Genomic DNA, 71,656 nt, shown 5'->3' with positions numbered 1-71,656 from the left:
TTGTCCTGCGTACAGGTCACCAGAGAGATCGGCTGAAAGGAGAGGATTTTATTTTTTTCACAGGAAGATATACGAGGCAGGCAGCTGTTGAAATGTGTTCAGCGGCTCAACAATGCCAGGGCCAATGGCGAAATGATTATGTTGGCTGCTCCCTCGTGTTAGTTGCCTCATTGTGATAAAACACCGCGGCTACATTCATTAAACCCACGTACAAGACAGAAGAGGGAAGATACAGGAAGGCTCTTCTAAGGAAAGACTGGAAGCCTTCCTGCCACATCTCACTGGCTGGGGCAACCTCACCAGACCCGTCAATCTACAGGGGGGTGTGGCGTTAGGGTTAGGGCTGTCCTTAGTGAAACGGGGCTGCCGTTAGTAGCAGAGAGAAGGCAGAATGAATGCTAGTCATTGAGGAAGAGCATCTGCCACGGGGGTAAATTTCAGTAATGATTTGGCAACTTAGAAGGTGGGTGTGTGGACATGTGTTGACCAAGTGCTTAGTCTGTGCCCACGGTGTTGGTTGTTCAAAGGAAAATAAGTCAGAATAGTAGCCAATGCCCTGAAGGCATTTAAAATTAAGTTCTTAGTTCGTTTTGTGTCCATAGCCCCTGCCACAGTGCTAGGAGCATAGTAAAGCCCGAAGGTGTGTGATGAAGAATCTATCCCCGTGACAGTGAGAGGAGAAAGCGTGGAACTGTTGGCTGTGGAGCCCTGTGGTGCAGATGTGGACATCAAGTGTGGTCCGCAGGCCAGCGTCCCCTGGCAGCTGGTCAGAAAGGCACTCTCTTAGCCCCACCCCAGGCCTCCTGAACCAGAATCTGCTGTTTAACAAACTCCCCCAGTGACTTGGGTGCACATCAGATGTTGAGAAGCTTTGGAGTGAGAGCAATGCTTAAAGTGGCTCGATCACATTTGCAGAAACAGGAGTAAAGACTTGGACCAGGAAAACATTGATTTTCCTGGTGCAGGGGAAGGAGCCTATGCTAAGAAGTCATCTGTCTATGACCTAAATCTAGGTCTCTCTGTTTCCCAGCTGGGTGACCTTCATCAGTACCTGGTCTCTGATGCTCACTCACCTCTGCTGGAAACTATCGAGCTGGTTGCGGTTGGTCCCCACAGGGAGGTTGTGAGGGCAGGCCATGCAAAGTGTGGAGCACCTTGCCTGCTATGTTTTGGGAGCCAATCACTGCGAATTTCCTTTCTAAGAATATTCAAAATTAGAACCATTGGGCAACCATCAGGGTCACCATTGCCAAGGACTCGGGGAAAGAGCTGAAGGACACTGTGACGTGAGGCCATCATACCAGGCACAAACGTGCCAGGATCATGGCAGAGCACTGGGTGCGTCATCACAAGTCCAAGGAAAAGCTTAAAGGCATCTTCAAGGAGACCCACCTATCTAAAGTGTGCTGGTTTCCTAGGGTTTCCATAGCAAAGTAAGATAAACTAGCTGTCAAACAACAGACATTTATTCTCGCACAATTCTGGAGGCCAGAAGTCCAAAGTCAAGGTAAGGGCAGGGCTGTGCTGTCTCTGAAGGGTCCAGGGAAGAACCCTTCCTTGCTCTTCCAGCTCCTGGTGTTTATGGCAAGCCTTGGCACTCCTTGGCTCGTAGCTACATCCCTCTAATCACATGGCCATCTGCTCCCTGTGCATGCCTGTGTCTGTGTCCAAATCTCCCCTTTTTATAAGGACACCAGTCATATTAGATTAAGGCCCTCATTTTAACTTGATTAGCTCTATGAAGACCCTATTTCCATAAAGGTCACATGTGTTCAGCACTTCAACATATCTTGGAGGAAGGGGATACAAAATTATAGCCATAATACTAAGCAAGTGTTCTTGGTGAAAAGTGGATGTAATTCTTGAAGGAATGGGGGTGACTGAAACTATTGGGGAAAAGAGTGTTGCATATATGCCCACAGCAGAATGTTGAGAGAGAGAGAGAGATGAAAACGACCAGTGAAATATAGTGCTTTCTTTCCAAAAATTAGCACTGGCATGACTTTTAAGAATTGTGTCTTTGCATTGCACGGTTGCTCATTGGATTGGGATAAATTCCCATCTCCCTGCTCTCTGTAGAAACTTTCAAAATAATGTTGCAGGCCCTTCCTGAGTGAGTAGCAGGAAGATACCCTGTAAGAATATTCCTCTGAGTTAATATGGTGAGAGGTTGGAGGGTTTTTCCCTTCTCTGTCTGCCTGTGGTGGCATCAGCAGCTCTCTCCTCAGCAGTGACAGGCTGAGAAAATGGGAGATGCAGTTCAGCTGGGCGTGGGTGTGATTTCTCTTTTTTCTAGCAGAGGCTTCATCAGGGAAGGTAGGGAGCTGTTTTCATCCTGGCCTGGGAAGCTGTCCTTGTGCAAAGAGGACTTTGAGTCCTGGAGGGGCACCAGCTGGAATGCTGATTGGATCTCCCCCTGGGGAGGCAGCCTTGGGGAGAAGCTGGGAGGGGTGTTTGGTCCTGTCACCTGTAAACAGGTGAGCTAGTTCCAACGTGACCCTGAGGCAGAGAAACAAACATGTTAGTGACAGAGCTGACTTCCCAGGTAGAAGTGAATGATCAGACCTCACCCTGCCCTCCCAGAGCCAGTAAGTAGCATTTCTTCTGTGAAATATGCCAATTATGTGAGTTGATGTGTCTACCGGCTCCCTCTCCCCAGGCTCCTTGTAAGAGGATGTGGCATATTCTTAGTCTGAATGCACTCTGCCTGGGGCTCCTCTCAGCCTGTCATGTTTCACCTGGAGGTAATGGAGTATTTGCTCCCTTTCTCAGCATATTTAGTGACAAGAACATACTTCTTGGAAGGTCTAGAAGTGTCTCACCATCACCCTCTGCTCTTCTGCAGTGCCCCGCTTGGTCCTATCCATTCCCATGGTTTATGGACCGTCTATGAGCTTAGGATTCCTAAATTTCTAGCTCTGGATCACTCTCTTAGGAGGGGCAGCCTGTGTTTGCTGACCGGCCATCACCACCTGGGTACCACCCCACAGGTGCCTTGAACACAGCCTTCAAAATTAAACTCAACAGCTTTCTTCCAAACCCGCTTCTATTCCAAAACTCAGCGATGGGCAACTGCTAGCCACGCCGTCCTCCAGTCCCTGTCGAGGTCGACTCTCCATCCACCTCACTGAAGTCATGAAGCCACATTAAGGTCAAACTCTCATTGTATCCTGACCCAGCCTGCTCCTGCCGCTGTCTGGTGCCACACTGGCCCGGGTGAATCCCTCATCAGCAGTTGCCTGGGAAAAGCTGCCACTAGTAGTAACTTCTGTGCCATGCTTCCTCCCAGATCCAGAAAGATCGTTGGGAAACACAAATATGATCAAGACTGCACTCTGTCTCCCTGTTTCAAATCTTTTGTCAGGGAGGGAACACTTTCCCTCTACCCTCTTAGGTTCTGTAATGGGGACCTGCAAATTAAACTGGTAAGAGGCAGATGAATAGGAGAAGCTTGCAGAAAACATAGCTCCAAGAAAATGGGGCATATATACATCTTAATAGGAGAAAGAGAGAAAGGGCACATATGGAAAAAAGATGACTTTTGGGAAAGATAAATGGGCCCTCAGGGGACTAGATGGGAGTTATGATAGTTTCGTGACAATGTTTGTTTGTGTGATTTCTCATCTCAGTGCTGACTTCTAGTCCCTGGTAATGGGAATTAATCTTTTCCCCAGAACAGGAACCTTTCTCAAAGGGGATTTATGGCAGCTGACTTCTTTTGGAAGGCCCTGCTTATAGGCAGATGGAGTTTAAGGGGAGGGAAAGGTTCAGAGAAAGCCTTTTTCTTGCATCTTTTGATTCTCAAATGTCTTCAGCTCAAAGTAATTTCTAATGTCACAGTGATATATTCTGGATGCCTTCGCCTTGAATGGTTTCCTGTCATCTGCAAGAAAAACGCTTAGCTCCTTAACAGGACATACCAAGCCCTTTAGGACTTGGCCTCCAGCTCCCTGGCTTCAGCCCACAGAACTCAGTTTCTTTCTGCTTTGTTGGCCTCTGCTTCTCTCCTTTCAAGAGTCAGCTGAGGGGATACCCCTGGACTTCCAGACACCCACAGGCTGGGATAGATCCCTCGCTCCAGCACTATCCCTCATTCTAACTTTGACCACAGTGAACTGAAAATGTTTTCTTGTCTCACTTTCTGTCACAAAACAATACAGATAAGTAAAGATAAGAGCTACATTTTCTGGGTGTTCACTGTGTTCTACACAGTTTTCCAAGTGTCTCCATGAAAGAATTAATTTAAAACTCACAACAACTCTCTGAGACTAGATTGTGAGCTCCTTGAAAGAAAGGATTGTTTTCCTTGCACTTGTGTATCTTCTATGGCTAATTTTATACCAGACACATAGTAGGTGCTCAATAAATATTTTGCCTTAATAAATACATTACCAGATGGATGGATAAGTGAATTATTCGGTGTAGGATGGTGCCCCTATGTCCACATTCCTCAATAAAAGTATTCAGTTGTCACTTTGAGGCCTGAATATTTTGGGCTCTTGAAAAGAAAAAAACCCACTAATTGCAAAATCATGTGAACTTGATTTGTGTTACTCAAAAAAGTTTACCTGGAGGCAGAACTGCCTGGGTCTTAACTAAACGTGTGACAAGTTAATAGGTGCACCCTCTGGCTAATTGCAATGGCTTTGATGTGTCAACATGATTTCGAGTGAGCAGAGGAATTTTCATCAAATGCAGGTGATTCACTGTTGAAGGAACGAAACACAATCCTGCTGGGTTTTGTCTTCTTGTTTTTAACTCCTGTGTGAACTTGGCCACGCCTCTTAACCTCTGAACTTCTCTGAGTCTAAGCAATATCTGAAGTTCATGGGGCAAGGAAGACACTGCAAGACACAGGGCAGTGGGCAGTCAGTGTGGAATCTTCCCACGGGCCCGTGGATTGGTAGGAGTGGGAGGACAGCCCCCTGACGGATGGTCAGGTCTCCCCAGCCACGGACGGTGGGGCCGGAGCGAACAGGAGCTCCGCTCTAATTCCATGGGAGGCCTGTCTGTCAGCGCCAGTCGCCACGATCAAGGGGAGGAAACTGACACGTATCGGCCACCGACCGTATGCCAAACGCTGGGCTGGGGACCTTGGGATATTTCAGCTCATTAAAAAAAAATCATTCCTTTATTTATTGAGTGCCTATTACATGCCAGTGCCTGTGTACGGAGGTCAACAGAAACAGACTTAGTTGTATGTTCTCAGACAAATACTGAATTTCTGTAAAATTGGTAAATGCTATGGGCTTGAAGGTTTGGAGAAGGCCCACTTCTTTCAACAAGGTTGCTGCCTTGTGGTGAGAGAGAAACATCAAAATGCGGAATGAGGTGAGCCAGGTTCCACAGGAGAAAGACACGTGCTGGTCGCCGAGGCACGGAGGGGCCGGGAGCCAGAGTTCTGGGGGGAGCGTGGTTATTGTAGCCCAAAGATAGGAAAGGATGTGGAAGAGCATCCGATACAGGAGAGGGAATGAGGAATCAGAGACCAACTGTGGCCCCCTCCTCAGATGCTGGGGAAGTGTCAGCTGGCACCCGCACTCGGGGCGGACAGGCTGGGGATGTCGCTGCCCAGGGCCCGCTGACCCTGAAAATAATCACCTGCAAGGTCCGGGTGTCTTCAAAGCACCCGCCAGCGGGGCCCCTCTATTAGCGAGCTCGGGCTGCCACAACACACCACAGCCTGGGTGGCTTAACAACAGAAATTTACTTTCTCAGTTCTGGAGGCTGGAAGTCCACCATCAAGGTGTTGGCAGGTTTGGTTTCTCCGGAGGCCGCTTTCCTGGCCTCTGTGTCCTCACGTGCACTCTCCCCTGTGGGAATGGGCCCTGGTGTCTCTTTTGGTGTCTAAACTGCCTCTTCTTGCAAGGACACCAATCAAACTGGCTGAGGACCACACTAAGGGCCTCGTTTTAACTTAATCACGCTTTCAAGATCCTGTCTCCAAATCGAATCGCATTCTGAGGCTCTGGGGGTTCGGACTTGGCATATGAGTTTGAGGAGGACACAGTTCAGCTCATACCACCCCAAAACAGCTCTGTCCCCAGTAGTCAAAACGGGATCAAATTAAAGTAAAGACAGGGATAAAAAATAACGTTCTCTTGGGAAATCTGAGACAGGCTTTACAGAGGGGGGAGGTGCCAGAGGAGCTGAATTTTCCGTTTTCTACGGTGAAATATTTGATCAGCAGAGCCCGGGAAGCAGGGAGATAGAACAGAGCATAGCGCTTGCAGTCGTGGTGTCTGAGGAGGGGGAGCCCGCGGGGCTGCAGGCCCTGCCCACGGGAGTTGCGGGGGGAGTGGGGCCGGACGCCGAGGCCCGGTGGCAAAGGGCCGCGCACGTCCTGGGTTCTGAGTCAGGGCCTGAGGCGATGGACCTGGTGGGAGGGCGGAGGGTATCGGGTACTTGATGACATTCCCATTGTGTGTGCCACCTCTCTGTGACCGTGGACAGTGACCTCGCCTCTCTGAGACTCTTCTGTCTTCTGAAAAAATGAAGTTGATGAAACTTTCGTTCAAGGGCGCTGGGATGGTTCAGTAGGACAATGGCTGTGAAATTCTCAGACCCCTGGTGGAATGTCAGTTACTTTTATTTTTACCGTTCAGAGAGTGCTGCCGGAATGTGGCACAGGATGCTCTCCTCCCCTCGTTCCCAGACCCCGATTTGGTCGCGGTGGCTCCACAGTGAAGCCCGCTTCCCTCTCTCTCAGAGGCCACAGCTCTGGGAGCTCGTTGACACTGGCACCCCGCTGTCTCCAAGGTGACCTTGCACTTCTCTTTACGCTTCTGCAAAAAGGGACGGTCCTCAGTAGTTACACCTTGGGTTCATCTTCAGGAAATCCTGGCGTCCTGGCTCTGTATTTCTTGGACATTCTCTCTTGGGCCTTGGCCACTTGTCAGTTCCTTCGTTTATTTTAGATACAGCGCTACACACACACACACACACACACACACACACACACACACACACACACACACTCTTTCCACCAACAATGGATGAAAACACTTCATAGTCTGGTATTTTATTCTCATAAGTATGCTATCGCCGCTGCAGTCTTAAGGTCCTCCATAACTATTTACGGCACAGGGACACAGGCTCTCAAGGTAGGGAGCAGCTTCAGGAGCCTTCTTTCCATGCCCCCATGTGGTAGATAGTTGAGTCTCCCTGCTGACCCCGGTGAGGGGAAGTGCCAGCTTCCAAGGAGGCCAGCGTTGCCCGAATACAGCCCTGGTGCTAGATTCTGGCTCCACGCTGGTCCTTCGGGCTGTTAGCCTGCACTCTGTAACCAGCGTTGTGCTGCTAAATATTTAATAACTTCTTTCAAAGAAAAGCCCTGATTTGCAGCATTGGCCACTTTCTGTGGTGTAAATACTCACCCCACGGCACTCTGCACTTGCTGCTTTTGTATTTGACTCGTCCCATCTCTATTAGAAGTGTGAAGGTGTTTGTAAAGTTCTTTGCATTAGGAGCAATATTCCTCACTATTGCTTCTCCCTGTAGAGTGCAGTTTTCCTCTTGGGGCTCACATGGAGCAAGTGCTGCTGGGAATCACTTCCAGTCACTTCCTGACTGACAAACAGGACAAACTGGTGGGTCCATTCTGTTTCTGTCTTCACCGTAAATACTTGACTAATGCAGCCTCACTCTGTAAGTTGTAAGCCCAGAGAGGGCAGGGACTTTGACTGTTCTGTCCGTCTATTAGTGCCTGGCATAATGCTCGAAACAGTAGACACTCAATAATGAGAACTGGCCATTCCTTAATTCATTCACTTATTCATCATTCCAGTTAGTTGAATTACCATTATATAGCAGAATGGAAAGTTAGGCTTAGAGTGTTGTCAAAAGCTCAGAAAGTATCTGTATCCAGGTATTTAAGTTGAGCACTGAATGGAGACTATTTTCCAACCACTTATATAAAGGATCGTCCTGTTCCCTCTGATGCGAGTAGCCTCAGTAAATCTAATTTTAACACTTTTCAGAGAGAGTGGCAAAATGAGAAAGCACGCCTTGGGTTTGGTTCCCGAAGGTGCACTGTGTTCCTGCTGATTGACAATTTGGTGTTAGACTCCACTTCACTGAGACCAATGTGTAGGGAGCAGGTCAGAATTAGGGAAGAACAAAGAGGATTCTCTTCAGAAGAACATTGCCTCACTTTCAAGGGCATGTGGACGCTGAGAGTCTCCACTGCTGGGAGGGAGGCAATGAATTTGAAAAAGCAACTCATCCTGTTTATATTTGTGTGTTTGAATTTTAATTATGGGCTATCTCCATTACTTTCTGGTAGAATGCTAATGTAAATTTTAAATCAATAAATTAAATCCACTTGGAAACACAGTATTATTCTGGAGCCGAGATTTGTTATTGGGTTTTAATAATTTATTATTTTTTACGTTTACCAACATTTATGTAACACCTGCTATATGCCAGGCATTATGCTCCATACCAAGGTGTAGGAAGTAAGTAAGATCCCTGCCTTCAGTAAGTTAGTCTCTCAAAGTTTGTATCTACTGCATCAGAATCCCTCAGGGCTTATTAAAATTTCAGATTAACTCAACCACATTCCAGCACATAAGATCAGAGTCTACAGGGGAGAGTCCCAAAATGTGCATTTAAAATAAGTTCTCTGGGCATTCTCATGAGCACTAGAGGTTGATGTCATTCATTGCAGAAAACATGATTGTAGGAGGTGGCATTTAAATCTTTCCAGTGCTGTGCTCACAGTATCCTGGGAATCGTGGACTAGAATTACTTAAACACCTTAGTTGTAATTAATACAAACAATAGTCCCATTTGGCAAAAGGTACTAAATTCAAATACCACTACTCCTGCAAGCTGTCAAAACTCATTGCTCTCTGAATCCCCAGGCTACCACATTGTTGGGTGCTTAGTAGGTCCTTAAAAATCTTTCCTTCCTCCCTTCCTTCCTTCCTTCCTTCCTTCCTTCCTTCCTTCCTTCCTTCCAGAGAAGTCCGTCAGTCATTACTGTCCATAGGATCTCATTGATCTGTTCTGTTGAATGTGTGAATTCCCGCGTTGTGAATGGACAGATAGAATTAGCAAAGCGCTTTCGCACAATGTATGTTCTTTGACAAGACGATCAATAGTGATCAGTGATACTTAGCTTTGGCCAATGTTTGTCGGTTACTGATCGCTCCTGTTCACCTTCATGATTTTTGTCACATCCAAGCTGGTATTGATTTAATATGTTTCTCTTTATGTAAGCTCACTGGTCCTTACTCCCATAGCTTTAGCCTGATCCCGAGCAGTCCTATCTGTGAAGTCATGTATCTGATATGCTAAATTATACGCTTTTCAAAATCCACATTCAGCACATCAAGATATTAACACTACTAAAGTTCCCTTGTATACCACCCCATGCACCTCCCGCACCGTGGGACAGCCGCTGTCCTAGGCCTCCATGGCTGAGTGCACTGGCACTAGAGCTCCTGTTCCGATTGGAAGCTGTCCCTACACGTGGCTCTTGGATCTCCTCTGGCCAGATGCTCCTTAGTGGATCTAACAAAGGAGATGCCTTTCCCCGTCTCCAGACTTTGCTCCTCTTGGGGTCCTTCTAATGTTGTCTTCTCCACCGGCCCAAAGACCAGTTAGAGCGCCTTCCCTTGTCTAAGGATGCCCCGAGCCCTGCTTCTCTAGGTCTAACTAGACCATTCAAAGCAGAAGCAATTCCGTGCCGAGTAGCTATTGTTTGCCCTGCAAACAGCGGGCTTCACTGTATGTACTTGCTGCAGGAATGCTTATTGAGCCACTGTCGATATGCTTCCCAGCCTCCTGTCCCACGTGGTTTTGAGCCCAGTGGGCCGATATGAGAATTGACCTTGTTGGGATTCTTCTAAGACTATATGGATTTGGTAAACAGAGGCTTTCTTCGGCCCATTTTGTGATTCAGGGAGGGATTTCCCTCATCAAAATAGTCTTGATATTTTTGAGAAGAATAATACTTTAGGAAAAAATGTTCATAAGCTCAGGGCCCGAAGTACTAATTTCCATCAGCTTCTTTATTCACCTTATCATGAGACTCGGCTCACCTTTGCCAGGTGCTTCATACAAGCCTTAGAGATTCCCCCTCCCATCTGGAGCAGGAAGTGGTGGCTGTGGTCCCTGTTGCTTATTTATCCCTAACTGTCCCCAAGCTTAGGACCTCATGGCCAAGCCATTGGTCTAGTCTGCGACAGGCTGCTTATGGAAACAAACCCAGAGTCTGCACGTCTCTCTGCCTTTCTTCATGCTTGGAATTGCAGTGAGCAGATTTGGAGAAACACGCAGACCTGAGTATTTGCTCTCGGCCAATAAAGGAACTCATTTAGTGGATCTCAGGAAAGCAACATCTAGGGGGAAATAGAAAGAAAGTGGTTTGTGATGCAGAGCGTGGTGCCGTGGAGAGCAACCAGAAACTCAAGGGAAATATCAGCAGGGTCTTGGGATGTGTGCTCCTCCCACAGTTATATTCCTGGGGCCTTGGGCAAGGGCTCGGACCTCCCTGGGAGTCCTTTTCCTCACTTGTAAAACTGAAGAAACAGATTGCATTGGTCGAAGGTATTCTTACTTATTTTAAGAACAAAATCTCTTCTCTTTTTAATTAAATCTTGGGTTGAGCCACAATATCCACAGCAGATAAAAACTACATGCTCTGGTTAAAGAGGATTGGGGGCCGGGCAAGAGGCTCATTGCCTTCCCCTTTCTTGAACCAGAATGACATCATCAGATTCACATTTAAACAGCTCACAACGGCTATTTATGAAAACTGGACTTGAGGGGCTAGGACTGCAGGCTCAAAAACCATTTATTCACAGAGGTAGTTGCTGTGTGGGGGCTGAGAGGAGAACAGGGAAGTTGTGGGGCTCCAGGGAAAACAGCACTCTGGCCCCGAGACAGAGACGAGGCGGGGGAGGCAGCAAGCCAGACTCCAGTGGGCACAGATGGCTGCCCACCTGGCCCAGTTAGGTCCCCAAGACAAGAGGATAAGCTGAGAACTGACCCCCCACAGTGGGGTGAACTGTAGGAAGCTGACTCGCCAGTTGCCCTGGGCCTGAGGAAGGCAGCTCGCACAGATCTGCTCATCTAATGTGACCCGAGACCTTGGCATCACCCGGCAGCCTGCCAGGCCTCACCCCAGACCCGCTGAGCCACATCTGCACTTTGTGAGGTCTCCTGTGCCTGCCGTGCACGTTGAAGTTTCAGAAAACTGTGAGAGGAAAAACGCTTGCCGAGAGATGAGTCTGCGTTCCACTCCCAGCTGTCCCACTTGCTGGCATTGTCCTTGGCCAGATCGTTCCTCCTCTGAATTTTCTCACACATGTGCGGGGCCATAATACTCACCTCACAGAGTTTAATGGGATGGAGATGCTTTAAGCAGAGCTTAGCACCAAGCTTACTCCTGAAGCAAAAGGCAATGTTTAAGAAAATCAAGGCCAACAATAACCCCTCCCCCCCTCGTTCCTATGTGGTCAAGGAAAAGGGGAAAGGAAGGGAGGAGGGGTTGCTGGGCCACCATTGTGTTTCTGGTGAGAGTTTTGAATATTCTGTATTCCCCAGTAAGGGAAATTTATTTAAAAAGAAACATTTTCATTTCACAGTGCATGGAAAGAGCCTGGATTTTGACCACCCTCTGCCCTTCCTACTGTGTGGTGCTGGGCAGGCTGGTTAGCCTGTTCTCATCTGTAAAATGGGGACAATAAAACCTTCCAGATGTTCGCAAGGATGAAATGAGACAGGACCCGGAAAGAGTCGAACTCTTTTTACGAATCCCCCTTCCTCCCTCCTTTTCTTTTGTGGTTGTTTTCTGTCTGCTACTATGAGCAGACTGTTTTTCATTACAACTGTGGTTGGAACTGTGGCACAGGAGCATTCATTTATTCAGCAAAGATGGTGGGCACCCACTGTGCGGGGGCTGTTCCAGGTGCGAGGGGCGCCCGGTCCCTGGGTGGGCCCATCTCTGACCTGTGCCCCCCTGGCCTGCGGGCAGCACCTGTCTGGGCGCCTCCGCTCAGTTTCCTACTTCACTCGGTCGCGCAGGTTACCCAGGGGCTGCCTGACCTGAAGGAGGCCGAGAGGGTCTCCTTGGGATACCGGCAAAGCGTATGGTCACCTTGATGGGATTCCTAAAACCTCCCTCATTCAGGCTTCAAGGAAAAGGCCCATGTCTCAGGGTCTTTTCATTCTCTATTAAAAAGGGACCCACAGCCACACACTTGGCTAAGCAAATTAATGACACAAACAAGACTGAAAATATTTTATCTCTTTAGGAGAACAAACTATTTCTCAAGGAGCCTGGTAAGGCCATTTTCATGCAAACACTTAATGGGCTGCTTTGAAATGATTCTTATCTATTTATTGAAGCAGGCTTGGCTGGACCCCTCCTTGGCAGCTCTCTTAGCTATTAGTTGGAGCCATTGTTGCTTATGAGCTGGAAAGTCATCCAAATGTTCTTATTGAAGATGCTCAATAGTTGGAACGTCCAGTGTTTGACGTGGGCTTCTGCTTCAATAAGCCCAACCCATAAGGTCTGAGCTACATCTAGTCCGAAGGAAATCGTGACTACGTGTATATCACCCATAGTAGGTTGTCAATAAATGGCATTGGGTGAATGAATGAAGTCGTTCTATTTATTTCCTCTGCACACTGTCTGAACATTCTTTTAGGACTCTTCTCCAGTGGTGCCTGGTAAGTGTCTAACAACCAGCTCTGAGCAGGTTCAGGGCAGAGCCCCAGTTTGCAGCGTTTCCTGATTTCTGTGGTATAAATAATCCCACCATACTCAATTTCAAACTGCCAGCATGACATTACTGAACACAGGGAAGAAATATGCACCATTATCTTTCTACCATACTGATAACCAAAGCCATAAATAACCTCAAGGGCATAGAGAACAAAGAAATGTAAAATAATTAGGTAGTGATGAGTTTTGAGCCTTTATCACCTTTGTTTTTAATACAATCTATTTTATTGTAAGTTTGTATAATTTAGTTTTTAATACCAGCTGTGTTTAACTGCAGCCTGAAAAATGCCTGAGGTTTAGCAGTCGGCTGTCAGGAGTCCTATGAACTGGCCCCAGCTCACCACTGTTTAATACATGTGCCCTGGAATAACACCCTCTCACACTCTGTGCTGTCTGCAAGGATGGTGAGCTACTCAGGGCCCCCCAAGATGCAAATAACTGAATGATGGGCTGTGCTGTCTCCCTCCAGGAAGCTCCATGATCACTTTGTTCTCACCTTGTGAGTGGAATTTTCACTTTCTTGTATGTGTATTAAGAGTTATTTGTGTACTTATCCCTTCCACTGGGGTCTTTGCAAACAAAACTGTGAAACCCAGATGTAAGCTGAGGTTCCCTGTCCTTGAGATCTGAGTGGAATTGGTTCCAGCCCTGTGGCACTACTGGTGGGAGCCAGCTTCCCTTTTTAGGCACTGGGCTGGAACATGGTCATGTTCGCCTGGTGTCACTGGCTGAGAAGTTTGGCTAGGTAGCCTGTGAAGTGATCAGTGATGCAGGTGATGTCCCAGACCTGGAGCACAGCCTCTTCCTCCCTGACATCCTTCAGAACGTCATGCACATAGGACAGTTGGGCATGGAGCAAATGTTCCTGAGCTTTGGGCTACCCAAGTGTATTATTATTGCTGTTTTTGTTGTTGTTATTGTCTTATATTCCCATGTGGTTTGGCCCTCTTTTCCATTTAAAGCTTTCCATCTTCCCTTTCTCAGGCCTTCTAGCCTCCAATTCTTCCACAACATGCAGCTCCTCTCCGTGGATCATGAGAGGAGTTTATTATACAGAGAAATGTGGCTCTTTGTGCTTTTTTGCATATTCTCAGAATCATTCTGTTTACTGATAACTATGGACCTCAGGTCCAAGTCTCCCTTTTGTCTTACATCAGGGTCCCCAACATCCAACTCTAAGGTACAGAAACCAAGGACCAATTTCAGTAAAGTCCCATGGAGGGTAACTTCAGCCTGATCCCACGGGGGACTCCACGTGGGTTACAGCTCAGAGCTGTCCTGATCCAGACAGGAGGTGGCCTTCATCCCACCCATCAGTCATTGGCTAAGCCCCGCCCACCTGGCTGGGCACTTCCTGGCCTCTGCTTGGATCACAGAAAAAGCAGTTCCCATGGGCTCTTTCCTCCAAAAAATAGCAGATAAACTCATTGGAGGCAGAAGCCCAGGGGACAGTTAAAAATCCTTGGTTAGAGGACCCAGGCACAGCATTGAGTGTCTGCTGCAATCTTTCAGCGCAAAACAGAGCTGCCCAAGGCTTTTGAAAACCTGCCTTTCTCTCTCTTTCCTTAATCGTCTTTATGAAGAGAAAACACGGGATAGTGGTTTATTTTCCTCTGCTCTGAATGATAGTACAGCCCTTAGATACTGTGTGGCAGTTGTTTGCGGGAGGTGGGGGATAGCCGTCTCCAACCAGCAACCCAAATGTACAGGGTGGTATTTTGAACTGATCATATGTTCCAAAAAAGCAGAGGTCAAAAGGGCTTGGAGCCCCCGCCCATGTGGGGATTGGTGAGGGTCAGCAAGTCCCCTGCCATTCATAAAACGTCTCCAGGTCCCTGGGGCACAGCAATGATCAGGAATGACACATTCTGCCTCTCAACTGTCTACACCCAGGTCCCCTCACCTGTGACATGGGGCAAATGCCCCAGCCCGGCGGGGTCCCAGAGAAGAGCAAATGAGGCGATGACATGGAAGTTCCTTGTTAGCCCAGACGTGATCAAGTCATTTTTCCTTTCCCAGGTAGAACGTTCATCAAAACTAGGATTCTTTCAAATAAGGAAATAGCCTAGTCCCGTGTTTTACAAATGGTGCCAATGCGTGTGTGTGGAGGGAAGAAAGGGAGGGGAGGTGGGGATGCCAGGGATGGACAAACAGGTATCCTTTCTCCCCAGGAAGCCCCCTCCCTTTGTTCTGTTCTATCTATTGGCCTTGTGCGTAAGGTTGTTCTTGAAGAAAGGATTTTGCTCCTAAAAAAAGGAAATAAAGATGGGAAAGAAGAAGGGAAGGAGAGGGGGGAGGGAGGGGAGAAAGAAATATTAGCCTGGAGGTACCCCACTTAAAATCAACTTCAGCCCTGCTGGGCTTGGCTCAGCTGTTGAGCATCAACCTAGGATCCAGGAGATTGGGGTTTGATTCCCCGTCGGGGCTCGATCAATGACTCTCTCATCACTGATGTTTCTATCTCTCTCTCTCTCTCCTTTCCTCTCTCTGAAATCAATAAAGATATATATATTTTTTAAAAATCAACTTCAGTTGGGGGAAAAAGTTTACCCACATGTTTTTGGGAGCACAACTATTCCTTAAATTGTGGTCAGTGTATGAGTATTAGAACTGGAAAGTATCTATTGAAATTATCTAGTTGCTAGGAGGAAATCGTAGCTCGCACAGGTGAGTGACCTGCCTTAGGTTGCCCAGGCTGTTGGGGGCCGAGCCAGGAGTGGAACACGGGTCTCTGACTCCACCCTGGGGTCTTCTCCCGGCCCCTCCATGCTCCTCCCTGCACCTCGCTTGATCTTTACGGGGAAGACAAGTGTGCCTGCGCTCAATGTGTTAACTGGGCCCTTAGTTCTGAGTCATTCTATGTGTTTTCCTTTTCTCTGTGCTTTTTTTCTTTCCTGTCCTCATTTCAAGGAGAAAACTTAGTGTCCTCATCTCTGAATAGAGAGAGAGAAAAATCCTATTGAAATGCTGGACTCATGACACATTTCCTATGCAGCCCCGTCACACGGCCTCTGGAAGCATCGATTACTTGGTTCCCATTAGAGCCCGTAAGGTCACTGGGACTTTGATGAATGGATCGGGGTCTTCATTACTGTGGTTAGGATGGTTTCCAAACCAGAGTTTGCAGTAGCCCACCAGATCTGTGGCTGGCCTTCAGATATTTTTTATTTTATTTTATTATTTTTTTATTTTTGGAGAGAGAGGAAGGGAGAGGGATGGAGAGATGGAAACATCTATGAGAGAAGCATCATCTTGATCAGCTGCCTCCTGCATGTCCCCTACTGGGGATTGAGCCCGCACGTGTCCTGACCACCAGGAATCGAACTGTCGACCTCTCTGTTCCTGGGACAATGCTCAACCACTGAGCCACACCGGCCCACTTGGAAAACTCTCTGCCCACATCCTCTTAGCCTGTGACCTGTGAGTAAGGGAGAGACGAGCCAAGGGCCGGCTTTTCCACTCTCTCAGGGTTTGGGGATGATGTGCGCCGGGCAGGAACTGAGTGCAGCGGGTGCTGGTTTGTGTCTTTGAGCCCTGATCCTGGCGTGTTATCAGCAGCTACTCTCAGACGGAAGATGAAAAGTCCAGTCCTGCCAAACTAGCAAGCTCTCTCCAGGGGACAGGCTCTGGGGACAGACAGGAGGGAGAAACCTAAACCAGAATCCTTCTTCCTCCAGGAGGGGTTAGGGGGGGAAGTCGTGGAAGGAGAGTGGTTCTTTTCAGTGGAGTCCACAGTGCCACTGGGAAGAATATCAAGCATTCAGGTGGCAAAGCTGGACAGGACAGTTAATGCTCCCATAGCAGAACTGAGTTTCCAAAATGATGGCAGCGGCTGGAGATAGGGGCCAGGTCTAAGAAGAAGAAATTGAGCTAAAACAAATATAAGGGCTTGTACTGAGGTCCAGGAAGAAATCAGTTGCACAAGCACTGATAAATGATTCATGATTTCATAATAAATGTGAAAAATCTGCTTCAGTGTCCCAGGAGTCACTTTGAAAGTCACCACTGTGGTGCACGTGCCCTCGAGGCTGAGTAGGCTGTGGTGTGGCCGGGAGCACGCGTCCTGTGGCCCCAGCACCAGGCGGTTCAGCAGTGGCCACCTGCAGGGCTGTGCATGGAGAAGTTCCCAGGGGTGGCTCCGACCCGGAGGGAGGTATCCCACGTACTTCGCGCCTGTGTAGGGAAAAGCCAGTGTCACATCCAGGGGGATGGATGGTGATATCCATGGGGACAGAGCAGAGTGAGGATAGGAGGACCTGTCTGCACCTGAGGACTGCAGCCTGCGAAGGTGCCCAAGGTGAGTCTTCACCCAGGAAGAGTCTTCTCAAAGGGACCGTTGCGCCTGAACATACGGAAGCGGGGGCTTGGCACTCACTTTACATGTCAGCCTACCCTTGTGTGTATGTGTACACCTAAAGGTCACTTAGTGAGTGGACATGGACAGTGGATTGTGTCCCAAAGAGAATGACCAGTATGGCAAAAACACTCGAAGTTCTGTCCTAGGAGGCCGGGCTTAAAGAACATGATTGTGAAAGAGATTTAGGGGCCATGGTGGGAGAGTCAAGGAGAGCACCCACGCACAGTTCTAGCACATTGCTTGGCACATAGTAGGTCTTCAGCTCAGATTTATTCCATTTCTTTCCCTACCTTGTGGATCCAGAACAGGTTTCTGACTGCCATTTGCTGCAGGATCTTCGAGGTGCAGCAGGGAGCCTTGCAGACTTCAAGCTATTAGATGGGAGGCAGGTAGAACAGGGAATAGCTAAGAGCAGGCCCTTGGGGTTCAATTACAGGGAATGGTGACGGCCAGGAGGCCCACAGGCCCTTTCTTGGGAACCTTTATCTCTATGGGAAGAAAAATGGACCACTTGTGGGAGTTATTCTATCAGGCCATCTCCTTGGAGGATGACAGGCAGTGGGTTTCACATTCATTGTCCCTTGTGTGTCTCAGTCATCAGTAAGTCTGACCTCCCTGCGAGGTGTCCTTCTCATCCTCTGACCTCACCCTCCCATCTTTTCTTTTTCTTGTCTGGCAGCATTTGTCAGAGCACTTGGGGAAGATGGCTGCTGCCAGTTTCCAAAATCTTTAGACCTGTTTTGCAGAGGAGGAAACTGAGGCTCAACGTCAATTTGCCCAAGATGGCCCAAGTAGTTGGTGGCAAAGATTTAAAACCAGATTTCCTGAGCCTAGTATTCCTTTCCCACCCCATCCCTCTTTCCCACTATACCAAAACACGTCCCCCACCCTGTGCCTTTCTCAGCACCCCCACCCAGGGTAAATATTGTGCCTAGATTCACAAAGTTGGACACTAGTCCCAGGAGTTGGGGACAGTGGAGACAGGTGAGCCCAACCTTGGGGTAACTCCTAACACCCATGGCTAGTTAGTGATCTTGCATTTTTCCCTTAAGTGATTGACCTTAAAAATAGATGACAGGGAGGGTATCTCAGTGCCCCAGGGAGCTGTGGGCTTTTGAAATTGTAGCTAAGAGCTGATAACCCCCAAGGACTTACTGAGTAAGGTGTCCTTGACTGTCCTCTCCATGTCCACTTGCATCTTGAGGGCAGAGCTGAGTCTTGGGTCCACTGTGAACCTTGACACGGACTCTGGACGGAGTAACTACTCAGTAAACGTGTACTGAATGAAGGATGGAGTGAGTGCGTATAAAGCCCAGGAGCATTTAAATAGGAACACAGATCTCAGGGAGACTAGGAGATTGCTAAGAACAATCAGCCTGATGGCTATTGTTTGTGCAACCGCAGCTGGGCACACAGATGTGTCTCCGTCCTGCCAGCACTAGCGAGAAGCGCACTCTTTTCTTTTTAATCACCCTCATTTTGGAAAGTTGAAGCCACTAAATGTTTCCATTCTAGTGAGATTTCTAAAACGAGGGAGAGAGAAAAAGCTGAGGGAGAAAAACAGCATGGGCCCAGATACTACTTTGCGTGCGTTTGGCTCTCCAAAGAAACAGTGGAGCCATTTGTAGGAAGGTGCTAATGGGATCGGAAAATATAAGATGTTTACACCTGTTAGTTTGGGTCTGAGAGGACCAGTTTTTTTATTTGAATGTGAAAAGTCTCCAGGCCGTGGTGAGAAAAGTAAGTTACCCCCAATTACACACTGAAATTCTTCCCGCAATGTGGCGCCTGAAGATGCTGAGACCAGCCCCTGTGTGGGCGAGGAAGGCGGGGGGCCTACTTGGGATAATTTCGGAGCTGCCAGGAGGACCTGCTCCCGGTGCTCCCAGAGCCTCTGCCCCTGGGCCAGCCGTCCCAGAAGAAGCACCTTAGCCCTTTGGTGCGAGGCTTTATCCCCTTTTTAAAAATGGAGTGTCTTTCAGGAAGCCATACAGCTCACAAGAAGGAGAATCGGGATTCAAGCCAGGTCATTCGGAACGGGGGCGCCTTCAGGGTTAGCCAGGTGCCAAGGGAAGCGAGTGGCCCGGAGGGGCGCCCGGAGGGGCGCCCGCAGGGCTCCCGAACCCCAGGCCTGGCTCGCATCATTCTGCAGGCCCAGGTGAGCCAGGGAGGTTTAGCTCCATGAAAACACGACTTTTGTTCCTGTCAAATGTGTGGAGATTCAAACAAATTCAGAGCTGGTGCTGAGGACATAGGATCCAGCCCAGCCCTCCGACGCGCCTGGAGTCATGTCCTAACACCGTGACCTGTTAAAGGCCTGTCCTAGGGGCCTTGGTTAGAAGGAAGTTTTATCTACCACTGTTTCATCTATGCTAAATGCATATGTCCCCCCATTTTAACATACAGTCGACTGTGATAATATAATTGGCAGTTTCCCTTTTTTAGTAGTTTATACAGTTATGAGCCTTACAATTAATTGTGTCTGAGAGATAATGAAATGTTATAGGATTTCTTGGTAGAGCTACCGACAGATGACATATGTTTGATGAATTCCAAATGTATTGTAATAATGACAGTTGCTTCCAGTTATTGAGAAATTACAAATTTCCTAGGCACTGTGTTTTATGGAATAACACAGAATAACAGTCACATTAACAATAATGATGACTGCTGCAGAATTTTAGTAATTAGTGTGTGTGTGCCGTGGGATGGAAAGGTTGAAAATCCCTGGTTTAGATGGTCAAACCTGCCTCTGGATCTATAGGTTGGTGTGGGTCGCATAGGGATTGATAGAAAGATACAGATAGAGGTTTCTCTGTGCTTATTTATGAGCTTATTTTCTTGCCTCAATTCAAGAACATGGACGTTTTGAAAGAAAATCGATTTTTGCTGTGTACAAGTGTCCTTTGGTATCCACAGGAGGCTGGTTTCAGGACTCCTGTGAATATCAAGACCCAGGGATGCCCGAGTCCCTTATATTACATGGCGCAGTATTTACGTATAAACTGCACGTATCCTTCCTCATACTTTAAATCATCTCTAGGTTACTTATTATACCTAATACAATGTCAGTGCTACGTAAATAGTTGTTACACTGTATTATTTGGGGATAACGTCAAGAAAAAAGTCTGTACATGTTCAGTGGGGACACAGCCACTGTAGGCCCAACTACACAGTCCACATCGGAGACAACCTTTTTCCCCCAAATATTTTCCATTCATGGTTGGTTGAATTGTAGATGAGGAACCCGTGGATATGGGGACAATATACTATGAAAGGCAATTTTTTTACTTCCTTCTATGAGTATAAGGTGAGAAGGAGAGAGGAAGAAACTAGCATCTGATGCGGGCCTGCTATTTGCCAGAACTCTGGGCAGTTTGTGCACTTGGTTCTCTTTTAATCCACACGACCGTCTTGATACCATTGTAATGAACCTAGTTATTAGAACAGGAAAGGAGCAAAGGGAAGGCCAGATGTCATAGGCCTGTCATTTGGGCAGCTGTGCCAGGAAGCTGCAGCTTTACACTCCCCAGGAGCCACGGGCCTGTTCCCAGCAGGTCCCTGGGGGAAGGGACTGCACAGGGAGGAAGACAGACAAATGCCCAGTGAAGTTGGGGTGACGTGGGGAAGGTATTTGCCTGTCAGTCACACCTGGGAACAGGTCATTGGCCAGAATAGGCGTGACCACTGCAAGGGCACAAAATTTAGGATATTTAGTCCCTAAAACAAAAGAGCCCATTCTCTTGCACTCTAGGTTTCTCTCACACCCTTGGTTGACTCCTGGCTTGTGGAGCTCTCACGCTCCTGCTCTCCTGCCTTCACCCCCATGGCTCACGAGCATGTGGACTCCCCCACACACACACAATGGATTGATGGGCTGCAACTAGCCTGATGCTGAACCTGACCCGGCTGCAACATGAAACAGAAACTCTGGATGTTGGGTTTGCTTCTAGCTCTAACAAAGCCCCAACTACACTTCTGTAACTGGGCTAAGGGAAAAGGGACTTTGGAAACCCAAGGATGTAATTCCGTGCAAATAAAAATCAGTCATCCTCTTGTGCGAGTCTCAGAGCTTAGAAGGAGCTCTCTGTCATATTCACCAACTGCATGAAACCTCGAATCTGTTGTAAGTTCCGCCTTTGGACTTTGAAAATGGTTCACGTTGTACTATTGGATGCAGAGACTGGCCTGCAAAGCCACGCGCACCGAGGCCAGAGGCTGCTGTGAAATCAAGGATGTTTGCACGCAGACCTCTTCAGAGAAGTGGTTTTTCGTTATAAGGACTTTTGCTGCGCTGCGCAATCTCTTAGCTCCAAAGACTGGGGTCAGATCCTTTGCATTGTCACTCCTGTGCTATAAATGAGAAACTGAGGTTCAGAAAAATAAACCTGCCCAACCAAGGTCACCTGGTTTCTAGGTGGTGAGCTGCAATTCAGATCCTGGCTAACTCATGTTAGTTATCTGTTCTGCAGACAAACTACCACAAAACTTAGCATCTTAACACAACACACGTCCATTTTCTCAGTTTCTGAGCATCAGGAACCCAGGCAAGGCTTACCTGGGTCTTGTGCTCAGGGTTTCTGACAAAGGCTACAATGAAGGTGTCAGCCAGGTCTGGAGGCTCATCTGAAGGCGTGACTGGGGAAAGAGTCTCTTCCAAGCTCCCCTTTGTGGTTGCTGATGAATTCAATTCCTTGAGGGCTGTTGGACTGAGTCTCTGTTCCTTGCTGGCTATTGGCTGACAGCCACGTTTAGTTCCCTACCACGTGGGCTTTCCAACACGGCACTCACTTCATCCAAGTCAGCAAGAGAGTCCACCAGCAAGACGGCAGTCGCAGTCTCTGTAACCTAATCACAGAAGTAATCTCCCACTTTTACTGCTCTCTGTTGGTTAGGAACTCATCACAGGCCCCAGCCGCCTTTTCACAGCAGGAACTGACCACATGTGTGAAGAGCAGGAGGTAAGGATCCCTGGAGATCATCTAAAGTCTGCTCGGTGCAATTAGATCCCCAAACCTTTCCTTCTTTCCTTTTTGGCCCTGGTTGCAAGAAGAACACGGGAGATGCCTGCAACATGAAGAAGGTGCTCAAAAGACAACCTCGCATCACTTTATTAACACCTATGGTCTTAGAATATAGTTTTCACATGTTGAATAAAAACGCTGTGTTGGTGACCAGGCTCTGCAGAGGCGGCGATCCCTAGCACAGTCCTGACACGTGGGAAGCACAGTGCCCAGGAGTTGTATGTCATTCAAGTCATTCAAGGGGAGAGGGGGCTGGGGACCAGGTGACCTTAACATCTCAGGATGTCATTCAAGGGGAGAGGGGGTTGGGGACCAGATTGACCTTAACATCTCAGGGTGTCATTCGAGGGGAGAGGGGGTTGGGGACCAGATTGACCTTAACATCCCAGGATGTCATTCGAGGGGAGAGGGGCTTGGGGACCAGGTGACCTTAACATCCCAGGATGTCATTCGAGGGGAGAGGGGGTTGGGGACCAGATTGACCTTAACATCTCAGGGTGTATCAGCGATATGGCCTGTTCTGGAGGAAAAAAGGAAACATTCAGAGATGGCCTGTTTCTCTCCACTTGTTTGGCCTAGATTCCCACTGTGTCTGCCACTCAGCCTGGCTCAGGTGTCCTGCTGGGGCAGGAAGTATAGGCCTAAGGACTCCTATCTCTAGCCCTTAGGGAGAAAAGCATGAGACCTGCCAGAGCTTGGCTAGCCTCACCTTTGTCTGGAAGTGTCGAATGAAGACAGGGCTGGAGGAGGTGTGTCCTGGCAGCAGTGACGGGAGTGATGCATATTTCAGCTGAGGCTATTGCTAGTGTGGAGGTCAGAGGCCTGGAACAGAGCTGCTTGGTCTGGAGAAGGTGATAACCCTGTCCTCAGGCAGAAGCCTCCACCCTTCCCATCTCCCCAAAATAACTGTAGTCTTCCTTTGAAGGGTGGATGGATCCGAGAACAATGACAAGGAGCCCTGCAGAAAGAGCCAAATGGTGACTCAGACTGGTGTAGCTGGTGCAGTGCATCATGGGACTCAGACAGCATCCAGCTAGGGCTTCATCCAATTTTTAGTTGATTTACCCATTCTAAATAGGAACCCCAGGTCTGATGAAACGGCAAAGCTCCATCAGCCACATGGGACTCAGTCATCGGCCTGACCCACCTGAGCTAAAATTCACTCCTGCAGTCGCTAGCAGGTCGTCGCTAGCAGGTATTGGCCAGTGTGCTGCGCCAAGCACGGTGTTGCAGAGTCTATGAGCACTGACTCGTTTACTTCTCACAACAGCCCTGAATTAGGAGCCACTGTCATTCCCATTTACAGAGAGGAAACAGTCCCCTAGGTGGTGACAGCTGAGAAATGAACTCAAGCTTGTTTGCCTTTGAAGGCTCTTCCAGGCCTGCTCACCAGCACTGGAAGCCTGAGCCCCTGGGAACTGCCCTGACAGCCTTTGGGATCTTCTGTCTCAACCCCCTCATGTCAGGGATACAGACTGAGGCTGGGAGGAGGAAGGGACTTCCCCAGGTTCTTGCCTGAATAAGCAGAGATGGAGGTGGGTGTGAGCCGTGGGCTTCTTCAGCCAGTCCCTTGGGCTTAGCGCTGTGATTCCCAGAAGCCCTCAGACTGACTCAGGGAATAAGGAATCCCTGGCACACAGTGGGTGCTTTACCTCTGGGGCATTTTGGATGGGGAGCAGTAGGTTTTGTCTCCTGCTCCAGAGCAAGGACCAGTGGTGGTGGCTAAGAATGGTGTCACCACCATCTGCCCTGTTAGAGGGCTCAGCCCTGCCTTCGCCTGGGTGAGGGGAGAGTATGTAATATCCCCGCTGAAGCAGAGGTTTGGGAGCTCTGGTTCTTTCTTTGCCCCTGGGCCTTCCACTTGAGACACCAGTGCTGCTAGAGCGGCTTCCCTTGCGTCTGTTTCCTCCCGTCTCTGTGGCCCTGGCCTGGGGGGGAGACGGCAGAGGAGGGTGGAAGCTTGCAGGAGATGGCATCGAATTTAAGGGCATGTCTGGGACCTTTGACCTACTGGCTTATTTGCAAAGACAGTGGGGACCCTGCAGACAGGAGGCAGCTCTTGTCTCTGCCCAGGACTGGTCCACAAACCCAGGTTCACTCCTGCAGGTCTGGGGTGGGGTGGAGAGGGTGCTGGGCAAGGAGCAGAGGAAGGAGGAAGGGGGAGAAGAGTGGAGAGAAGTTAGGGAGGGGCAGTGACAGGAAAGGGGTGAAGGCCACAGAGAAGGAAACCTACCTGCCAGAGGAGGAAAAGCGTAATTAGGGAGGCAGGAGAGCTGGAGAGCCAGGACAGGAGAAGGGGTGATTGTGTCTAGCCTCACAAACCTGGCTTCCACCCCAGAAATCAAGTTCATATTTTAAGAGTAAATTGAAATATGCAAGAGGCCAAAAAGCATTTCCTCTTCTCAGGTGAAGGAACTTTCTTGATGCGTCTGGCTTTATCCATGAAGGATTGTTCTCGCATCTCAGAAAGTGCGTCCCTGAGGCGGCTGGTGCCTTCGGTTCCTTGATGGGCGAGGAGATTCTCAGCTCCGCAGGGCGTTTGCTGCCGCCCGCTGGCGAAAGCCTGGCTCTGCACCCTGCCTGCGACGGGAGCCAGGCTGGAGTGGTGCTTCGCCGATCGGTTAAGGCTGGACTGTGGCCTCTGCTGGCTCAGTCGCGGACCGTTAGAGCTGAAAGGGACTGAGGCCCCAGCCCTGACCACTGCCTTAAGCTTTACACGTGAATTTCCATCAGCCTGCTGGCTCTTATCACTGGGACCTTAAACTCAGCAGGCCCATAGCACGGTCTGTCTTTTCAGTCTGCAGGCTCCATGCATTCTCCTGATGCCTGTGACCAGCACTGGTCCACCCTGTCACCCACCCCGAGACCCTGCAGATGCTCCTCTTGCTCAGCCTCTGTGTCCCATTGGTCACAGATCCTGCTGAGACCACTGGGACCCTCGTTCACTCTCATGGGACCCTTGTCATCTTGCCAGTTCAGCATTATCCTCTCTCATAAGCCCCTGACAACGTCTTCCTACTGCTGTCCTGTCCTGGGGCAGTCTCTGTTGATAGAGGTAATAAAGACAGCGATACAGGTGTAAGGTACAGAGGTGGGTGCTACGGGTATGGATATGGGTGTAGATGTAGATGATGTAGATGCAGAGCTAGAGATGATATGGATATGGGTATGTAGATACAGGTGTGGGTGATATGGGTATAGATATGGATATGTAGATACAGGTGTGGGTGATACGGGTGTGGATATGGGTGTGGATATAGAAGATGTAGATACAGAGCTAGAGATGATACGGATATGGATATGTAGATACAGGTGTAGGTGCTACAGGTATGGATATGGGTGTAGATATAGATGATGTAGATACAGAGCTAGAGATGATATAGATATGGATATGTAGATACAGGTGTAGATGATGTAGCGATGGATAGTGATATAGATGTGGGTATAAATGTAGATATCGATGATATGGGTTTGGATATGGAGCTGTATACATTTAAAGATCTTCTGCTGAATGAAGTCCAGACCCTTCACTTGTCCTAAAAGCCCTTCATATCCCCTCTGCCTTTTCTTTCCAGAACCACCTTATATCCATCGCCTTTTATTCCAACAACAGGGCAGTTGCTCGCCTTTGAAATCGTTTTTGTCTGTTGTCTAAACACTTATGGGTTCTCAGGAAGTGCCAGACCTTGAGATGGTCACTGGGCTACAGAGAGAAACAAGATAGTGTCTGCCCCCAAAGACCAAACACACAAGTGCAGCCCAGACATGAGCTAATGGACAGGGGGAGGGATTACCCTGCTCTATAAAAACTGGATGCACTTGGCACAGAATCCCATTCCATACTGTGTTTGTTTTCTATTGCTGCATAACAATTAGTGGTTTACAACTCACGTTTGTTGTCTCATGGTTCCTGTGGGTTGGGAGCTTCACTGAGTCCTTGGCTTGGAGTGTCACAAAGCAGTTTTGGGCTGGGTCATGTTCCTTTCTGCAGCTTGAGAGTTCTCCTCCAAGCTCACCTGATCCTTGGTCCTTGTGGTTGTAGGACTGAGGTCCCACTTACATGCTGGTTGTCAGCTGGGGGCTTCTCTCGGGTTTTAGAAGCCACTGGTTTCTTGCTTTGTGGCTCTCCCAGCCCCTTCACCCCATAGCAATGCACTCCAAGGCCAGCAGGAAAATCTCTCACTCCATTCTGCTAAAGTCAAGTCTTATATAAAGGAACATAATCACAGGTGCATCTATCTCATTGCCTTTGCTTCGTAACGAAACCTAATTGAGGGAGGGACATCCCATCATCTTTGACTTATTCTGTTGTTAGAAGTAAGTCAAAAGTGCCACCTGCACTCCGGGATGGGGATTATACAAGGATGACTCACTGAGAGCAACCTCAGGGCATGCCCACCGCACATGCACACCTGTGGAATCTCCCCAGGATTTACATATATCCCAGATACCGAGTGCAGGTGGAGTCTGGCTTCAGCTATCTCTGAATTAGGTCAGCTATGGGACGCTGCACTATTTTTTCTCCCCAGCCATGGGCTTCAGCCCCATGTTCGATGCCAACTCAAGACAAAGCCACATGCCCTGGCTGGCTTGGCTCAGTGGTTAGAGTGTCACCCTGTGGACTGAAGGGGTCTCAGGTTCTATTCCGGCCCCAGGGGGGCCCTGTGGGACCCAACCAATCCATGTGACTCTCACATCGATGTTTCTCTCTCTCTCTCTCTCTCCCTCCCTTCCACTCTCTCTGAAAAAATATCCTCAGGTAAGGATTAAAAAAAAGACAAAGCCACTCCCACAAGGCCATGGTTGATAGTTTGCATGGCAGGACCACAGACTTAAAGTTTTACACATTCTTGTTCTTAAAAATATCCTGTGTTCCTTCAGCATGTGGTGAGGCCATATCCTCTCCTTTATCAGCCCCAACCCTCAAGACCAACACCGTTCTCCAATTTCTTAATTTTTATTGCTGAGGAGCTTAGCAGTCTCGTGTCTTTAGGGTTGCAACTTCCACCTCATCTGGCTCCATAAACTGTTTCACTAGACAAAGGCAGCCCCCCTGAGGGATTCTAGTGTCAGGTATTAGGATAGTGTGTGTTATTTACGATGCAACGCAAGCAAACGATTATAAAATGATTGTGGGTTAGGGTCAGGACTGAAAGAGAAATACATCAGGTATTCTCTGGTCTCAAGGGACAGATTCCCCAGGGGAACCTGCAGAGAGCAGCTGGGCCATAAAAGGATCTAGAAGCAAGATGTGACTGGCACTGCCAAGGCATTAGCAAGAGGAGGAAGGGGGTTGTGAGGGGAGTGGGCAGGGAAGAGGAACATCAAAACAACACGCAGGCTCAGTCTGAGGAAATGCTGTTGTTGGGAATGGCCGGCCTGGGATCGGGAAGCAGCAGCTGAGGCTCTGAGGAGGGCAAGGCCAGGTCATGAAAGGTCTACACCCCTTGCCAAAGGAGAAGATCAAGCCAGGTTCTGTGACCATGACTTTCACACTGTCCATGTGCACACTGTTCACCAAGCCTAGGGGTTCAAGGTCCAGGCCAACACACATAGCATGGGAACATCCTGGGGAACCTGGGACACATGGTCAACCCTAACGAAGCCTCAAATATCCTTCCAACCCCTTGGTTGCAACCTCTCGGAGGCATCCCATCCTGTGCTCCCAAAGCATGTGATGGACACTTGAGCCATAACTTCAACTACATTCCCTGTAACTATGTGTCCTCTGCTTTCTGCACTGGACTAAGAGGTGCTTGAAGATGAGGGCTAGGTTTTCTTCCTGTTTGCATCCTTGAAACTACGGCTATGCCTGGGACAAAAGAGGCCTAGATATACAGATATTAAGTCACATCAGGATCGTAGCTAACACTTCATGAAGGCTAACTGTGTGCCAGGCATGCTTCCAGGCACCTGCCTTGGATTACATTGTTGAGTAACTGGGGACATGGGCACTTTTATTGGATTCATGCTACAGGTGAGGAAATCAAGATGCAGGGAGGTTATGTGATTTGCCTAAGATGACACAGCGTGCGTGGTAGGAGGAAGACTACTCTATCCTAGGTTATCTCCAGAGCCTATGAATGAATAGAATAAAATCTTGAGAGAACTAGAATTTGGACTTGCAGAATCATCTGAGATGGATTAATAAGTACCCTGCGTGTTTCCCAGGGCCTGGTGATCAATGATGAGTGTGTGTCTGGAAGAACCCCAGGCATCATTTACATGATGCTATACAGTCAATCAAACGGTTCCCTATCTATTATCTCCTGTTGTCCTCTCAATAGCTGTGGCCTCTAGGAAGACTTGTTTCCCTCCTTTCTATGGACCTGATCCCGGGTTCCCACAGTCACGGAGCTACTGGATATTGCGTAGAGTGCCCGAGCCTCCTGTGAGCCTGTGGCTTTGGACTCCAAACTCTGCGGTCTTTCTACCAACAACACAATGATCTTGATATTAATGATTCCTTCTGATGAGTTTCTTTGTCTCCAAAATGGGCACAGTCATCTCTACAGTGGGAGGTGGCTGTGAGGGTAATGAGATAATAGATGTGAACTGGTGGGTGGCCAGTGCTCACTAAAGGGCAGGGCTGGTACATCATCATCTTTGTCACCATCATCATCATCATCACCTGCAGAGATGATCTGCGATTCAGAGTAAGCAGATTCCAGGCATGGGTCAGAGTCATGAAGTTAAAGTAAAATGGCCAAGCACAGAAGGGAGCTGAAAATCTTGTTGAGGTTCCTAGGCAGGGTTGGAAACAGAGATTCAGGTCTGCAGATGAGCAGGCTTGTTGATCAGAAAGTGTGACCAGGATCACCAAGGCTCAGAGCCAGGACTCAGATCCCCAGCCATGGTCGGGAGCAGACATTTCCAAACCTCCTTACACATGGTCCTTCTCATCACACCTTGCTGTAGCTGTCTGTTTGTCAGGACTGTGCGCTCATGAGGACAGGTCCAATTACTATCGCTGAAATCCAGCTCCGTGTCCCCACTGCCTGCCTTATAAATATAGAATGAACCAACAAGTGGGTACCCACTTACACGAGCTAGCCAGAAAAGCATGGATTGGAACCTAGTAAGGCAAAGGGCCAGATTCCATAAAGCAGGAGAGCTTGAATATGTGGTACCAAGCCTCACCCGTGGACCCGAGCTTGTGAATTCCCTCTTGGACACCCAGAGAACATGATGCTGACCATTGGACCAAAGGAGAACCTGCCTCTTGGTGGGGGGAAGGAGAACCATTTTACTTTGTTGAAACAATGAAGCACGCACACATATACACCCCCCCTCTCCCCCCGAGTTTACAGAGATCATGGTCTTAAAGGATCGGTTTGCAGTTGGCTCCTGTCTGGGCATGAACCAGATGACCCCCTCACGGCTTTCCAAGGACCAGTGTTCTGCATCACTCAGTGTGGTGGCTCCTGTTCCTTCTAGCAGGAAGAACAGTTTGCAATTTTACAAACAATTCTGAAGATCCCCAATGGAAAGAGGTTATTTCCTTGAGTACCTGTTGACTTGTAAAAACAAAAACCAAAAAAAAAAAACACACCATACTAAGACATGGTGATAGAAGCCTTCACTGAATTAATCAATTTTGGGGATGAGTTCGTTTTCTTTACACTAAGAACTTTTTCATATATTTGAAAATCGTATTCCTCTATGTGCAGGACAGGTTATTAATTTATTCACTTTCCTAATGGTTTACTCAAGTGTGTGATAGCCTTTGGTGTTCAGGGAGTCTGCAGCCACTGGGGCTGGGAACAGGTGATCTAGTTCGAATTCCAACTAACTAACTGATCCTGCTAACTAGCTGGTGCCTATCCCCTCCCAGCCTTGCTTTCTTTAACGGAATAGTAACCTTACCTGCCTTACTGTTTGTTATGAGGTTAAATGGGATAGCACGACACATGTCCATGCCCAGTGGAGGTTGTGGCTTCATCCCGCTCGCTGCCTGTCACCTCTCCCTGTCTAGCCTTGGAGCAAGCCAGGGCTCGACACTTCCTTAGGCTCCTCCTTCTCTCCCGTCCAGGTTCCTGATCGTCCTGGGATGCTTGATCCTGGCTGTCCTGACCACGTTCAAGGAGTACGAGACCGTTTCGGGAGACTGGCTTCTGTTACTGGTGAGATCGCGGACCTGCCACGGTGCTGAGTTTCTGGGGTAGTTGCTTCTGGTTGGACTTGCACCGGGAAGGCAAGGAGGCTGCCCTTGGGTGCAGTTCTGCCCAATTGGTTTTGGCTTCCTGGAGTCTTTGGCCAAGTCCAGGCCCATGAGAAAGCAATGCCTGGATCAAATGGTCAGGTCAACCAGGGGCACCAGTGGAGTGGGGAATGCCAACTGTTATTCCAGATCAGAGATAAGGGGGCGTAAACAAAGTCAGGGCAAAAACCAATACACATCCTTTGAATTCTAAAATACAGCTTCCCAGTCCTCTGAAGGTTAACACAGAGGGATGTTCCATTCTGAACCCCGCTTCTGCTTTTCCTTTGTAAACGCTGGGGATCTCTTACTCCATTCAAGGCCAAGTACAAAACCCCATTTCTACATAAACTTTCAGTCCTTCTCCCCAGGGCTTCTGCCTATTTTTACCTTCTGTTCTCCATCAGTCTGTGGCGGAGAGAGAGAGGGGCTAACAACCTCCTCTGCACCAGGCAGAAAGGCCTCAGGAAGGGCTAGTTCTTCCTGCAGCCCAGGCAGCACTGGTCCCTGGCCCTTTGAGTGACCACACCCTTGCTGAATGAGGACTCTGCCTACCTCTTCAGGGAGGGGGTGCCAGGCCCCCAATTTGCTTCACAAAATAGCAGAAGCTTTGTCTCCCACTGACGTGCCATCCTTGGTTCCAAAACCAGCAGATTCCTTCTGAGATCAGGTGTTTATGACCCGCACACCCTGAGCCAAGATCTGAGCTGGTGAGTCCCCAGCAACCATCAGTTCTAGGAACTAGGTTTCTGGGGTCACCGTGGAGCAGCCACTCCCCAGGGACCATCAAAGAGAGAGGGAGGCAAGGTGTCCCGTCTGATTATCAGCAGAGGGCGGTGGGACAGACCGACCCAGTGACCCAGGAGGCAGCATGGTGCTTACGATGTGGACTCCAGCCAGATCCCCAGCCTGGAGTTCTTTCTTTGCCACTTTGTAGGCTTGAGAAATTTGTCTAACCATTCCTGGCCTTGGTTTCTCAAAACGTAAAATGAGGATAATATTATGAAACACTGCCCGGATGGTGCCTGGCCCAGGAGCCACACTTAGGAACAGTGGCCACAGTTGGCAATACCCAGGTGGGCTCGGTAGAGAGCTTCATTGAAACTTCTCAACCCAACTGCTCTTCTTAGGGGCTTTTAATACATTAGAGGGGTTTTAAAAATGACCTGTTGGAACAGAAATATAGAAAAAAGAACAAGCGATCACTTTGCAAGCCTGAATGTTGGACCGTGAGCACATCCCAAGGAAGACGGGAGCTGTCCCCGGAGTGGAGGACGCCTGTTCCCTCCCCTCCGTCCGCAGGGCAGTCACAACAGCAACTGCTGGTTTCTGACGCCTGGGTCCAGGCTAATCCGTGTCTCTCTGTGTTTCTTCAACCCAGGAAACATTCGCGATTTTCATCTTCGGAGCCGAGTTTGCTTTGAGGATCTGGGCCGCTGGCTGCTGCTGTCGATACAAAGGCTGGCGGGGACGGCTGAAGTTCGCCAGGAAGCCGCTGTGCATGTTGGGTAAGCGCATCCCTTCCCACGCCCTTCCCCTGGGGACTCCTGGGGCTCTGCGGAGGCCGGCCCAGCCGTCACCCCACCTCCACGAGCTCCCATCTTCTGGCTGCTGAATTCCCTCTCTGTGCCTCCTCATGAGGACTCCACAGAGCGGTGATTCCTCATGGGCATGGGGGCACTCTTGGCATTTGGGCTGGGAAGGAGCCAGCCCATTGCAGGCTGCTGAGCACCCAGTCCCTAGACTAGTAGCACCCCAGTCATCATGACAGCCCAAATTGCCCGTGCATTTCTGGACTGGCTGTGGTGGGAGTGGGAGGCAAGACACCATTGCAGGTTGAGAATTGCCTCTGTAGGACCACATTGTGCCCATTCCCCAGAGGTGGAAACTGAGGCTCATGGAGTTATGTTCCAGTCACACAGGTAGAAAATAGCATATTCCATCCTAACACCCTGGTCTGGATGAACCTAGCACCTATGCCCTCCCCGCCACCATGTTGCTATGCCTTGACCCAAGAGCTGCTTTGAGGAGGTGTCACTGGGCCCCTTCATTCAAGTGTGGGCATTCTGATAGCAGAGAAGATAGGAGCTCTAGCTCACCCTATTGCAGCATGGACCCATATGTTCCCATCTGAAGATCCTACCAAACCACAGAGCAAGCAGACAAAATCTGCCCGCAGTGATGGGTAGGGGACTTAGAGCATCGAGTCCCAGAGATGGTTCAAGCTGCAGGATTATAGAACACTGGGGCTGCGGGGCCCCGCAAAGGCCTATGCCCTCCCGTCTGATGTTCCAGTCCACTTCGCCGCAGCCTCCAACTGGTCGCGCAGACTGCTTGCATAGCTCCAGTCGCGGGGCGCTCACTACCTATCAAGGTGTTTACTTCATCTTAACTCCTCTGACTCTCCAGATATCTGAGTTCAGCCATTATGTTCCTTCTCTCTATTCCAGCACTTCCTATCGGGGAAATGCCCTTAGCGACTTCACCTACACCTTATATCTCACGTTTCCTCCTCTGTCACGGGAGACTAACCCTACTTACCACGTGTGGTTGATTCACGGTTTAACACAGCAGTGCTTGGCACGTGCTCGTGTGCTGGCAGACGGGGCCTGTGACGGCTCCATTGTAGCCAGACAGCTCTGGTCACTGTCCCTTTGTCTGTCCTCTTTCCCAGACATCTTCGTGCTGATTGCCTCTGTGCCCGTGGTCGCCGTGGGCAACCAGGGCAATGTCCTGGCCACGTCCCTGCGGAGCCTGCGCTTCCTGCAGATCCTGCGCATGCTACGGATGGACCGGAGGGGCGGCACCTGGAAGCTCCTGGGCTCGGCCATCTGCGCCCACAGCAAAGTAGGTGCCACGGAGAAGCCACAAGACCACGTGCACTTCTCACTCCCCTTGCCCTCCCATAGCAACCCTCAGTACGGTGTCCCCAGAGCGGCGTCTTCCTGCCACCACTGGTGATGATGAGGAGGAGGAGCTGGAGGCGCGGGAGGGGCAGAAGCAGGTGTGCTGCGCGGAGCAGAGCAGCTCCCCCAGACACAGACCCCCTTGACCGTGTTGGACCCGAAATTTCCTCATTTCTCAAACAGGGGTCATAACACCTCCACCTCTGGGTTGTTGAGAGGATGAATGGGCAAGGTATCGTGGTGGCAGGAGAAGGCTCCAGAATCATGCGGGCTGGTTTGGATCCACACTCTACGGGTGCGACTTTGAAGACTTTTGGGACCTCTCTGGGTCTCAGATCCTGCATTTGGGAAATGAGAAAGACGGCTCACCTCAGGTGACAAGCGGTTGGAACGTGCCCAGCACGTAAAGATGGTTTAGTCTCTGTTGATCGGTGCCTAGAACTCAGACTAGCTCAGCCCAGGAGCTGGACGCTATTGGTTCCTCATCACAGTGACAAGGAAGCAGGTACAGGAGAACAGAGGCACTTGACCAAGGTCTGGCTCGGAGCCCACGTTCAGTGGTTTGCTGCTGGTCACGGTGGAGCTCACCTCTCCCAGGGAGACCAGAGGCTAGGGTGGTGGAACTTAGTCTGATCCCCTTCCAAAGTCCCATGTACTTGAGCAGGTGTGGAAACTGAGGCAGGCAGAGTCCTTAACCTGGGGCTGGGGTTCCCCATTTGCCCAAACCTTAGGTACCACTTTGTTTTAACATCCCTGCCTTCGCCGGGCCCAGGAGAGTGGAGGAGGACCCTGTGCCTCAGCTCAGGCAGAAAAAGCCTTCGGAGGCCAGTGCAGGAGAAATCAGAGCCAGGGACCCCAGGGTGGTGGTGTTCGGGGTAACTCGGAGATGACTAGTGCTCAAGGCCTATGTCACACAGAGTTAGTCTTTTAAGGACAGGAGAGGCCAGGCTCTGCTCTTAGAACAAAGAAGCCCTGGAGTCTCCACAACCTGGCACAAAAATGTTGGCATCTTCTTGCACACACAGAGTCTGATGTGGGCTGGGTGGTCCCTGTCCCATCGGTCTCGGAAATGAGCCTTGAGTCACTGAGGCAGGGGAAGAGCGGCATGGAGTGTCCGCAGAATGGACTTTCACCCACCACTCCCTGCATTGGCGACACCCTATCCCTCAGCCCCAGTCTGACTGCAGGGGGCTTGGGCATGTGCTGGAGCCTAGGGCATCAGGGGACAACCACAGGCTCTGCCACAGAGCTGCTGGGGAAAATTGCGTAAAGGCAGAACTACCCCAAATAGCCTGTAATTGACTGCAAAGCACAGAATGGGGACACATTTTCGCTTCTCATCAATGACCACGACGCTGCTTCTTCATAACTCACAGCCAGTTTTTCTGTGCATAGGATGTTTCTTTGGCTAAGCACCAGAAGAAACTTCTGACTCACATTTGGGGGCCAGAGGGTGTGAAAACACGTAGAACACGAGAAAGCATTCTATGAGGCTGGAGGCTGGTGCTCAGACAGGGGAATGGGGAGGGGTCCAATTCCTGCTTTCCCTCCCAAGCCCTCTGCGGGGCAGACCCTGGCAGAGGAGGCTGGCTGGCTGGATTGTGCGCGCCATCCGAACTCACCACCTCTCTGCCGTGGAGGGAGCTCGCACACTGCACTGTGCGTAATGGGGGTTAGACATCCATTTAGAGTCTGCTTAGGAAGCAGCAAAGGCATAAAGGAGCCAGAGATAAACCCTGTCCCCAGTTGCAGAGAAAACATCCAGGAAAATTTCATAATGGAGGTGACACGCATCTGAAAATGGTGCAATGCTGCTGCTCTGGTTGGTCCCCCGGAGAAGGGCAGCTCAGGCAGTGAAACCAATGTCGGCAAAGGCGTGGAGGGAGGCAGGAAGCAACCTGCTGGCGACGTCCCGGTGACCCAGCAGGCCAGCTGGCTGGCCGCGGACGGTCAGGTAGATGACGTAGGTTGATATGAACAACTTTGCTCTCTGACGACTCAGCAGGGATGACAGGCCTAATTTTCAGATCGTGTGCGCCAATAGCCTTGACTGTCTTCCCGCCAAGCTACCGTGCTAAACCTTGAAGTTGGAGCAGAATGAGAGAGAGAGAGCCTTCGGGGTTTTCGCCGTCAGGCTATTGAAGCTCCAGTGACGCCCATCTTTGCCACGTCTCTGCGCCATCCTCACTGTTCCCTAACATATTTTTTGCAGTCAACTTCCTCTTGTTTACTTACTCATGTGTCCTTGTCTGTCATGTGATAACATGCATGACATAATAGGTTTTAAGTGTTATTTATACTTATTTTTCATATGCCTTCAATCAGTAGGCGACTGACATGAAAACTGTGCATCCACCAGTAATTCACGTGGCACTTTCTGGAACTCTATGATCCAGTCCTTCATTTTACAAACAAGGAACTAAGACTGGGAGGAGGGGTCATTTGCCCAGGGTCACATAGTCACGCAGTGGCAGGCAGAGCTCTGTCCACTGTGCCACGCTAGTGCCCCCTACTGTTGGTGTCTCAGTGGCACTGAACTTTTTTCTTCCCAGTCCTGCATGGAACCAGGTCTCCTGAGTCCTGAGTCTTGTCTCAGAGGCAGCAGCCAGGCCTTCTCGCCCTCCCTGCCCCGGTGAGGCCTCTTGGGCTGTTATATCAAGGTCCCCCCAAGGCGGAAACTTTCCTTTCCACCTACAGCCTTTCATCATTGTTTCAATGGTGGAAATAATGACTATATCACTGACCCCCTTTTACAGAGATGGGAGGTGAGGACCAGAGAAGGTGAGTAACTTGCCTACGGTCACAGAGCTGGTAAAGCTGACCCCGTCCAGCTCCAGGGTGTCTGCCTCCAGCATGCACCCCACGGCCTCCAGTGACCACTCCCCTTGTTTTCTGCTCACCTTGCAGGAGCTCATCACCGCCTGGTACATCGGGTTCCTGACACTCATCCTGTCTTCATTTCTCGTCTACCTGGTCGAGAAAGACGTGCCCGAGGTGGATGCGCAGGGAGGAGAGATGAAGGAGGAGTTCGAGACCTATGCTGACGCCCTGTGGTGGGGCCTGGTGAGTCACCACCATGGGGACTGACCGTTATCCACAGAGAGAGGTGGGGGGGGCCTGGGCAGCTGCATTCTGAGTCTCGGGTGAAAGCTAGACCTCCTCCATTTCGATCCTTCTGGGGAGATGCCTTCGCAGGCCATGCATTTTGAACAAACAGACTTTCCATAGTGTTTACAAGAAGCCAGGGCTTCAAGCAGTCTGGTCCCATGGTCACTAGCGCCATTACCTCATTTGTTGTAGGCTGTTATCAGCAAAGCCACTCATGTGCAACAAACACAATGACAGATGCACAGATGTGACACAGACCTTCAGACACACCTAGCGACGCCCACAGGGACACGTGGTACAAGGTAGCACCTGCTGAAGGCTTACTTTGCTCCAAAGCATTGCTCTAGGAACTTTACCTTTATTAACATATTTTAAACTCAAACAATTATTATTAGACCCTTTTTTAAAATGGCGAAACTGAGGCATGGAGCAGACAAGTAACTGAGTCAAGGAAGACCCTGAGCTGACCTGGGATTTGAACTCAGGATTTAGGCTGCAGAGGCCACACTCTTAACTGCTCCGCCATCCTGCCTCCTGGGTTCCCAAGTACATGCACACTGATGACCTGGACATGTGATCACTCACAGGAATGCACAGCACACAGTAGACATGCACACATAGCACACAATACATGTAAACACACCCATAAGCACACATATAACTTAACTATACACAAAATCACACACAAACACACACACATTTGTACATGCACAAACACCTTTGCAATTACTGAAATATTTGCTGAGTGGTTGATTATGGTGGGAAATCCGTAACTCAGGGACAGGCTCCCATATACTCCTCTATAGCTTTTCTCCCATGGGGATCTTGTTCTAAATGGTCACAGCGCACCCCCACCCCTGTCCCCGGGTCAGTGCAGAAGCTGAGCTGATGGGTGGAGCTCCTGGACACATCCCTGGTTTCCCTCTCCCTGGGAAGCCCCACGTCTGAGCCCTTCTCTCTTCAGATCACACTGGCCACCATTGGCTACGGAGACAAGACGCCCAAGACATGGGAAGGCCGTCTGATTGCGGCTACCTTCTCCTTAATCGGAGTCTCCTTTTTTGCCCTGCCGGCGGTGAGTACCTCCAATGTGCATCCTTGTGCGACACACAGGACCCTTCCCCTCCTGGCCCCAGCTCCGCCCTCCAGCCTCACCTTCCATCTTTTCATGCCATGAATTCCAGCTCCATCAACTCAGTAGCCACCCCTATGGCATGGTGCCCTGCCCTCTGCCAAGCGCCCTGCTGGTTCCTTTGCCGGGACTGAGTCCCCCACAGATTCCTCCTCCAAAACCCAGCTTCAGCGCTGCCTTCTTTAGACAGGCCAGTCACTCCCTCCTCTGCCCATGACCCTGGAAAGGTGTCTCTGAGCCTGTGCTGGGATTGCCCAGCTCCATATCTGCCTCCCTGGGAAACCGTGAGCTCCTTGGGGGCTCATGTATTTCTTTTTTTTTAATTTTCCAATTATTGTAAATATACAATATTATATTAGTTTCAGGTGGACAACATAGTGATTAGACATTTGTGCAACTTACAAAGTGATCACCCCGCTAAGTCTAGTACCCATCTGACAACATACGTAATTATTACATGTAATTTTTGCACATAGGGGGTCTTTTGTATATGTGCCCCATCCATCATCTACTTGCTTATGTTAAAAAAATGCATTTCCTTCGAGTGAGTCTTGACTCCTCATAGAATAACTTCCCCCAGCCCAGTGCCCTTTAGTATAATATTATCATAAGAATAGACGGATCTGTTGAATTTACTGTGCGCTGGACTCATGCCCAGTGCTTTCCCTACATCATTTCATTTCGTCTTCGTGACAACATTAGGAGTTTGGGGCTGCGTTTATCTCCATTTTCCAGGTGAGGGAGCTGAGCAAGGTTTCACTGGGTTAGTCACGAGACTATTGGGTTGTGGACCCAGGGATCCCAGGCCTCGGTTCTGTACCTGGCTCTTAACCATGAAGGCTGAGAAGAGCCTTCTGATGTAACAGTCCACTCCCTCCCTTTTGTCTCCCATCTTGAGGCTGGGGATGCTCTTCCTCATTGCAGCCCGACCTTGGGCTGCCTGACCTTGGGCATCTGGCCGTTCTGGCCCTCAGTTTCCTCATCTGTAATGCGAGGGACCGTGGGAGTGTGACATGGTTCTCTCAAGTTGAAAGGGATGGGCTTCATCCATTTAATCCACGTGTGAGTCTCACCAGAAATCAAAACACAGTTCTGGGACGTTCCGGCTACAGTGAAAGTCTCAAGTGGCAATTCCAGAGATGCACTTGTTTTAAATTCCATCCACATTTACTGGCCAGGGACTCTGTGCCGTGCCCCTCGCTAGGCAGGGCCTGTGCATTGTCACTTCCTTGAACACAGTGCCGTCATCCCGCCTGCGGAAGGCACTGAGCAGCAGCTGGTAAAAGGCTTGCCCAGGGTCTCACGGCAATAGTGGCAGAGTCAGGAAGTGGCAGAGTGACAGAAGTGGCTGAGCAAAGTGCCACTAAGGTGGCAGAGTCAGTGCTGACTTCAAGGCTCCACTTCACCCAGCAGCCTACTCCCGGCAAGAAAAAGAGAGGTTTCCCCCTTCTCCCCGTCGCTCGGTGTTGCCTCTGCAGGTGGGAGTGGGGGTGGGCTCCCGGGAGAGACTGCGGGGCTGACTCAGAGCCCGACTCTCCCTCCAGGGCATCCTGGGGTCCGGGCTGGCGCTCAAGGTGCAGGAGCAGCACCGGCAGAAACACTTTGAGAAAAGGAGGAAGCCAGCGGCGGAGCTCATTCAGGTCTGTCTGCCCAGGGGTGAGCTGGATGGGATTGGGATCCATGTGTGCGTGTGTGGTGCATGTATGTGTGCATGTGTACATGTGTGTGCAGGTGTACATGCCATGTATGCCTGTGTGTGTCTGTGTGTGCTTGTACAGGAGCTGGCATGCCCATAACCTGGGATGGGACCCAGGACCATGCTTGCTTGTGGGTGACTGTGGGTGTTTCTGTCGTTGTCTATATGGCCTGTCTCTGTGGGCACTTAGTGACAATCCTGTCACTCTTCCATTCAGGTTCTAAGCCAATCAGGAAATAGACACAACACTCAGACAGGGACGAACCCATCTGTTGTCTTACTAATTATGTTGCAGTGGAGATTTGGGTCTTCCTACTCCCCACCCCAGTCTTGACCTGGGGACCCACAAGGAGAAGTCAGCCTAGAGTCCAGGAGCTGAGCCAGTCGCCACCAGGAGGTGTGGCCCTTGCATCTGCCAGGGCTCGAGAGCCATACACCAAGAGAGGGGGAGGTGCCTTACGTGTGCAAAACATTGAGCAATCACCCTCAGTCTGCGCATTAGACAGTCATGCACAGAGAGCTGTTGGGTGCCTGCCAGCCCTCCATCCCCATCACTCCCCCACCATGGGCTGGGGGTTGGGGACAGTAATGAGAGGTGGTGACAAAGGCAGAGGTCTTCCCTCGTACACTTCAGAGGGACCTCCTGCTTCATGGGCCTTTGGGAGCACAGAGGATAGGACAGTGGAGAGTCCTGGCTACAGCTGCATGGGACTGAATGTCCGCACCGCTACCCCCTCGGGACTCATGTCTAGCTGTAGTGAGTGTCTCTGTGGCTTTGATACTGGATGGTTCGAAATGCTCCCCGATGCACTGTTGTCCCCAGGCCAGTCCCAGGCTCCAAGAGCTACGCATTATTTCCCAAACCCCAGACCACCCCAGGATCCCAGTGCTTCTAGTATATTAGACTCAAAACCCCATGACCGGCTGTTTCTTGCACCCAGAAGTGGCACAAAAGACAATATTTGTCTTCTTACCTATTTGAGATTCAGGATTTTGTGCCCAGCACTCCTCTCTCCCTCCACTGCAGCTCACCCTCCGCACCCCATCCCACAACACCAGCTCCAGCTCCAACATGATGGGTTAAAGGAAGTTCTTCCTCCCAGATGAGCTGCAGCAAAGCCAGATCCGGCTTCTCTGGATGCAGCCTCAATACTCATTCATACCCCGAGGAGCCAAGTGCTTGGACAGTGTTCTGAGGTTGTGGGATTCCATGTGCAGGTTTGGGTGACACCAGGTCGGTCTTTTCTCCTCCAGGCTGCCTGGCGGTACTATGCCACCAACCCCAACAGGATCGACCTTGTGGCGACATGGAGGTTCTATGAGTCAGTCGTCTCCTTTCCGTTCTTCAGGCAAGTGGTGACCCGTCTGGCCTGCTCAGGGCGTGACCGACCACCCCTCCCGTGGATCCATATTGGTGCCTGTGGGCAAACATTAGAATCATGGGGAGCTTAAAAACTCCCAATGCCCAGGCCACACTCCAGGGTGATTAACCAAACTCCCCAGGGAGGGGACCCAGGCATCAATATTTTTCATAAACCCCCAGATGATCTGGGGTGCCACCAGGGGTCACCAGCTAGACCATGTGGAGTGGCTGATAAGGGAAGGTCCCACCAATGTTTGAGCAGGAACAGTGGCTGAGGAAGTGGGGAGCCAGTGTGAGGGGCCACCCTAGCCATCCTGAGTGCCCCACCACCCGGCATGGCCTGTACCCCCTGCCACTCTGGGCGCTGGGAACTGCCAAGCGGCAAGAGCGGGAGGAGGGACCCTCTGGGGACCTAGAGATGTTGTTTTGTGTTCTCAGAAGGGGGAGATGAACAGAAAGGAAAAAAATAAAACCCTCTTTCCATGGCCAGCACCCAGGAAAGGGCAGGAGAAGTTAATGTTTATTAGATGTCTCATACGTTCCAGGCCTCCAAGTTCAGATTTCAATGAATCCTCACAGGCACCCTACAAAAAGGCCAGAGGCTCTCGGGTGGAGGTGCATGAACACCTAAGTGGGAGGGGGCTAGTAGAGAGGCGTGAACTCACTGTCTCGGAGGACAAAGGATGGGAAGGGATGCCCCTAATTCTTTAACACTGTACCCCAGTCCTGCTCCTATCTTCTGTCACCCACTCCCTCCCCTTTCCCTTCTCTACTTCTCCTGGAGTCAGAGACCCAGAGAATTCTAGAATGTCCGAGCCTTTTCTGTCCACGAGCTTCAGGAGAGGAAATGGGCCAGAGGCTGTGTGAAGAGCCCAAGGCCCCACTGGAACCGGATGCTGAGCAGATCCGTGAACTAGAAACTGCTAACTCTCTAGCCTGTCTCTTTACTTCTCTCCCATGATGCCTCTTCTCTCCCCATTTCTCCCCTCACCCCATCCCAGTGATATCCATTCACTATTTATTGTGCACTAACCTCGGGCCAGGGTATGGGGTGCTCAGGTTTTAGGGCAAAAACTACAGAGGCTCTGCCCCCAAGCATTTGATGAGCTGCCAGGTAATTCTAACAGTGTAACCCGAGTGCAGTCCCACGTGCGAAGAGGTTAGTTAGCTCAGTGTAGACCCTGAGGAGTTGGATAAGAAACCCCAAAAAGGGGCCGTTTCTGCTGGAACTCAGAGGGTGAGCACCACTCTCCCAGGCGGGAAAAAGAGACTGGGAATCCCAGGCGGAGCCCGAGCGAAGGCTCAGAGGCACAAACGTGTGTGAAGCACATGTGGCCTCCTGCTTAGCATTGCCTGGGTTGGAGTCCCAACTCTGCTGCTTCCCAATTGGGAGACCTTGAGCAATTTCCCTAACCTCTCTGTGCCTCAGTTTTCTCATCAGGAAACTGGGGATGATGATACTTACTTCGTAGGGCTGTTATGAGGACCAAATGAGTTGATCCATAAAAAGCACTTAAAATAGTCCCTGCGTATTAATCATTGCTCAGTGATATTTACTATGATGACGTCGACGATGATGATGGTGGTGGTGACAGAGTGATGGGTGTGCAGCTGCTAAGTTATGAAATTCCTGGTCTCCTGGTGTGTCCCCCTCACTAGACAAACCCGCTGAGCCCAGCGCGAGGCTGGGGCAGAGAGGGTGCCCGGCGACCACTTTCCGTGAGAGTGAATGAGTGGGTGCCGAGAAGGGCCTGAGCGCTCGAGCAGCAGGGGGGTGGGGTCCAGCTGGGGAAGCTGACCTCGTTCAGCGGGTCCCCTCCGGACTCACTGTCTCGCCCTCAAGTCCCACTCTCTCCCTCTGTCTTCATCAAAGGGAAGCTTCGGGGCAAATTTTGGGGAGAGGGTTCATTTTAATAGATGCTTTATTTTTTCTCTCCCTCGTCACCTTGTAGGAAAGAACAGCTGGAGGCAGCAGCCAGGTACGTTTCTGATCATGAACTTCTTTCCTCCCAGCTGTGTTGGGACAGAGGGCCCAGCTCTGTACGGCGCGGGGCCTGGGGCGGCCACGCTGGTCACGGGTGGTTTTGGGACAGCCAGTCCCTGTCTCACCTCCATGTTAATTTACTCAAGGGGACCTTAGTAGTGATCACGGCAGCAGCCCCCTCCTGGGTTTGCCCTTGGCCGGGGTTCTGTACCCGCAGTGCTGCCCGCGTTACCTCTTTCTGTCCTCTCAGCCACACTGTATCCTCACATTCTCGCTTTTGGATCGAAGCGACTGGGGCTCAGAGAGAGCGAGTTAATCCCTGGGGGTCACCCAGCTAACTGAGTGGCAAGACCAAAATTCAGACTCAGGTCTGAATATTAAGACCGTGATATTTCATTATACGTCACTTCATTTGCTTCTTGGGCTCACAGATGGTTGTTTAAAAAGTGAGTCGAGACTGTAATTCATGATCTGCACAACTGTGGAGGCTTCCCCAGTAAACCACACTCACTATAGCTTGAGTTACGGGGTTATGGGCCCTTCTCGGTCCCTCCCCCCTCTCCTCGGGAAGTGCTGCAAATCAGGGAGACTGCACCCTGCTCAAGGCTGTGAAGGAAAACAATCTCTCACAAACATCAGTTTAAATATATATTTGATCTATTAGTGTGGACAAACTATTTGGGGACCTTGCAATCAGTGTCCTAGACATTAAGCTCAACTGCAGCCCTTCTAGAGCTGAGAGGATTTGGCAGAGGAGATGGCAAGACCCTCGACCAACCTGTAGGGGAACCACTTGAGGACAGTGGTCTTTGGGAAACTGGGTCAAGTCCTTCTGAATGGGGTCCATGGTGCCCCCTCCCCTCTGTAACCCCAGCTTGAAGGAACAGCAGGGACAGTGCTGGTGAACTCCCAGGCAGAAACTCAGTCTGGCCTTTCTGCCTTTTCTGTGCCTGTTTTCAAATGGACGAGTGTTTCTTTCCTGGGCCCAGTTTGGGCGGTCAGGGGCATGGGGGAGGTTGTCAAGGAGGCTGGAGGGTTGACCATGACAGTGTCAGGGGAATCTGCTAGGGAACCTACAGCAGCTCATGGCTTACAGAGGCAGAGGGGGAAACACCTCAGACACCCTCTTCCACGTGCTTTTACAGGAACCGAGGCCCCCCAGGAGGGAAGGCGCACCCCAAGTTATAGAGCCCTTGAGCTCCAGGGGCAACACAATCCAGGTCTCAAGACTCCCAGTGGGTGCTCTTTCCCCTCCCTCTCTCATGACCCATAGGGTTTAAATCATGCAAGTGTTGATACTGCAAGTTACTCAGTCTACCTTTAGAGCCTTTTCTATACAGACATGAACAGAAGTGGAACATACGTGCAAAATATCACTGCACTGGAATACTGAAGGCCCAGGGAGATGCATTTTGAGGCTTACTGAAAAGTGGGTGGGTGGATGATGGATGGACACACTCTTTATTCTACGAGTGTCATAAACCAAACTTAAACGACCTTGGGCTAGGAGGAAAATGTCATGGCTCAATCAACAGTCACCTGTTAGGCATGATGGGAAACAAGGAGTGAGACCTCCTATGATTTCCCTCTTCCCTGGTCTTCGCTTCTCTTTTTGGTCTCACTCTTTCAGCTGACCCTCACCATCCTCATACGTGTGATGCAGGCAGACCCAGGATCATACATTTTTTTCTTTGTCTTCACTCAGCTTCAGTTCGAAAATTCCCAGGGAAGCACTTAGACTGGCCCTTTTGTGTCCCATACGCATACATTGGACAGTCTCCTTGCCTAAGAGAGTGAGAGGCTACTACCAGCCCAACTCCTGGCCATGTGTCCACCTGTCAAAGTGTGTGGGTGTGAGTTTGAGATGCTCTGATTGGCATCCCCTTTGCAGTCACTTGGTTGAAGTTGGAGGAATCAGTTCCCCCATAGAATGCGGTCCTTTTTCCTGAAAAACAGGGATGAAACATAGAACAGACAAAAATCATAGTTGCCCATGATGGGCATCAGTTCTACTCATAAATTCTCAAATCCCTAAAATTAATACTGCATTACAAACATCAACAGTAAACCACACCGAGCCTCATTTATTGTACAAATTATACCAGAAAAGCCTGATGTGTTGTGTGAGGGACATGGTTTTAAACATCAGCTGTAACTGTTCATTAGACGTGCAGCTCTGCTGATGTTTAGGGGCATTTGTTTGATAAAAATTAGCATTTCTTGAATATTCAAAACAGGTACCAGTTGACAATAACTGTGTACTGGAACCCAATTGCTCACTTTGTATTTCTGAGCAATTCAGCCTGAACAGCGGCCTTCAAGACTTTTCTCTGCCTTCATCTTCAGAGAGGGAAGAGCGTGTTCCAGGCAGCGTCTTTATCTCCTGTCTTGGATCATGTCCTTCCCATTGCAGAGCTGTCAGATTTAGTAGACGATCATTCTTTGCATCAGAGAATTCAGGTATCATAACAATAATTTACAAAGAATGCTCACTGCTTGCCAGGTATAGTTCTAAGCACATCTAGTCCTCACAGCAAGCCCATGAGTAGAAACTATTTTTAATCCCCATTTCACAGATGAGAGAATTGAGGTTCAAAGAGGCAAGTGACTTGCACAGGGTCATATAGCTAAGAGTGTAGCAAGAGCAGAACTTGGATCCAGCTGGTCTCTCTTTGTAGTTCATGGCCCAGCCACTATGCTGATGCTCACGGTGGTTGGGAACAGTTAACCTAATCCGTTGTTTTGTTTTCTTCCACCTTTTCTTGGCTCGTGAGCTAGTCCCTGCCATGAGAGGGGGCTGTGGAGGCAGGGAAAGGCTCAGAGCCAGGATATACCACAGAGTAAAGGAGCATTTGGTCAGAGCTGTAATTCACACTTTGCCACATGAAATGCATCTCACGGGGTGATGGATGGTGTTGGCAATAAATCTCCTTCTGTGCCCTGGAATCAATGACTGTTAAAGGTGTGCAGGAATTGAAAGCTCAATTAAGCCAAGCCCCTCATTTTACTGATGGGAAAATTATTACCCAGAGCAAAGCAAGAGCCTTGGACCCAATCCCATCACTATGCATATTTTCTGCCATCCAGACCCTGCATTACGGGTGCTACGTTGTGAGTAACTGAGATGTGGAGATGAGACTTGGACCAATTGTTTTTTAACCTGAGAGTGGTTCCGAACATGTCCTAAGGGCTCAGTCTCAATTTTCCTTTTGGAACGTGGGGGATTGCCGATTTATAGCACCCAGTCCCTCTGAATTATGAACCGATTGAAAAATAGACCCAGGAGTTTCCAAGAAGTATCACAATGCAGGCTACATGTGCTGGGTAAAGAAGATTAGCTTGGTGTGTGTGTGTGTGTGTGTGTGTGTGTGACAGTGAGCTTCATAATGCTTACCACTAAGTCTGGCCAAGTTTGGATAAAGAGTCAGTCATTTAGATGAAGGAGGATGGAAGGTTTTCCTGGGTATGAGTCACAGCATATGCAAAGGCCCTGAGGTGTGGAGTCAGGGAACCTCCCAGAGTTGTGGCTGGATTTCCCTGGGCTGAGATCTGAGGCAGAAGCCCAGGACAAAGGCTGCAACAGCCAGGACAGAACAACCTTGATTTTACCTGTCTGTCCCCAGTCCACTGAGTTCCAGTTTTCCCAGTTCACATTTCAGAATTGTTTGTACTTACCCAATCCAGGCCCGGGTTTTCCAAGGGAATCCAATGTCAGTCCAAGGAGGGCTTTCCTTGCCAGACCCGCAGCACCTTCAAGCCCAAGGCCTGAATCGTGCTCTGGAATTCCATACGGAGAAAGGCAGAGATGGGTTTGGAGTTTGAGTTCCAGGGGTGCACTTTGCCTTGCACTTGACTATCCTCTGGGGTCTCAGATTTCAGGCAACACAATTAAGAAGTAAGCTGATCACTCCCTTTGCTGGAGGGAGAATTCGTGAGCCTCTTAGGTGCAATGGCTGTGAGTAAGTAATTCAGAGCCGAGCTTTCCGACTCTTGCCTGACGCCTCCGGATTCCTAATGCTGATGGAAGCCATCTCTTATCAGCCGTCCTCTGTGACCAATGGGGCATTAAGTGAACATAGCCCCAGCCGTTCAGACTGTTAGAGGTTGCAATGAACCGTTTAAATGCCAAACAAGCAAATCCTAAATTCAGCAGATAGAACCCGTCCTCTCATTAGCTTTCCAATAGTCAGCATTTCTGGCCAGATTTCCTGCCATTGCTTTTGTCTTGCTTAGTTTTTCCGGAATTAAGTCCTCATATACTTACCTCCTGCCGAGGTCAAGTTCAGCGACAATGGGGAGTGTTTGAGACTAGCTCGAAGTACTGTAAAATAATATAATATTGAACACCAACTGTACTGGAAAAATGAGGATATTAAAAGAAGTACAGGAAAATAATACATAAATCCCAGGGACTCATTTCAGCTCATTAAAAAGAAAAAAGGAAAAAAAAAGGTCTTTCTGTGGCCCAGGAAATTTTATCCATCCTTTGTGCACATCCTCAGCCCTCTACTGCTGATGTGGGGGAGGATTATTTCCCGAGATAATGGTGACAGCTGGCATTTCTTCAAGGCTCTGGCATCCTAGACAGTGCCCCCTGCTCTGCATGCATTTCTCACTTAACCCTTAATCAGCCAGGGTTGATGGTCACCATTGCGTGCGGGAGGAAGCGGGGGACCAGAGAGAACGAGCTTGGTGTCCTAGGACACATCCTCCTCAGGACATTCCCACCCAGGCTGCTCTTGCCCCGAAGCCCAAGGTTTTCGCCGCTACCCTGTCCGTCAGTGTGTCCGGAACAGGCCATGCGCTGGGTTTGCAGAGAACCAGGCGGAGGGTCTGCTTCGCTCGGACTGCACAGTCCAGCCATCTCGTGCCATCTCCACGCAGTATGCTAAGCTTTGTGACAGAGACAGGCACAGTGTGTTTTGGAGCAGAGGTGGATACGTAATTTCCAAGGGGGTCGCTCAGGCAGATTTAAAGGGCAGATGGGAATGAGGTCAGCCGAGAGGGCAAGAAAGGGCATGACAAGCCATAGGACCCTTGTGTGCCCAGCCACACAGGAGGAGATAAAGACATGCGAGGGGCTTCGTGTGCATAGAATGACAGACCCTCAAGACACATAGAAACAGGGGCCGAGAAGAAGGAGGCCTGAGGCTTGACTGGGCTAAAGTCCCCCTTTTACGTGCCAGCAGGTAGGGAAGTCTCCCGTGCGCGTTCAGCCGATTGCCTGCCTTGTCCCGTGTTTTGAGACCACGGCTTCTGATATATCATTCTCTGTCCTGTTAGTCATCAGTCATCTAGTTCCGGCAAAGAAAGCAGGTTAGACAATTGTGACTCCAGGTCAGGGAAAATGGAGCTACCTGAGTACTGGAGTTTCTCTGAATGGACCCTGGGCAGGTTATTAATGTAACACTGCTGAGTGAGAGAGAACAGCCCGGAGGGAGTCTGGAATAACAGAGGTTCGGCCATATGTTCGCTCATGTATTTGTGTGTTCTCAGGGCCAGGCGGAAGGCAAGAAACCTGACAGTATTAGGTGTAGTGCTCCCCAGCCTCTGGGAAGCAGGTGGTGTTAGACTCACTCAACCCATGAGGACCTGGTGTGCAGAGAGCATAGGGCACCTGCTTGGTTGGGGGGATGTTCCAGCCTCCTCTGCAGCCCCAACGCCTGTGACCTCCTCACCTCACTTTGCCACACCACGCCCACTGCAAAGATGTCAGCAGCTGGCACCAAGCATGTGGCTGTCATACTACATTATCTCAGTTCAGTGCAGAGCTGATTCCACAACCCACGTTCATTCACTCACGCATTTGTTCCACAGTGCATGGGCACCTACTGTGTGTCAGGCCCTGTGTGAGGGATGGAGAGGAAGCACTGAGCTGAGTATATTGATGTGTGGAAACATGCAGTATGGCTTCTCTCTGGTGTGCACCACCCTGAAAGGACTTCATTTCTCATGCCCACTAGGGTGAGGGGTGCAGGCTGAGAAATAGAAGGAAGAAATTAATATTTAGAGAAAACCTACTACATGCCAGGCTCTGTGCCAAATCCTTGACCAACATCATCTCATAGTGATCAGGGGAAGCAGGAATGCTTCTCTCGATTTTAAAGATATGGTAACTGAAGCTCACGGATGTGCCCAAGGTCACCCAGGTGGTGAAGGGTAGAGCTGGACTTCAAGTCAAGGTGCAGCTGAATTTTGCACCAGGGCAACTTTATGTTGGGCTTATTAACTTTTTTTGTGTGCCAAGGACACTTTGGGTGGTGAGATGAAGTCCAGGATCCTTTCTCAGAATAACAATTTTGAATCCATAAATAAAATGCATGCAGTTGAAAAAAAAACTGATTACAGTGGACCCTTGAATAACGTGTGGGTTGGGCCGCTTACCCCCACAGTCAAAAGTCCACCTATGCTTTTGGACTCCCCAAAATTGTAACTACAGTTATCCCTGGTATCCACAGGGATTGGTTCTAAGGCCCCCCAGGATACCAAAATCCATGAATGGCCAAATCCCTTATCTAAAATGGCAAAGATCAGTGCATACACTTGGCCCACCGTATCCATGGATTCCCAAGTGCAGATCAGAAATGCTGTTTTGATCCTCAGTTGGTTGAACCTGTGGATGTGAAATTGGGGGATACAGAGGACCAATTGTATATTTATTCTTAAAAATCTACTCTTAGTGAACCTGCAGTTAAACCATGTTGTTCAAGAGTCGACACTATATTGAAACATAATCATCAAAATACTTAAACATTTGAGATGTGGTCACATGTGTGCTTCTCTGTGACAAATCTGACAATAAGACCTGGTGGCAGGTTGAATGCTACCATAACTTTGAGGCTGTGACAAGCACACAGACCCTGGGGATATGGGATGTAAAGTGACCTGTGATTTCTCTTGTGGAAGTCACAGGGTGTGACTGGGGCATGAGATTATCACTGGGGCTCTTTACCTACATTCCTAATAGAAAGACATGCTACATTTCAGTTAGTAAGTTAAAGGAGCAGTGTTTACCCACTGGTCACCCCTAAAATCTATCCATGGGTGATGTCTGTGGCCACCAGGTTAGAGCACCCGCTTTATGCAATTTATGTTATTTAATTCTGCTCAGTGAACATTTGACCAGTCTTTTCCTGTGCAAGTTGCTATCTGGGCACCATAGGGTGGTGCAAAGAAAGTTACTGATGCCGAGGAGATGGGGATGGGGAAGGAATGAAGCTTTGCTGTGTATGGCTACGCGCTAGCGTTTCATGTTTGCGCTCCAGCTGAGCATGGGAGGAGACTGAAGTCCGAGGAGCTAAGGAACAGGACCAAGGTGAAGCTAGGAAATTGTCCAGCAAGAGTCTGCACCCAGCCCCTCCCAGTCCCAGCAGCTCCATCAGCTGGAGCCCTGAGGGCGCCCATCCCCTGCAAGCTCTGAGGACAAAGCGAGTCTAGAGTCTACGGAGGGTCGGGAGTTACGAAAAGCCTGCACTCAAGGAGGAAAATTGTTCACTTTTGCTTATTTTGTAGCCAAAAGCTGGGTCTCTTGGATCGGGTTCGCCTTTCTAATCCTCGTGGTAGCAATACTAAAGGAAAGCTATTTACCCCTCTGAATGTAGATGCCATAGAAGAAAGTCCTTCTAAAGAGCCAAAGCCTGTTGGCTTAAACAATAAAGAGCGTTTCCGCACCGCCTTCCGCATGAAAGCCTACGCTTTCTGGCAGAGCTCCGAAGGTAAGGCCTGCCTCCCGGCCCCCACCTACCTCCCGAGACCTCGGCTCTGCCTCTCCCAGCACCCCCCCCAGGCCTCTCCAGTCTGCAAAGGAGCCCATTCCCTACCCTTCCTGAACCCCTTCCCACTTCATCCTATTTACGCCCCTGGGCTGGAGGCATCACAGGGCAGGGGGCGCCTGCTTAGTTGTTCTGGGCCGGAATCACCACATTCACCTGTGCAGTCGCATCAGGGAGCTTTGGGACTTGTCACTAGGCTGACAATGATGAGTGCATTGCCATGGGGATGGGCCTGAAGGGTGGAGAGGGCCCAGGTGCTGAGTGACCTGCAGCCCTGGGGGCCTCAGCACCCCCAAAGGGTGGGAAGACGTATCATAGAGCACCCCTCAAGGGTGTAGGAGCGATACCTCTGTGTCCCCTTCTCTTATGAAAAGAGAATAAGGGCTCAGAAAGTGACCTCCCCCAGGGTCACAAGGATAATGACCTGAAAGAGCAGGAATCTGAACTCACGCCGGCATGTGTGCCCCTGGCTGCCTCCAAGGGGCCACTCTGGAGCCCCAGAACTGACGTCGCTTCCCTCCAAGGCTCTTCCCCCAACACACAGTCCTGAACTGCAGGCGCCTCTGACTCGGGCTTCTGGGTAGTAGGAGGGGTGCTGAGAAAGGCTGAATGATGTCACAGCTGTCGCAGCTGGGGAACACTGCAGGCTTCGTACAGCGGGAACAAAGAGCCGGGAGGTTGAGCTTGGAAGGCTGTGGCTGAAGAGGTCCCCCAGCCTCTCCAGGGATTGGGGCCTGCGATTGATACCTGTGTCTCCCTCCCAGATGCCGGGACGGGCGAGCCCATGGCAGAAGACAGGGACTACGGGAATGACTTCCTCGTCGAAGACATGATCCCCACCCTGAAGGCTGCCATCCGAGCCGTCAGGTGAGGCCCCCCCAACCTCCCCACCCGTGGGCCTCCCAGGCCCCAACTCAGCTCCACAGGACATGGCTCTGTAAAGTGCTCTTGGCTTTGGGAAGGTGGATGGTCAGCCCCTCGAGTAACCCCTGAGGCAGATACAAAGGGTATGTTCATACTCTACAGGGGACGCTGCCTAGAGGAAAATGACTTGTACATCAGCAAGTCATCAGGGGTGACTCTTGCTCGCCTGTTTGTATAAAGGCTCTTACGGGCTCCTGACAGTATTTCCAACTGTCATGCTCCTGTCTGACTTTGGCCACCAATAATTTTAAAGGCTTTTGGGATAGGACGTGTATTGGCACATCTTCCTAGATAGCCTCTTACTCAAAATAGCTTTTCTTCTGCCTTCATCTATGGAGTTCTTTTAAATTAAAATTTTTAGCAAGATAATCAATTACAGAATTTTTTTTGTCTGTATCAGAAGAGACTATACTCCACCCTGGCTATTTCTGTTTTGCTTTAGAATTCTATAAGAAAATAAAAATATGCTACTCCTTAAAGAAGACTTTGATCAGAAGGCCCTGGCTGGGTAGCTCCGTTGGTTAGAGCGTCATCCTGACATGCCAGGGTTGTGGGTTCTATCCCCAGTCAGGACATATACAAGAATCAACCAATGAATGCATAAATAAGTGGAACAACAAATTGGTGTTCCTCTTTCTCTCTCTAAAATCAATGTAAAAAATAAAATGCATATTTTAAAAAAACTTTGATCAGGATATGGGCTTATAGGAAGTCCGCAATGGTGGCAGTGAATTCTAGAAACTGAGTTGGTTCTCCAAGATCTAATCATGATATTTTCAGTAAGACCCCTGTCCAGTCGATCAGGAAAACAAGGAGTTGTATAATATGTGGACCTCAGCAAAGCCATTGACCTGCTTTCCCATGACACCAGCATGTCCAATGCGACAGAAATACAGGTGGATGAAACACAGCTGCCTGGCTTCTTCCAGGTTGAATGAACTTATTCAAAGAAAACCCACAGATGAATCTGTTCAGCGTGGAGAGAGGTCTCTGCTGGGATGCTCTGTGGTCTGGCTTCTGCCCTGTCCTTTTCAGCATTTTCATTGATGTCTTAGTTCAAGGTGGGCAAACTTTTTCTGTAAAGAGCCAGATAGTAAATATTTTAGGCTTTGTGGTTCGTAGGTCACTGCTGCATGCATTCAACTCTGACTCTGTAACGCCATGGACAGTACATAAATGAATGGCTGTGGCTGTGTCCAACATAACTTCACTTTCAACGACAGGCAGTGGGCCAGGTTTGGCCTTCTAGCTATAGTTTGCCAACACCTACCTTACATGGAGTTGTGCAAAGGGCAGGGTTATAAAATGACACAGGGTTGGAAAGGATGGCAAGTCAATTGGATGGTTTAATCAATATGCCCAAATAGTGTTTCGAATGCACCATAAAAAGGCCTGTGTGAGTACTAGATGGGAGGGCTCAGGTTGGCACTGTTTCCTATCGCTGACTGGGATTAGGGGTTTTAGTTGACCCGTCTCAGTAGGAGTTGGCCTCAGTGTGCATTAGCCAGGAGCATTAGCCACCTGGGGTGACTTTATTGGTTTCTGGGAAGATGGAGGTGAGGGTTTGGGATCTGTGAGTTCTGGGAGTTCCCTCTTTACTAAGAGCCTGAGAAAACTTGGGGAAAAGAAACTAGTTTCTCTTTTTTAGGAGCTTACAAGCCAAAGAATTAAAGAGATGATTCAGGAAGAAAGATGTCAGCTTGTCCCCAAATAGATAGCAAGCGGCGTGACACGGGTCTTGTCAGCACATAAACCAGGGTTTGAGGAAAGTCTGACATTATTAGCAAATGGCCCTGGGAAGATGCTGAAGCTCTCTGGACCATGGCCTCACCGTCCACAAATTCATCTATTAGCTGATTGTTCGTGAAACACTGAGCTCAGTGTCTGTAATGAGTACTCAGGAAATGTTAGCTCTTAGTGTTACTATGATTTTCTTACTATGCAAATGACGAGGGGTTCTAACCCGCCTGTTCTGTGTGGTTTGAAATGCTGGAGCCAGGACTGGGAACTGGACCTTCTCCCCATCAAGCCCTTTTCTCTGGTTCTCTATTACCCCACCCCCCCTGAGTTTGCTGGTCTTGAATTATAGTTTCCTTCCGTTTCTACAATGACGCACAAATGTCTCTACTTCACCTTACAGAATTTTACAATTCCGTCTCTATAAAAAGAAATTCAAGGAGACTTTGAGGCCTTACGACGTGAAGGATGTGATTGAGCAGTATTCCGCAGGGCATCTCGACATGCTCTCCAGGATCAAGTACCTTCAGACCAGGTAACAGTCACATCCGGACGGACTGTGCTCTCCTGACCACTGAGGAACCAAAGCCTGGTGAACCTTAGAGTGGAGGGTGAAAGCCTTCTGAAATAATCCAAAGTGCAGGGAGAAATTTAAAAAAATGCATGTCCATCAAATGTTGTGGATGTCAGAGCCAGCCAGCTCCAAATCAGATAGGCTGGGAGGAAGCCCGTGACATTGACATGGCCAAGGTCAACACCCTGATGCGGCCTCATGGCGAGAAAGCATATGTCTGAGTGGCCCCTGACGGGGAGGCTTTGGATGCTGCCAACAAAATTGGAATCATCTAAACCGAGTCCAGCTGGCTAATTCTAAATATAAATTTTGCACCATATTGAAACAATGTTCATCAGGTGTTACTTATAATAGCAAAAATATGGACACAGCATCAGCGACCAACTAATAGCCACCATTTTTGTTGACCACCTGGGGGCTCTGCCTGTGTGTGTCTAATCCCTTATAACCTGGTAAGGTAGCCGGTAAGGTAGTGAATTACAGGTGCCATTTTACCAATGAGAAAACCAGAACTCCGAGGACAAAGGACTTACCCAAGTTCCCAGCTAGTAGGTGGCAGAGCTGGAAAGTTCAAGCCAGTTTCAACTCATTACAAAGCTCCTGTTCTCTCTCACAGCTGCACCTCCTCAGTTATAAAATAACTATCAAGTTACGTAGCCATCAGATGACATTTGCAAAATACATATAATGAAGTGAAAAAATTAACAATCTGTGAATATATCCATAACATTACTAATAATACAGTCAGACATATATATACACACTTATATGTGTGCATATGCATATGTATGATTATATTTATATATCAATGTATATATTTATATATAAACACATATTTGTATATATAAATAATATTTATATTTACATATAATTATATTTTTATATATGATGATATAGGTAGATATAGATGATATAGATATAGATGATAGATATAGATATAGATATAGATATAGATATAGATATAGATATAGATATAGATATAGATGATATAGATATAGATACTCTGTGAAGATCTTGTGAGGAAATTAACAAATATATATGTACAATATGATCACAAAAACACACATACATACATTTACTCAGAAATGCACACAGCACGCGCACTCTCCCATTAGGGGACCTAGAGAAAAGGAACAGAACTGCCCTCAAAGGATTACAGTGGCCGTATGCTAGATGAGTCCATGTGTGATTTTTTTCTACTTCTTAGATTTACTGAATCTTTAATGAATTGTAATATCTTTTTTTAAAAGGAAAACCATTTTAAAAAATAAAGGAAAATATGCTGTCGAGAGTCATAAAACTGACATCAGGAAACCAAAGTCCTATTTGAAGTTCATTCTCTGACTCATGTCCACAGGGGTCAGGTCCTCTCTGGACCTCGGTCTCCTCATCTGAATAATGTTTCCCCACTGAGGTGTCCTACAGAGTTCCTAGGACGGTCACATTCAGTGAGTCCGGAGTTAGCGATGCTGTTGGGTGGGAGGAATGCTTATTTGTGACTTTGCTTTATCTGGAGCTGGAATACCAGCTGTGACCGCCTAGCATAGTGGCAGCCACACAGTTGGTACTCAGTGCCTGCTTAACAAATGGCTGTGTGAACAAGCTCTGAGCCTAGCAAGCTGTTACTTATGCAAATAGGGCTCTCTGAGTGACCAGAGGAGCCTGACGTCCGGGACATGCTGGACTCTAAGACACGGGCCCTTCTTAATGTAGAGTGGACCTTTACGGTGTCCTCGTTTTTTATCTTTTTCTGACAAATGTGTTTTGACAGCTGACTGCCTGGATGACTAATGGCATGTCCCCAGCTGCACCGACATCAGAGTGGGCCGGAGAGAAGGGAAGGGCGATCCAGTGCACGGTGGTGTCAGTGGGGGAACAGCTGGGTTCGCACAGACCAAGTGAGCCACGGTTACTTCTGGGCTCGTGGTCTCAGTGGTCCTGGGCCTTCAGGGCTGCTCCCTCACCCTCTGCAGCTCGGTGGGGACATTTGTCTCTTGTGTTTGGGACTGCACAGATGGGGAGCTGGTGCCTCATGAAACAAAGGAGTATGGAGCTAGTGTCAGATTCAAGGCTCTGATGGCCAGAGACGCCTGCCGAGCCTCAGAGATCTGAAGAGCTAAGAACAGAGCCTAGGGTCTAGCAGGTGAAGCTGCCTAACCAGATGTTTTGGGGAGGAATGAATGAACTGGAAGACCAGCTAGGCTTGCAGCTCACATGACATGTCCTATGAGAAAGAAGGAGACGCCACTGTCACCCCATGTCCGTGGTTTGGCTGCCTCTCCCTCCCCTGGGATGGGGAGATGCCCTCGGCACAACTGACCAAGAAAAGATAATATATTGAGATGATAAATTCTCTCTTTCTTTCTCTCTGCCTCTGTCTCTCTCTCCCCCTCTCCCTCTCTCTTTTTTTCTTTAATTCTGTATTCCAACCCATACCTGACTAAAGGGGGATGGGAATGCATTGCTTTCCTCTCTGTACATGTGAAGTTCTATGTCATTTTATCTCCTTCACTGTGTGCTCTCTTCCAGAATAGATATGATTTTCACCCCTGGACCACCATCTACTCCAAAACATAAGAAGTCTCAGAAAGGGGCAGCGTTCACCTACCCATCCCAGCAGTCTCCCAGGTGCGTCTCGGGCCTTGACAGACGGGTTGTGGGGGCCACAGCCCGTGGAGCGTCCCCACCCCCATCTCAGTGGTTGCTTTATGGTTGGGTGAGGTTGCCCATCCCCCAAATAAAACAGAAGGAAAGAGTTGGAAGCCTATTCTGATTTGTGGCCATTTGAAAGGTTTCTGTGCCAAAGACTTACCTCCCCTCTCTACCCAGACCATGTGGATGACACAGGTGTTATGGTCATGTAAAGATGAAAAGAATGGTTTCTTTTTTATAAAATAAGAGGACATTTATGGGTTCTATTGGAGCCAAAAGAATACTTCATAGTAGCAGAGCCCAGGGCACTCCTGGTCAGCTGCTCTGGCTTTTCCTGCGTAGGCCCCACGACTGAGCGATTGATTTTCATTGCCGAGCAAAGCAGGAGAAGGAATCCGGGTGCCAGGGCCCCCCAGCACTGTGACTGGTAGAGCTCTGCCCTCAGCAGAGCAGCTCTGCACCCAGCATTTTGAAAATTCCCCTCCTAGAGGTCCTGATGAACAAGGAGCATCCTTTAGAAAGTCCGCTGCCCGAATTTACGCTTCTTCTTTATTAATGTATTGGGGTGGTACTGGTTTGCGGTTTAAGTGTGCAGTTCTACAGCACAGCATCTACATGGCACTGTGTGCTCACCACCCCAAGTCTAGTCTCCATCACGGCAAATGGGACCCTTTACCCTCTGCGTCCGCCCCCTCCCCCTCTGGGAACCGCCAATGTTGTCTGTGCCCATGAGTTTGTTTCTTGGTTTGTTCATTTGTTACTTTCTGTTTTATGTCCCACACAGGAGTGAAATCATATGGTTCTTGTCCTTTCCTGTCTGACTGATTTCACTTAGTGTGATACTCTCAAGACACACGTTGTCACAAGTGGCAGCATGTCATCCTTTCTTGTGGCTGAGTGGCATTCCCTTGTGTACATGAGCCACATCTTTATTGAATCCACTGAAGGACACTCCGGTTGTTTCCATGTCTTGGCTACTATGTTTATTGAATTTACACATCCGTGTTCCCAAATGTTATCAAGGCAGATAACATAAATGAGAGAGGGGGGAAGGCGTAAGAAACATTATGCACCTTGTATCATCAAGGCTCTTTAATATAAAGAAAGCAAGAGTGTAACCATGAGGATAAAGGCCTCCGATCTTCAGCATCAGTCCTGGGGGTAGGACAGGAAGTGGTGGACTGTGGGGATCCAGAGGGCACGTGCCCCACCCAAAGGAGGTAGCTGTCACTCTGTTCTGTTGTTGCTAATTTTAGGAATGAAGAGCCTCTGTTTCCAGATAGCCTATTTTTCAAGAAAAGCTGATTATGCAGATTTTATGTGAAACCCCCATTTTTGAGATGGCTTAACTGTTTTAAAACCCTGTGCAGGGTAAGAAAAACACGGGTGGGCTGATGGAGCACGATTGAAGACCGCTCACCTGAGGGCAGACCAGGGACTTAGCAAGGGCCAGTAGCCTGGGAGGGAAAATCAGCCATCTAGAAAGTGGTTCACATGAGTGGTTTTGAGCACAAGCTTGGCTCCCCCAAAAGTGCTCTTCTACACAGAACATGAGAGTATGGAAACTAGCAGGCATTGAACAGATGTTTCCTGTGCCCCCCAGAGGGCAACCACAGCACACACCCACTCCCACCCCACCAGCAGTATCTCCCCCATATTTTCTACATTAAGCATGTTTCCACTCTTAATAACATGGAACAGATGAAATATTGACCCCCCCCCACTCGTTTAGAATTTCAGAGGGTAGACCACCCCTCCCCACACCCCACCACGCGCACTCAGGTGGGAGCTCCCAGCCAGCAGCCTGAGACTGAAGCCCAAGGAAGGTCGTTTCAAGGAGTCAAACACTTGGCACAGTTAGGTGCTTTGTCCCCCTTTTTGGCTCACTTATTCCTCTGGAATTGAGTGGCCTCTTCCAGACTGCGGAAGGACGAGCATGGGAACAATGGCTCTGGGGACTATGGCCCACGAGCTGAAATGACCTTGCAAAGAAAATTAGATGTAATGATCTTATAGGACTGTTGGCTCTCTCCTAGGAATGAACCGTATGTAGCCAGGGCATCCACTTCAGAAATGGAAGACCAAAGCATGATGGGGAAGTTTGTGAAAGTCGAGAGACAGGTAGGTCTTCCCTTTCCCTCACCAAAGCACCAGCATATAACATTTATTTCCAGATGTCATTTTTCCCCAATAGGTCAATAATATATGTGAGTATCTACCATTCCAAAAAGGATGTGGAAATTCAATCTCGATTCTGCACTTACTGGCTGGGTGATAACGTGCACGTTAATGAACTGTCCTGAGACTCAGTATCCTCATCTGTAAAATGGCAATTTTAATACTTCATAAGGTTGCTGTGAAAATGAGTTGATACCTGTAAATTACCTAGAGTAGTAGCTGGCCTACAGAAAGCACTCAACAGATGGTAGCTATTCTCATGTGCTCTGTGCTATTCCCTTAAGAAATATTCATTCCCCTCCCCCAGTCCCTGGATCCTTTATTTATTTATTTTCACGGGGGCCTACAGTAATTTTATTTTCCCCATCTCCTATTGCATGACCATATCTTCAGTGGCCATAAAAAATTAGGGCCAATATCTACCAGGATTTGGGGGTATGAAAATATTGGAATTTCTGGGGCATTTTGAGAGTATGAGGCTAACAGAATAGTATATTTGAAATAGGGGCAGTCCTAGAAAATGTGGGTCCTGGTCACAGGATCATCACACCTGTATCTTCTTTCTAGATGAGCCAGGTTCTCAGCTAGTAATTCCTTCTTTTGTTTCAGGATAATTTACCTTTGCAACTGGATTTTTTTTATACATCCGCGTGACCAGACATTACATAACTTAAAACGTGATCATCTCAATAAATCCCACACCCATCCAGCACCACGCCCAGTTATTAGAATATTATTGACTATAGTCATGGGGATGTAAAGTACCCCAGAGGGAATATAGTCAATAGTAGACTCCCTGAATCCTTTAGCCTAGTGTGGCTAACTGCACCCTAAATAAATGGCACTGTCGATTTCCATCAGGATCCCTGTCCATCCTTTTATTTTATTCTTAACTAAAATTGGATCTGTGTAGGTGAGGCGAGAGAAAAGTTCAGTGGTTCTTCTTTTGTGGCCTATCAAGAATATCATTTTTAATTTTTAAATTGTAATATATATTTTTTAAAAGTCTCAGCTCTTCCATTTACCAGCTCGGTGACTCTTGACAAGTTACTTCATCTGTCAGTGCCTCTGTTTCCTTGCCTGCAAAATAGAGATAATAATAGTATTCACTTCATAGGGTTGCCTTGAAAGATTAAGTGAGGTAAAACCTTTAAAGAGCATAAAGCAGAGCCAGATGCTAATTGCCTCAGAAGCATTAGCTACTATTAAGGCTTGGATGCCATCTCAGCCACTGCCTAACCCTTACTTTGTACCCTCATCTGTTAGAGTGGATGACATCTTGCTGGTCAGTATGACTAGTCCGGGAGAGAAGGTCTCGCACGCTCGCATGCACACATCCGTGCCCACACATGCACACACTTGCAAATGCACTCACAAAGATGAAACAAATTCCCAGTTTGGTAGGTAGGAGCAGACACAGCTTATCTCTGTAGTTGCCACCGGCCCCCAGGTCCCCTAGGCAGGGTCTCCAGTCCTGCGAAGCTCAATCCTCGCTCACCACTGCCCGCATCTCTGGGGCTTCCATCACCTTGTAAGAGCCACACGCACTAACAGTCCACATGCGTCTGTCTAAGGGAGCGTTTGTAGATCAAGGACCCCCGCTCCGTCGCCCACACAGCCCGCAGCACGGCCCCTTCCCCCCCCCAGGGGAACAGAGAGGCCTGTGATGCTTCCAGCCTTTGCTTCGGGCGCCTAGGTTGTTTCTAGATTCGCACTAATACATGTGCAGGGCTTGGAAGTAGGAGGCACGGAACAATTCCCTGTCAGTGTTGGGACCCGCAGGAACCCTCTTCCTTTCTGGAAAGTAAATTCTGTCGTCGTTTCTCCCGACTGTTGACCAGCCCCCGCCCCCGAGAAAGCAGTGATCCCCTTCCTGTCTTTCCAGGTCCACGACATGGGGAGGAAGCTGGATTTCCTGGTGGATATGCACATGCAACACATGGAGAGGCTGCAGGTGCGCGTCACCGACTACGACCCCACCAAGGGGGCCTCACCGGCCGAGGTGGAGCGGAGAGGGGACAGCAGGGATCCTGACTTGAGAAGCATCATTTGCAACTATTCTGAGACAGGCGCCCCCGATGCCTCCTACAGCTTCCACCAGGTGCCCATGGACAAAGTCGGCCCCTACAGGTTCTCTGCCCACGACCCAGTGAGCCTGCCCCGAGGGGGACCCGGCCCTGGAAGGGGTCAGGCGGCCCTTCCTTCCTCCGCGGCGGCGCATGTGGAGCGGCCCACCGTCCTGCCCATCCTGACGCTTCTCGACTCCCGGCTGAGCCGCCAGTCCCCGGCCGACCCGCACGGCCCCTGCTCCGACAGGGTCTCCCCCCGGCAGAGACGCAGCTTCACGCGGGACAGCGACACGCCCCTGTCCCTGATGTCCGTGGACCACGAGGAGCTGGAACGGTCTCCAAGTGGCTTCAGCATCTCCCAAGACAGAGACGACGTGTTTGGCCCGAGCGGGGGCTCGAGCTGGATGAGGGAGAAGCGATACCTCGCCGAGGGTGAGACAGACACGGACACAGACCCCTTCACACCCAGTGGCTCCATGCCTCTGTCATCCACAGGGGACGGGATTTCTGATTCGATATGGACCCCTCCCAGCAAACCCATTTAAAAGGGGTTGTGGGCTGACTCCTTGTAATGTTGACAGACTCTGTATAGCTCACTTGCTCTCACAGCGACACTTACCCACCAGATCACCAGTGGCCGCATCCAACGCCTGCATGTGCGTGATGGCCCCACCCAGGCAGGGGCTGCTCATGGCCTGTCCCCCATGTCACCACCGTGAAGCCGCTTCCTTTTAAGCATGGTCTGCATGCCGTTGCACTATATAAGTGGTACTGCTAGCCCCTTCTCGGGTACACGCTTACCTGCCGTTCTTACTTTTACTCACGATCAGACCAGTGCAGGGAGAAATCACCGAGCCCTTCATTTGTCTGTTTTGTTGGCTGGTTTGGGTTTGGGTTTGGTAAGCAGGAAAGTAGTTTAAGTTATTTCTCAAATCACCACCCCTTTCTGTAAAACATGCCCGTGATTGATCAACTGTTTTACAAAGCAAGCTGATGGTGTTCTCAACAGAAACACATGAGGTTGCCTCCTGAGCTAAAATGTCAGGAAAGGAGCGAGAGATTCCTTCATCTCCAAAACCAAGAATCTTAAAACTTATTTTATTAGGCCAAAACCTTCTAAAAGCTCTCAAAAGGACCTCACTTGATCTCCCATTGTCTAGAGCCATGCCTCAGTTTCCTTATCTGTAAAAAATGGTGGTAGTCCCAATGTAGCATTTCAAATGAGTTATGAATTGGCAGGGAGAAGACATATACACACGAATTTGAAAAGTTCCCAATTCCTATATCCAAAGATTGTGAAGTGGATCAGAAGTGGGGTGCCCCTCTGCACAGCAGTGAAGTTCAGTGCCTTCAAAATGAGGTTCCAACTCACATCCCCCCCATGATACTTACACAAAACATCCATCTCAGATGGAAACTGGAGCTGAAGGGCACAGGGATTGTCTGGTCCACATCCCTCTTTGTAAAACTGAGAAACCTTGGCTCAGGTAAAGTGACATGCCCGGGGCCATTCCATTGCTCTCTGGGGAGCTGGGACTCAGAGCCCAGTCAGCTGACTTGCTCCATTTCCTGGGCTCCTCTGACCGCACCACTCTGCCCTCCACGCAGTGGGATCCAGAAATTGTGCCAAGACACTGTACTCTACATTGTGTGGAAAGCACTTACCACACAGTTTACTTAGGGGGAAGGTGTTGTCTGCTTTTATTTGCAAAATATGCTTACTGATGCTTTGTTTTTGGGATCCAGAAAAAAAAATACAAGCAAGCCACACATTTATTAATATACAAATAGGCAAAATTTCCAGAACCATCCAGTTTCACTCCTCCAGATTTTTTAAACCCCTTGTAACCATGAAACAGCTGAGGTGTCAGCACACAGCCTGCAGAACACTGCTAACCTGTATAACTATCACCTTTAAGCTCAAGCTTAAGAAGCTTAAGAAGCTATGGCCTCTTGTGAGATGCTGCTCCTCTGTGAGACACTTTGATGGAAAAGGTCTCTATTAGGTTTGGGTTGAATTAGCTAAATGACTATCTGCAGTATTATTGTCTCGCCCTTTTCACACACCTAAGCACTGGTTGTGGGTGGTTGCCATGGTGACCGTCAAGATGACTGAAATGGGTAAACATATGTCTACATGTACATGCCACTGATGTCCTCCCTCACAGTCTCGTCAAGAACCATCAGAGCCATGGCAGATATCGGACCGACGATGTCATCATTACTTAATGCAGTGATCTTACATCCTGTTGGAGAGAGGACCTATCTCCTCACGATTTGGTTTCTATCAACAGGTCCTGTACGAAAGGGTTAGAACACAGTGATAATGAAGGGTTGGTCCCTGACTTTAAGAATTTACAAACAAAGCCTGGGGTCCCTGGCCAAGGGCAGGCATTGTGACAGGTAGAAATGGCATCTTATATGGAGAGTGCTGTGAATGGATGGGTGTTGACCTTGAAGTCTGAGGTGGGAAATGCATAAGAACGATCCCACACATCAGACAGGAAACCCCTCCCCTATGGTTTGCCATTTGACCTTCCAGCAATCTGAAAGACAAAGTGTATGGATCATTGGGTCTTCTCTGCTCCCTTTGATGCGCCTGAAAGTGCCATTGGAACTGATGTCCTAAGAAACCCTGTGCCCCTTCTTCAGGCATGATTCTTGATTCCAACCTTCCTGGAATCTCTCACCAGAAATGAAGGAGCCTCCTACCATGTAATGCTTTACTATGTTCTTCTTTATGTATATGATTCTTTGAAACAAGAAAAAGAATGAACCCAACACTCACACAGGCACCAATTATGTTTCCTAATTTTTTAATATTCTTACAGAACCTACCAGTCTTAGTATCTTCCAAACAGAGGCATTTTTCAGGAATTCGGCGGAGTTCTCAGCTGGAAGAGTGAGATGTTCTCATCCTCAACCTAACAATAGCTACCACACACTCAGAGTGAGAGGAGCGCCTTAGGGCCTTTTAATATCCTTCAAAGGATGAAGCTTGTATTATTGCCAAACCGTAGGTGGGCAGGCTAGCGTCCCGCTGGACCCCAAGGCCAGGATGGCAGGGATCGGGTTTGTGTTCCTTACTGCCATGTCTCCAACACGCATGTTGTCATTATCAATGTGGACAAAGACCAAATGCATTCTTCACGAATGAAGAAATGATAAGACTCTTAAGACATATATTCCAGAAGAGCAAACCAAACCTTCTCACGTTGCCTGCCCCTGGACAACATCACCAACACGGCTGGCACTGAGGAAGCAGAAGTGCAAGGTCTAGGGTTGAACATAAGTTATGGGGAGAAAGTGTGTGCTTTCGCAGGGATCTTTTTGTCGGACAAAAGAACAGTATGATGGAATAATCCAACAGAATTGGTTAATTATGTGAAGATTACACTACTTCAGATATACCAGTGGTTCTGAAGCTTGCCCAGGAAATTTCAGTTTGGGCAGAATCCCATGAAATAGTGACCAGTTAATTCCTTTGTAAAAACTAGGGATGACTTTCCCAAGGGAAACTATGACCTCATTATACATATTCAGTCTCTGTGTGTCACAATATGATATATGAGAATGTTAGGAGGTCATGTTTTAGCGGGATCAAAATGAATGAGAGAAATCTACTTTCCAAATGTTAGTTGAAAGGTAGTGTCATTGGGCTGAGAAGAAAGTGTTTGAGATCAAGTGTGAGTTCTGATTATCAAAAGCCAGAACACAGGAGAGAGAAAATACCAAACACCAAATTGAGAAAGTGCTATTCACTAACTGTACTTTTCCTGGGAACTGAGAGCTCAGACTTACTAGACATGACATTGATATTATGAAGCTCTAGTTTTCATAAAAGCATCTAGAAAACCCCAAGGTATACTTTAGTTCAAGATTAGGTAACTAATTGACAAGTATGTATTATGCCTTGCCTGTTTTGTGCAAGGCAGTTCCTGGACACTGTAAATTGAAAGAATAGTTACATGTAGAAAATCCTAATGTAACAGTATCTACTCGTAATTTTCTAATACCATTCTCATAATTTGATGACAGTGTAATAAAAACATTTATTTATTCATTTACAAGATTTATTCAGGCGTCTGTTAGGCACTAGGCAATACACTTGAAATTCAGAACTAAGAAAACTACAGTTCCCATCATCAAAAAGCTAGGAACTTGGTGGCTTCAAATATCAGAGTTCTACCTAAAGAATTGCAAGCATCTGATTTTATCCCTGAAGACAACAAACAGGAATGATTCTTAGCTTGAAATCACTGGGAGACTGAACATGGAAGAAATTGAGAGCAAAAATTCTGCATCAAAGCAAAAATGACCCCATCAACCCAGAGAAGAAGACTGAGTGGATTAAATGGGGGCTTTGAGTTTGGTTCAATGCTTTGGACTTAAAGGCTCCAGATAAGCTGTACATGAAGAAGGTTCTAGAGTACCTGGGAAGGTTCTTGAAAAAACTCTAGCTTTCTCCTCCCTAAATCTCTACTAGGACTGAGTTCAGGTAAGCCACTGAGCTACTTTCATCCTGTTGACCAGGAGAGGCTTCTGGTACAGGCCAGGGCACAGCATCTGTTCAAGAGGAAGGTATGACTCTGCCTGTGGGCATCTGCTTATCAGATTCTTCTGGGGCAAGAGAACTTTACCCAGTGCCCCAAGAAGTCAACTGCACTTTGGAAAGTGCTGCCAAGCACTTGCCAGGCCTCCTCCAGAAGATGCCATGAAGCTGGCCTTTTGTTTTCCATGAACATGCTTCCAAGGCATCTAAAACCACAAGGACTTTCTTTGCTTTGACCCCGGGAATTCTTAGGAAATTCTCCATGTCCTACTTGTCCTCTAAGGCTTGCTTATTTCAAGATGAACTTTCTAAAGGACTATAAGTCCTTTTTTTGTATCCAAATCAACCCAAATTTCATGTCTTACTGATATTGCACTGTTCAAAACTGAGCCAACCAAGGCAGCAGGTGGCACCTCACCGATGCCCAGGTAGAGCATGCCCGGGAACCAGGCTATCTGCATAGATTTAGTGGTTTTGGAAACCGGTCATGACACGTCAGAGAGGTAAGAAAGAGACAGAGATGACCTGGATGAAACTTGAGTTTCAGGATATTTAAAAGGGTTTGTATTTCTGGCCTGTTTTGGTTTTTCAGTGAGCCATTCTATATAGTAAGCCCGTAGTACAGTGATGGCCATACACTGGGCCTTTTTACTGCATGTGTGGCCTCCACCGCCTCAGTCCTTGGTATTAATTATGAACTCTCAATTTATACCAGTTTTTCGTAAAAAGAGTGGTGGAGATACAAGCCCAATTATTACATGACAAAGTCAGGCTCTTTTGCAATCGCTTTTTAAATAAGAATATCTTTACAAATAAAACTGCTTCCTTTTCCTTTAAAATGAGGAGAGTGGGAAAAGGACTGTTGGGTCCCAGAGGCTGGGTTGTGGCAGTTCCATAGGACATCCAATATCACATATTGTGCCATTCTGTCCCAGGAAGATCGGTAGGAGGCAAAGCCAAATAACAGGAATAATTGAATGTGAAGGGCCTCGTGGTTTCAACGAGGAGGACCACCGTGCCGCGGTGTCTGTCACACCACAGCCCGCAGAGGGAGGAGGGCTTGCCGAAGAAATCTGCGCCTTGCTCAAACCGTCCCAGGGCATTTGTTCCCGACCTCTCACAGCCTCAACTTCAGCATCCCTGTAGGAAAATTGCAGTTAGTGCTATGCTTTATTAGCATAGGTGCAGGGAGGTATAAATTCACAGGTTCTTAGATGCTCAGAGCAAGAGGAGACCTTGGCCGCCCAGAAGCAGAGGCTCGAGCTCAGAGAATCACACCGAGAGAGGAATGAGTGACTGGGGTGGCAGCATGACCGGAGAACCCACGTTTCCCAACTCCTGGTCCGGATGTTGGAGATCGAAAGCTAAGAGTAAAACAACAGTGAGAACAAAGCTCTGCTGTCGGGCCTGGGAGATGGGGGAGAACCTCCTGGCCGCTCCAGAAGCGAACCCAGGTACATCTGCTGGGACCTCCTCTGGACTTCTCTGGGATATAACTGATGGTCTTACGCTTGAAAGATGACAGTTTTCCTTCTTGCCCTTCCCTCCGCTCCTCTGGCCTCTTCTACCTTGTCCCTTCCATGCCCTGGGCCTGCTCAGCTCTTTGGCCCACTTGGATTCATGTAGTTCCAGAATCGAGCCTTGGCTTCTCTCCTCATCTCTGGGACAATAATAGGATTTTCCTTGGGGAAAAAAAAATTTATGGGTTTGATTTTAGGATATGGGATGCAATTTCTTATGTGACCCCAAGTCGCCAGTTCTCCTGAAGGTGTCCTTTGTGCTGGGATCTCTGGGTCTCCCCCGAGCCCAGCCCCATTCCTCCTGCTTTGTCCCAGAGAATGCCCATTTTGGCCAGGTCACAACCAGGTACTCTAGGGTCTTCACCAAAAGCTGCAAAGAAGCAAATGGGATTCAACTTAAGACATGGTACATTTGTGTAACAAGGAAATTAGGAAGTAAACAAGCCCCTGTTGGCCCAAATGTGGATTTCCACCTTGCGTCCCACCTCTTTCCTCTTGGGGCAGATTTGCCAGAACCTGGCAGGCTCCCCACAGCCCTTCTTAACTCCAGTAGCAGGAAGTTCAGTTCTTCTGGATCAGACTGGACCAGAAGCTCCTAAGACATAGAAAAGTGGTCAAGTTCTTGGACAGCAATAATTGACCCACTAATTTCATTTTATTTTTTTGACCCACTAATTTTAAACACGGCCTTCCACCTAAGTCTTCTTAGCTTCCACATAGCACTGTTCTGGGGTTAAAATAAGTTTCAGGGGAAAATAGTTTGAAACAAACGCTAGATACGAACAACCTGAGTGTGACTTATAATTAAGCAATCAAAAGCCTAGCCCAGTGCTTAGGAATATATTTGTCATTCCTCTTGGACTTGTCAGGCGACCGAAAGTTTGATGCCTAAGAGGAATGAAAACTGAGCATGTTCTCTGTCCATGTTCCATTCTCTTCTACGCACAAGACGGAGGCCAGGGAAGGGGGGAGAGACTGACCTTAAGCTCTCTCTATGAGTTGCCTGCAATGTAACTGTTCTCTCTTGACTTCATGCCATCCTCATTGCAACCCCACGGGGGCGGGGGGCGTATTGTCTCCACGTTATAGATGAGGAAACTGAAGCAGAGAGGGAAAATATCTTGCCAGAGGTCACTCATTATCAGAGCAGATCTGGGATCATAACCAAAGCCCGTGTACCTCCAAAGCTCATTCTCTCCCCACCCAAGTCTCCCAGGTCAAGGGCAACGCTCCCAGATCCTGCCCTGTGCTCCTTCACCACGCTCTGCCCTCCTCCGCCCCGCCAGCTTTACAGTAAAATGGTCACAGAAAAGAGTGATTCCCGTGTTGGCTGCTCCACTTGGCTGTTCAGGGGGCCCTGCCTGTTCCTTTGGGTGGTTTCACAATCCAGCTGTCAGTGGCAGAAAATAATGCCACATCGATGATCTATCTGGTCATGTCGGAATCCACTAGTTCTTGGAGTTTGGTATGGGTGCAGGTAACCCCATAAGCACCCCTTGTTCTTGGTCTTTAAGGGTCCCCTGTCATTGCTTTAACCAAATAAGGTCAACTGTCCCTCTGGACTTGGGTCTTCTGTCTCTAGGCTGAACCTTTATTTCAGGTCTTTGAAAACTTGTAGAAACAGGCGAGTCTTCAAAAACACTCTCTGTTTCTCTTTGCTGATGGTAAAAGATCAGGGTTCCCTGTGGAAGCCGACGTGATCTGGTAACGGGGCCCTTCTTTCCCCTCTGAATACTTTTCTAAGGGAGGGAAGAGCAGCCCCCTCCACCTGGGAGGGTTGAGTCCAGGTGGGAGGCCAAGTTCCCAGACGGGTGGAGCCCTTCTGCCAAGCGTCAGAGATTTTGCTGCTGGAGACGTGAGGCGGCTCTGCACGGTCTTGCAAAGCACCGTAGAAAGATGGGCCAGCTTCATCGGATTCGTCAGTCGTTCCCTGTTTTAATGAGAAAAATGCTCTCTACGTTGCTTCCGACGGGCTATGGCTGTTCTTATGCTTTCTTTCTCTTTCTCACATAGCAGTGATGGAAAACACGAATCCGCTGTTCGATTTGGACTGTATTTTCTTTAACCCCCTGCGGCATAGAATTCTGGTGCCTTGCTCCCTGACTCTGTCTCCATGCTACGAGTAGGCTTCTTCACGTTCTGGCTTACACGGGAACATTCCACAAGTGGCCTTTAGTGCTCTTTATAATATCATTTCCTATGATTTTTAAACTGTACGTGTACTTTATATTCTGGCTCCGTCCAATATTTGAACAACTTTAATAGGTTGATTTCCATATATATTATGCAAATAATTCTTACCTGATTTTTTATGTTCTCTCTTAAAACAAGTAAATACTGCACCACTTATTAATAAATAGACATTTCAATGATTATGTGGCAGAATGTTATTTGCTTTGACGGTGACAAGGAGAGAGTAGAAAAGACAGCTTGTTATTGGTTGAAGGGGGAAACTTGAGTATGTTTGTAAGACGTGAGAAAAGAAGCAGCTGAGAGGGAGACAATAAACCAGAAAGAAAACATCACCGATGGAGTAAAAACCAAAGGAAGAAAACAATCCAATATAAAGCTCAGAGCCGCAAAGAGTGCTGTGTGGGCCGCTCATTTCCTTGGAAACAGCCACTGTGCAGGCTGTGGACATCCAGAGTTTAATAAAACGCTATCCAATTATTACAGCTTTAATACATTGCTACTCCCACTTTTTACATGAGGAAATCAAGGCCCGGAAACACAGAGACCTCCCAGTGTCACACACTAACAGGTGGAAGAGTCACAGATAGACCCAGGACCTCCTGCCCCGGAGCCTATGGGAGTTCCTTTGGAGAAGCTCCCCTCCCACGCCACGTGGGAGGAAGGAAGAAAGGGCGACTCGGAGAGACCGAGTCAGCGGGGAGGACATCAGTAAAGCTCACTTTGGGTTGTCTCTCAGTTATTGGTTTAGCAGGAAGGGATATTTTCTCATGAGAAAGGGGGAGCTGGGGTCGGGAACCTCGGAGAGTTCCTTAACATTTTTGTGCCTTAATTTATCATCTGTAAAGTGGGGAGAATTCTCCTTACCTTGAAAGGTCATTCTCTGGATTGATGTGAGTAGAGAACTTAGGATCCAGCACACAGCAGACAGTGAGTGACAGCTTTTGACTATCCTGTGCCCACATGCCAGGGTTGCCACAACAGCAGAGACAAGGTGTTGGGTGCAGATAGTTTATTTGGAAAATACAGCTGAGAAAATACAACTGAGGTAGCAAGGAGAGTGGAACAGGGAGAGGGAAAAGCCAGTAAAGAGTGGGCTCAATCCACCAGGAACCCTCTAAGAACCCATGTAAATGTACCAAAGAATTGTTCTACCTTGGGGTGGGAATCATTCATCAGCTCACTGCTGATCTCCTTAGTTTGAGGGTGGTCTCTGGGGCTGTAAATGCCTTACTCTGCCAGGTTTCCCTCTGTGACAGCCAAGCAAGCTCCAAGGTGCCAAAGCCCCAAGGAAGAGAAGCAGAAAGGCATGGCCAGTGGAGTGGGGAGCTGTCAGGGGTGTGCTGCGACCTGTCTATGCAAGTGCAGGTGAACTCAGGTGGGTGGGAATCATGAGCATCTGGCACCTGAGCCCACTTGAAATCCCTACATTTACAAAGGTAAACAAAACCCAACCAGGTGGCCCCCAATTCACACTCTGTGTCAAAGGACAGTTAGCCAGCACTGGGCGGGCTAGTCCTGATACTCATGGGCACGATTCATTGTTAAAACAGTGCGTGTAGCCTCTAGGAGCCGGAGTCCATGACTGCTCCTCTGATACAGGGTCATGGTCCAGCTCCAAGGTTCACAGCTGTCATCGCAAAGGCCTCTGGACGACTTTGCAGATATGAGAAGAGCATCCACTCTGCAACCATTTATCCTCCCCCCCAACAAAACTTACCCACCCCCAGTCTCCTTATGACAGACAAAGAGCCTAGAAGTTATATCCCTGAGAAAATCCCTTTCCATCTCCACAAATGGAGCAGCCCATTCACAGCGCAGATACCCCTGGGGACAGTTATTGTTCCTAATAATGTCATTTTCCAACAATGAGCTTGAGCATCCAGGTAACCTGGGACCCAGTGGCTTCCCCACGCTGACGAAGTGTAAGGTGTCTCCCCTGAGGAAAGTCCAATTGTCCTTGCATCCTGCCTCCACATCAAATATGGAAATGTGCCCAGCAGTTTCTCCCCTGGTCCTGGGTAGGCCAGCCTCAGGCCAGGGGAGTGAGCAGGGAGAAGAGGGGAAGAGAGAAATTTAGAGAAGTAACGGGTCAGCTCATGAGGGGCCTCGTGGGCCATTATAAGGACATTTGCTTTTACTCTGTGTCAGATGGGAAGTTGCAGCAAGACTTTGAGTAGAGGGGCGACAAGATCTGATTTGTGCGAAAAGGAAGCTCTCTGGCTTCTGCATTGAGAGCAACGAAGGGGGTGTCAGCGTAAGAAAATTTCAAACCTGTGAAGAATTTTTGTGAGTTTATTTGAGTCAAACTGTTGACAATTGCGAGGAAGCAAAATTTCAATGGATTGAGATAATGCTCCAGAGAATGGCATCACAATCCAAAGAGAAGGCCTCTGTGGGTTACATGAAATCCACTGGTGATAGATTAGGGAGGTGGGAGAGAGCACAGGGGGGAAACCTCTGGCATTAGATAAAAAGTGAAATGCTAGACACATGCTTCTTTTACATAGGCGGGTATAGGATAGTTAACAGTCAACAATTAGCAACAATGAGGCTGGTTTTTTTACATTTATCTTTATTGTTGAAAGTATTACAGATGTCCCCTTTCTTGTGGTCTCCGCAGAGCAGTGCCCGTGCTTTGAGAGGTCCGGGAAAAGGAAAATTACTTTGACATTCCAAAGACATGTTATCGTAGATGCAAAAAGACAATAGTCGGGCTCAGTTAGGGTAAAGATTGACCTATGCCAGGGAAGATGCTGGCCTAGGACATGACTACCCAACATAAACCACTTTTTAAAAAGTTTTAATTTCAGACCATCCTTTATGGCTACTTTAGGTCTCTGAGTTTGCAAGGCTGTCACACAGGCCTCCACTGAGCTTGTCAGGTTAGCATGTGGCCCCTTTTCGTCCACAGAGGCAAGGACAGAAGCAGGGAGATTACTCAGGAGCAATATTGTCACTGACAAATCTATAGATGAAAAG

The 71,656-nt window shown here is 48.9% G+C and overlaps 1 protein-coding gene across 1 annotated transcript; it reads left to right on the top strand.

The window, feature by feature from the left end:
- Positions 1 to 29,432: 29,432 nt before the first annotated feature.
- Positions 29,433 to 63,203, top strand: KCNQ3 (potassium voltage-gated channel subfamily Q member 3; the record flags this gene model as incomplete). Its single annotated transcript, XM_081116501.1, has 15 exons — positions 29,433 to 29,449; positions 30,150 to 30,240; positions 31,699 to 31,825; positions 32,992 to 33,164; positions 36,131 to 36,286; positions 37,296 to 37,406; positions 39,008 to 39,103; positions 40,414 to 40,508; positions 42,475 to 42,501; positions 50,019 to 50,221; positions 51,043 to 51,145; positions 53,343 to 53,474; positions 56,043 to 56,141; positions 58,202 to 58,286; positions 60,229 to 63,203. The coding sequence occupies 15 exons, from the start codon at positions 29,433 to 29,435 to the stop codon at positions 60,955 to 60,957; spliced, it is 2,244 nt and encodes a 747-aa protein (XP_080972627.1). The 3' UTR covers positions 60,958 to 63,203.
- Positions 63,204 to 71,656: the final 8,453 nt, after the last annotated feature.

Source organism: Miniopterus schreibersii (genome assembly GCF_964146895.1).
Source record: "Miniopterus schreibersii genome assembly, chromosome: 17".
Taxonomy (NCBI): Eukaryota; Metazoa; Chordata; class Mammalia; order Chiroptera; family Miniopteridae; genus Miniopterus; species Miniopterus schreibersii.
The sequence above is the reverse complement of the archived record's forward strand: the minus strand, read 5'-3'. Positions and strand labels throughout refer to the sequence as shown.